This window comes from Phoenix dactylifera, chromosome 5 (assembly GCF_009389715.1).
Source record: "Phoenix dactylifera cultivar Barhee BC4 chromosome 5, palm_55x_up_171113_PBpolish2nd_filt_p, whole genome shotgun sequence".
In the NCBI taxonomy this organism is placed as follows: domain Eukaryota; kingdom Viridiplantae; phylum Streptophyta; class Magnoliopsida; order Arecales; family Arecaceae; genus Phoenix; species Phoenix dactylifera.
In genome coordinates this window covers 14,734,370-14,806,458 of record NC_052396.1, presented here as the reverse complement: position 1 = coordinate 14,806,458, position 72,089 = coordinate 14,734,370, and the positions used below count along the sequence as shown (strand labels likewise).

Here is a 72,089-nt window from a genome sequence, read left to right as displayed (position 1 = left end):
ATTGGGTTCTAGTGCTCACTAAAGATTTAAGTGTAATTCTTCGAATTTGAGGTAGAGGCTACAAATTTGTATAAAATAGTAGAAAAACCTTTAGACTAAAGTCTAAGTCTTTAGGGTATTGTCAATTCATATACTGATAGCCAATTTTCTTTTTATGCAGAAATGGTCACTAGTTTGTCACTTCGTTCATTGTTGGATAATGACAGGTTGACTGGACCCAATTTTAGCAACTGGCTTAGAAAACTTAAGATTGTGCTAGAGCATGAACGGATCCTTTATGTGATAACTGAGGATTCTAATGTTATTTTGATGTTTACAAAGCCATTGAGGCCATATGGAAGTGCTAATGCTATTAACTCAATTAATCCAGTACATAAGTGAGTAAGGAAGAAATATTCGATACATCATTGATAAATGACACATTCCCGAAAAATTAAGAATATATGGTCAAAATCACTCTCAATAATTGATAACGAGATAAAATTTGTAATAGAGAATGGTAGAAAGCTCAAGAATCCATTTTGGCAAAGTTCCACGTTAAAAATACCTAAAAGGGCAATTCGATAATTTCTACTGTTAAGGGTATGAAACTCTATTGTGCCATGCATCGTAATTTACTTGGAATATCATATTATTGTTTCAATGTGTATAACTAACCTTCAAAGTGCAGAAAAACATAGTTAGAGTCGACCCCAATTATTTTGGAGTCGACCCCGATATATTTGGCACGCCTTGGAACGAAGTGGCACGCCTTTGGAACACTTGGCATAGAGTAGGAGTCGACCCTAGAAGAGATGGAGTCGACCCTGGCACGCTTTAGAAATATTCTGGCACATTCTAGCACTTATGGCATGGATGAACAGTACTTGGGTCGACCCAAGTGAAAGTTGAGTCGACCCCACCTTGAGTCGACCCAACCTTGAGTCGACCCAAAAAGAGTTGAGTCAACCCAAGTGAAGGAAGGTTGAAATACAAGGTTCTGTATTTTCTGAGAGGGCCGACCCAAGAAAAGCTTGAGCTGACCCAAGCCCGATGAACAGTGGTTTGGGTCGACCCTAGGAAAGTTTGGGTCGACCCAAGCACGGGCAGAAGCATAACGGCTAGTTGTGCAGAAGTGCTTTTTGGACTCCCAACGGCTATAAACGGCTAGTTTCTTCAATCCAATGGTCAGGAAGGACTATTTGGAGGTTGGAGAAGTATTTAAGAGGGAGTATTCATCAGAGGAAGGGAGCTTTTGAAAAGACATCAAGTGCATTCAAGAGAAAACCCTAGCAAGGCAAGCTTCATTCAATTGCTTCATTCAAAGAGCCAAAAGGAAGTGGTTGAGCAGATTCCAAGAGACATTAAGAGCTCCACCAACTCTTGAAGAGTGAAGCAATCTTGACAAAGAAGAGAAGAGCCTTATTAAAGGGATAACTATATTCTAAACTCTTCTTTGTAGCTCATAATTATTTTATTTGCTCATTTAGGAGCTTTAGTTCCTTGTTCTTTATTCTTGTTGTAAGGTTTGTTGGTAAGCCCGTAAAACCAACATTGTAGATTGTTGGTATGCCCGTAAAACCAACGTAGGTTGTTGGTAAGCCCGTAAAACCAACGTAGGTTGTTGGTAAGCCTGTAAAACCAACGTAGGTTGTTGGTGAACCCGTAAAACCAATTGTGAAGGTTCGTTGGTGAGCCCGTAAAACCAACATAGGTTCTTGGTGATCCCGGAAAACTAAAGTGTAAAGGTTTTTGGATTGTAAGCCCGGAAAACAATCCAACTGTAATCCGCGGGATTATAGTGAATTCCCAAGGAGTCGCTTGGGGAGTGGATGTAGGTGCTTAGGAGAGCACCGAACCACTATATTTCTTGTGTGTTTGCATTGTGTATTGTCTTACTTTACTACAATTACTTACTCATCAATTAACTCGATTAAAGAATCAAAAAGTTAGAAAAACCAATTCACCCCCTCCCTCTTGGCTTGTCACCTTGGGCAACAAGTGGTATCAGAGCAGGTGCTCTATAATTCCTTGCCTTTTTGATTTTGACCTAACCGTCTAAAAGCCAAAGATCATGACAACTCAAATAGACAGTTTTCTAGGAGAGGGACAGTTAATTGATCGACCTCCACTATTTAATGGCATAAACTACACACATTGGAAAGCACGCATGCGCATTTTTATTCAAGCACATGACTATGATTTATGGAGTATCATAGTCAACGGGCTACACACAAACACTAATCATGATAAGAAAATGGCTCAGCAAAATGCAAAAGCTATGAATATTCTATATTGTGCATTAGATAATAGTGAACTTAATAGCATATCTTTTTGCATAACTGCTAAGGAAATCTGGAATATGCTTGAAGGTAAATATGAATGCACTAATATTTTTAGTGAATCTGAAACTAGCTCTGAAGAAGAAGAGCAGCAAACTGAAATTAAAAATCCTTGCTTTATGGCACATGAAGATAAGGTATGTATTGGAACACAAAGTGATTTCTCATTCCAAGATAAAGTACATGCTGAAACTCAATCTGATTTTACATTTGATGAACTTCATGATGCTTTTTCTAATCTATACTTAGAATATAAGAAGCTTAGTTTAAAGAATAAAAAGCTAAATCAGAAAAATCTATCTCTTGCTGAAAGCTATGATATAACTCAAAAAATAATAAATTACTTTCAGAAGACAATGAAAGGCTAACTAAAGAAGTTAACAAATTTAAGCCTATAGTTGAAAAATTTACTATCAGCTCTGAAAAACTGAACTTAATGATAAATAATCAAAGATCTGAGTTTGAAAAGGCTGGATTAGGATATCAATCTTGGTACACACAAAAATCCCTTAATGACATATGTGTTAAATCCTCCACTATCTATCCTAAAACGGATTCTAATTTATCTGATGAACCTAATGAACAAAAACAGAAAATTAAAAATCCATCATTTACTTATATTAAATCGATGTTTGTTAAATTTAATAAGAGTATGCAGAAATACATTCCTTATAATCCTAAAATCTGCAAGCCTATGGATAAAATAGCTATTAAGAAAATATGGGTTCCAAAAGGAACAATAATAGCTAACCTACAAGGATCCAAAAGAGCTTGGGTTCCTAAGTTGAAAATCTGAATATTTTCTGTAGGTGTGTCTAGCACTCAAGGCTCCAACAAAAGATGTTAATTTAGACATTGGGTGCTCTAGACATATATTAAAGAATGAAACTTAAAATATACTTAAGAAAAGTAATTGAAATGAAAAGAATAATGAAATTAGTAATCCTTGCATCTCATCATTCTCTTTGCCTTAGTATCTAATTAAAACATAAATTGGAGGTATTAATCAATTTTGTGATATAGGTAATATTTTTAAAAATATAATCAAATCACTTCATTTTATAGTATGCTTTACTTACTGCTAGATAAGTTGCTAAATGATTATTAAGAATAACTCTATGAATTCTCGATATGCTTGATTGAGAGTTTTTATCAATGGTATTATCTTTTATTGATCATAGACATGAGAATGTATACTTGGTATGCCTTTAAATATATGCACTATGAATACCAAGATTAAAAAAATCACTTTTGGCATATAAAATCAACTCATACTAGTATGTACTTAATCTCAAAAGATCTTGTCATTGACTTAAATTAATTTCTAAAAGGTCAAAGTTTGCTATGCATGTCATCTAGAAAAACAAACCAGAATCATTTTGAAATCTGAAAACATTGTTTCCACCTCTTAGTCTTTGAAAATTCTCCATAAGAACTTATTTGGATCTCTAGGATAGTGAGCCTAGGAGATAAGCTTCTTGACTTTATAATTATGGATGATTTCTCAAAGCTAACGTTGGTTTTATTCTTGGCACTTAAATTGAAATATTCTCTGCTTTGGTACAAACTTACAAAAGGTTTCAAATGAAAAGGATTTGCAAACTGTGAAAGTATCATGGCACAGTTTTGAAAACCAATTTGTTAATAAGGTTTGCACAGAAAACGGTATTGAATACAATTGTTTTTGCACCAAGAATACTATTACATATAGGGGTTATAAAAATATAAAAATATAACCTTTGTTGTGTAAGGACAATGCTTTGTGATAGCAGTTGATTAATGTTATCATCACAGCTTGTCATATTATAAGGTTTCTATTAAATCTATTTTTGAAGAAAACCCCATGTGAACTCATGAAAAACATCAAATGGTGCATACCTTCATATTTTTCAGTTATACATGTTATGTTCTCAAGAATGAAATATATGCCAAATCTGATAAAACAAGTATTTTTTTGGATATTACTCTTTAAGCAATGCATATAGAATATTCAATGAAAAGATACTGGTTGTAGAAATGTCAATTCATATTATTCTTATTAAAACTAGATCTTTTATTGAGAATATAGTTTGCCATTTTGCTTCTATTTAAAAGACATTAAGAAGAATGAACAAGATGATAATTGGTTAAGTTAAACTAAATCATTTTGAAAGGGATAAAATTTGAAATCTTATTGAAGAATCTGAAAACTTTTTATATTTGGAACAAAACTGAGTTTTTCAGAAACACACTTAATTAAGAAGAATTTGTGATTACTAAAAGAATTAATCAGAAAAGATGAAATAGATCTTGATGAAATCTTTGCATGATTAGAAGCCAAAGATAACCACTTTCATTTGATTGTTTTATGAGACTTGTATTTTGTCAAATGAATGTGTAGAATGAACTTCTGTGTGGTTATATTATTAAAATTTTTATGTAAAAATAACCATCTATATTTGAAAAATATTCATTACAAACATGATAAAATACTATTTGATTTAGAACAAGCACCAAGAGCATGATATGAATGATTAAGTAACTTTTTGATAGAAAGTAATAGTGATAAAACTATGTATCAAAAAGAAAAATTCTGATATCATAATTGCTCAAATATATATTGATGACATTATTTGTGGTGCTACTAATGAAGCTTTATGTAAAGTTTTTTTTTTTTAAGCTCAAGCAGGGTGAGTTCGAAATGAATAAAATGGATGAGCTAATCTTTCCTCTCGAACTCCAAACTAAGACAAATAAGAAAGGGGATCTTCATTGGCCAAAGTAAGTTCACAAAAATATTCTTACAGAAGTTTGTCATGAAGAAAGGTATATCTATGACCCCATATTGTAGAGTTTAAAAATAATGAGCAAGGTAATTTTATTGTTTGAAGCTGTATTACTATATCATGCAGCTTGTAGGCCAAATTGTATGCTCATTTTGTGCTTATATGCAAAGATATCAAACTAATTCTAATGAATCACATCTAATTGATATCAAAAGATTCATAAAAATCTGTTAAGATAATAAAACTAAGTACTCCAATCTTAGGTAAAAGCAAAACAAGCATAATATATTCAGCACATTTGTAAGAATTATGTAAGCATTCCTTTGGATGAGATAAAATCCGTAATCAACTATAATAGGAAGAGTTTGGAGTGAACATTTTTAAAGAGAAAAGTTTAACCTTTCTACATTGCTCATCATAGGGATGGTGCCAATGGGAAGGCTAGTGGTAGTACCCGACACTATTTCACCCAACTATTCGGTGTAGGGTATATTAGGGACGGCACAAGAGGGAGGCTAGTGGTAGTATCTCGTGCCCCTTCCAACTCCACCGGATAGGGAGCAAATAGAATATAGAGCATAGAAAAGTAAAACCGAAAAACAAATGAAGATAATCAAAATGTTCATTGAGTGGTTAAAGAAAGATATTAAAAAAAAATTGGGGAATGAATGATAAATAAATGAAAATATATAAGAAGGTTGTGAAAAACCAAATGAAGTTTTAATCACTTGAAAAACACACCTTAAGGATAAAATCAGTGCTAAATTGTATTTAAATAGGAGGAATTTTATTTGAAAAGAATTGATTTTGATCCATGACATGCTTGTTATGTTTTGCATACTTTGAATTATATGTTTTTAATATTCAGTTTGAAATGCTCCATGCTTGAATAATTTGATTGAAACATGTTTCTACCAATAGTAAATTTATTTTTCTTTTTATGATACTCATAATTTGAAATAGACTTTAACTTTGTACACAAGTTTTTGCTTCACCTTTGACTTCGAAATAACTTGTGTTCCAAAGCCTAATGGAAATTGTTTTCACTTGCATTCTATACTCATCAATGATATTTTGGATTTCTCTTGTACTCTTTTGATCAAAAAATTTTTTCTTATTAAATCGGTTCCAATGCTTGAATATTTGAAAAATTACATAAGAATTTTTCTAAAAATATTTTTGAAAGAAATTTTAGAATTGTCGTTCATGATCACCTTTAAAATCTGAAAGTTGAATATATTTACAAAAAGGAGAAGAAAAGGATACTTCTATTTTAATAAATATCTTCTAAAAAATAAAAGAAAAGGATAATCTGAATTTGCAAATTAGGCAGAATGAATTGATTATAATTTATCTTTCAACTTGCCTAACATTAGTACATAATGTCCTCTAATTTGTACCAAAATTCAATATAAATTACAAAGATTCTGGATGTGCTTTAATGTTTTTGAAATATGTGTTTTCAATCTTAATAATTTAAGATGAGCTACAATGTAGAAGATGCATATCTCAAATTATAATCCTAAAAGCTTCCTTGAAAATTTTTATGAAATTCAGAATCTGATTTTGTATAAAAGCTTAAACTTAATTTTAAAATGCTTCTATCGTTGCATCTTTGTAACTTTCATTATATGCTTCAATGATTGCATCATTTTGGAGAATAACTCAATATGATTCCTAGATGAAAACTACGGTTTAAGAAAAATGGAATTAATTTTGATGCCTTGATTGTTTGCTCCGATACGCATCTGAAACATATCATTTTCTATCTTATAAGTTTATTAAAATTGGTCTAAATGATGTATTTTTCAATAATCTTGATTGCGAACAAATGTTTCTAAACATATGATTTTATTTTGATATTAAAAAGATTTATTGTGCTTCATGTATACATTGCTGAGAAACTATGACTAAGAAATTGAAATTTATAAATATACACCTTGAATGTTTTATATTTGATTCATGATCATTCTTGTTAATTTCTGAATTTAACTGTTTTACTTACAAAGCATGAATTGATATCAAGAGCCTTACATACAAGAAAGAGACATGAATTTCTTCAAGCTAAATCATTAAAGATTACTCTAGTAAATTTGGCAAAGGACTTTTAGTATACTTTTAATGTCAAATTGGTTTCAAACTGATATCAATTTAAGCATATTTTGGTATTAGACTTTGTGCTTCATTGAATATCTTTTGAAAGTTGGATTTTCATCTGTACTTAATTGGTAAATCACTTATTTTGAAAACTAAGTGAAAAGGATTCCATTTGTCTTAGTATTGAAAATTTACTTTGGAATCTACTAATAAGCTCTTATTGGCTTGCACTTTAGTGTTTCAATCCCGAGCCAATTTATTTTAATTGATTTTGATGCTATGATCTTTAAAGGAGTAAAAGAAAGTCTTTAAGAGAGCTTTAAAAGAACTTTCAAAGCCCTAAATTTTATGTATCCTACTGTGGAGTGATTGATCATAACCCTATTTGATTTTGATGAGCTCAAAGTATCTGAGTATATCTCTTGTTTACTAATGAATTCAATTGAGTGTTTCAGTGAAAATCTTGTCTAAAGTGTTTCTAGACTTGGTTCATAATATTTTGGATAAGTTAAGAAGTCAGTTTGAACCAAAGTCTGAGACTCGAGTCGACTCCAGAGTATTACGAGTCGACTCCAAGCGTATCAGAATCACTGGCACGGGCTCGAGTCGACTCCGGATCATTACGAGTCAACTCCGACTGAGAACAGACAGACGAGCAGAAAGCATCAACTCAAAACCTGTCAGCGAGTCGACTCTTGAAGTGCGCGAGTCGACTCCGATGTTTACCGAGTCGACTCCGGAGTAGTATGAGTCGACTCCAAGAAGCTACAGACAGAAAAGTCAGAGAGCGTTTTTTTCGACCCTGAGATTCGAGTCGACTCCTGTGGAATGCGAGTCGACTCCGATGGTTGGCAGGTCGACTCCAAAGAAAGTGAGAGTCGACTCTCAGTGGAACACAAGGCAAAAGTCAGAGAACCGTTTTCGGACTCTGAGATTCGAGTCGACTCCCGCAATACGCGAGTCGACTCCAAGACAGCGCGACCCAAAAAGACAGAAGATCAATTTGTTGTCTTTGAGAGCCGAGTCGACTCCCAGACAGCTCGAGTCGACTCCAAGGCAGCGGTACACCAAAAAGGCAGAAGACTAAGTTTCGGAAACTGATTGCCGAGTCGACTCCGGAAAAGTTCGAGTCGACTCCAAGACTGGACGAGCCAAAAGACAGAAGATCGGGAGTTCGGGCTCTGAGCGCCGAGTCGACTCCCAGGACTGTCGAGTCGACTCGAGCGGACCAAATTGAAAAGTTGATCTACGGATTTCATGGGAGGAGCCGACTCCGAAAATGCCAAGTCAGCTCCAGAAGTTGGCGAGTCGACTCCGGGTCAAGACGAGTCGACTCCCAGTCGAAGAAGCTAGTTTAATTCAAATTCGGAACAGTTGCCGAGTCGACTCCAGAAAAGCATGAGTCGACTCCCGCTACAGCCGAGTCGACTCTTGATCGCGCGAGTCGACTCCGACCCCAACGGACACATTGTCAGGTTGTGCAGAGTGTGCAGAACGGGCAGAAAAAGGTGTCTAACGGCTAGTTTCCGTAGGGGATGGCTTAAATAGCCACAGAGGACTGTAGCAAGGCAGAGAACTACCATTCCATTCAAAGGGATCAAGCATTTATTCTCTGCAAACTTGCTTTCAACGAAAAAGAAGGAAGAGCGCCATTAAATCCATCCAACAACCTCTTCCCAGCATTGAAAGAAGTCTCCTCCTGCATTCAAGTCGATCAGACGTTCCAGAGGAGACTCAAAGTTCAAGAAGCCTTATTCTACTCCAACGCAAAAGTGTTTGAGGGCTCTTAACTTCTCTCTAGTTTATATTGTAGCAAATCTGCTTTTTAAGAAGCTCAGTTTTTCTGTTTGTTTCTTATTCTTTCCATATTGTCTTTGCTTGATTCAATCGGGGGATTGAATCAAGGGTGTAGAGGTTGGTTGGTGAGCCGAGTGTAAAACCAACGTGTAAGGGTTCGATTGTGATCCCGGAAAAACAATCGGGGGTAGTTCTAGTCGGTGAGCCAGGGAAAACCGACCGAGTTCGTTGTGAGCTCGTAAAACAACAAGTTTGGTTGTGAGCTTGTAAAACAACCGGCTGTAATCCAAGGGGTTATAGTGAATTCCCAAGTGAGGCTTGGGGAGTGGACGTAGGAGCAAGGGTTAGCTCCGAACCACTATAAACATCGTGTTTGTGATTGCTTGTCTCTCTTTCTCTCATTCTCATTTCACTCACAGCACATAGCAACTAATTAATCACCTTGCAAAAGTATTAATTAGTCATCTACAAAAGTTTTAATTGTAAAATTATTTTAAAACCCAATTCACCCCCCCTCTTGGGTTGTCTATCTGGGCAACAAGTGGTATCAGAGCCTAAACTCTTCTACCCTAAGAGTAAAAGATCGAAATGACAACCCCATTTGGATCTTCCCACATTGAGGGTCAGTCCACCCAAAGACCCCTATTCTTTAATGGATCCGATTACTCATATTGGAAGGCTAGGATGAGAATATTCATCCAAGTCCAAGACTATGAGATGTGGACCATTGTATCAAATGGACCATACATCCCATCCATCTATGTAGAGGGGGTCACTGTACCCAAACTAGAAAAGGATTGGGATGAACATGACATGAGAAAGGCACAACTCAATTCTAAAGCAATGAATGTGCTTTACTGTGCATTAGATAGGAATGAATTCAATAGAGTCTCTACTTGCAATTCTGCAAAAGAGATTTGGGACAGACTTGAAGTGACCCATGAGGGCACGAATCAAGTCAAAGAATCCAAAATAAATACATTAGTTCATAAGTATGAACTATTTAAGATGGATTCTAATGAGACAATCACTAGCATGTTCACTAGGTTTACTGACATTGTCAATGGCCTAAAAAGCCTTGGCAAAAACTATACTAACAGTGATCTTGTCAGAAAAATTCTTCGCTGTCTACCAAGGTCATGGGAAGCCAAGGTGACGGCAATCCAAGAAGCTAAGGACTTGAACAAACTTCCACTTGAAGAGCTCCTTGGATCCCTAATGACTCACGAGCTAACAATGAAGCAGCACAGCGAAGAAGAGTCCTCCCATAAGAAAAAGGTAATAGCTCTTAAATCTACATCATCTAACAAGGACTTATCTTGCAGTAGCAGCAGTGAAGAAGAGGATCATGAGGGAGATGATGATGAGGCTCTTCTTGTGCGCAAATTCAGAAAATTCATCAACCACAAGAAGTCCTATCATCAAAGGAGAGGCCCCTCAAATTCCTATCGCAAGGATAAAGGTAAGGAAAGGGAAAATGAGGGGATTGGTTGCTATGAGTGCAAAAAGCCGGGACACATCAGAGCTGAGTGTCCCTTACTAAAGAAGAGCAGCAAGTACAAGAAGAAGAAAGCCCGTGTCACCACCTTATCGGACTCCGACGCATCATCGTCATCATCGGATGAAGAACAAGAAGAAAAGGCCAATTTCTGCTTCATGGCCAATGAAAATGAGGTAACATCCGAAACACATCTTGATTTTACTTTTGATGAACTGTATGATGCATTTAATGAACTAATGATTGAATATAAGGCTATAAACGTTAAGAATAAAGAGCTAAAACTAGCTAATCAATCTTACCTACATAAATGCGATAAATTAGTTAAGGATAAGGACTATATCACCAAAGAAAATCTAGAACTTAAGACAAGCAACCAACTCTTAACTCAAAAGACTAATACCTTGAGCAAAGATAATGAAAAACTAACTAAGGAAATTTCGGAACTTAAAAACAATAAACCAATCTTAAACGAGAATCTCATAAAAGACTTAAACATTCTAAAAACCGAAAAACAAACTCTAACTAAAGAACTTGAAAAATACAAACCTTTGGTTGAAAAATTTACATATAGTTCTAAAAAATTGAATATGATACTTAACAGTCAACGAGCGGTATTCAATAGAGCGGGTTTAGGGTATAAACCTAAAAATAAGCAAAAACTTCTTAGTAACTTCTTTGTTAAAGCAGGAGAAAGTAAAACTAAGAAAATAACCTGTTTTTGTTGTGGAACTGTAGGACATAAAGCAAATGTGTGCAATTATAGAAAAGGAAAAACAAAAAGAAAAGTTAAAAGGATATGGGTTCCAAAAGGAACCAACATGACTAACCATGAAGAACCCAAGAAAACTTGGGTACCTAAGATTACATGATTTGCTTGTGTAGGAGTGTCTTGCAGCCAAGGTCAACAAAAATTGCTGGTACTTGGATAGTGGCTGCTCGAGACACATGACGGGTGACAAGGATCAATTCTTCACCCTTGAAGCTAAGAAGGGAGGTGCTGTGACTTTTGGAGACAACAACCAAGGTCACATCATTGGTATAGGTAAAGTACAAATTACCCCTTCTACTTTTATAGATAATGTTCGATATGTTGATGGTCTTAAGCATAATTTATTAAGCATTAGTCAATTATGTGATAGAGGCTATAATGTCATGTTTAAACCATCACTATGCATTATAACAAACCCAAATGACAATAGTTTAGTTTTTAAAGGAATAAGACGTGGAAATGTGTATGTTGTAGACCTTGAGAATCTTGCCAAACACAACCCATGTTTAGTTGTTAATGAAACCAAGGATAATGATGCTAGTTGGTTATGGCATCGTAAGTTAGGTCATGCAAGCATGGACACAATATCTAAACTAGTTAAAAGAGATTTTGTGATAAGTTTGCCAAAATTAAAATGAAAAGAATAAAATATGTGAAGCATGTCAATTTGGCAAACAATCAAGGAACTCCTTTAAATCTATAAATTGTGTCTCTACCTCTAGACCTCTAGAACTACTACACATGGACCTCTTCGGACCAACTAGAACCACAAGTCTAGGAGGAAATAAATATGGTCTAGTTATCGTAGATGATTACTCTAGATTCACTTGGGTTATGTTCTTAGCACATAAAGATCAAGCTTTTTCAGTCTTTTAAAAGTTTCATAAGGAAGTAACAAATGCTAGAGATTCTTCAGTCATAGCCATTAGAAGTGACCATGGAACCGAATTTGAAAATCAGTTATTCGATGAGTTTTGTCGTAAAAAGGGGATAACTCATAATTTTTCTGCACCTAGGACACCACAACAAAATGGAGTTGTGGAGAGAAAAAATAGAACTCTAGAGGAAATGGCTAGGACTATGTTATGTGAAAGTAACCTCCCTAAGTACTTTTGGGGAGAAGCCATTAATACTTCTTGTCATATATTAAATAGAGTTCTATTAAGACCCATTATAAAGAAAACACCTTATGAACTTTGGAAAAACAGAAAATCAAAGGTAAACTATTTTCATATCTTTGGATGTAGGTGTTTTGTTCATAATAATGGGAAAGATAATCTAGAAAAATTTGACTCTAAATCTGATGAGGGCATATTCTTAGGGTACTCTACAACTAGTAAAGCCTATAGAGTCTTTAATAAAAGAACCCTAGTCATAGAAGAATCTATACATGTTGCTTTTGATGACTCGAGTGATATCTCCTCTAGTAAGAGAGTTAATTTTGATGATGATACGGAAATTCTTGAAGAAAAGATTGATGAGATGACATTACAAGATAACAATCAAAAATTAATTGAAGATGCATCATCAAGCCAAGAGACTATAGTAGATTATGGGCTAACTAAAGCTTGGAGGTATGCTCACGGGCATCCTAAGAAATTAATTCTAGATGATCCGTCTCAACCTATTAGGACTAGAGCATCCCTTAGGAACTTGAATAATCATCTAGCTTTCGTTTCACATTTTGAGCCCAAATACATAGAAGAAGCTGAAAAAGATGTAAATTGGATAAATGCAATGCAAGAAGAATTAAACCAATTTACTAGAAACAAAGTATGGAATCTAGTTGAAAGACCTACTGAATATTCAATTATAGGTACCAAATGGATTTATAAAAATAAACTTGATGAAAATGGTATTGTAATAAGGAATAAGGCTAGACTAGTAGCAAAGGGTTATAATCAAGAAGAAGGTATAGATTTTGATGAAACCTTTGCTCCGGTAGCTAGACTTGAAGCAATTAGACTTTTACTAGCTTTTGCATGCTCTAAGGACTTTAAATTATTTCAAATGGATGTAAAAAGTGCATTTTTAAATGGGTATATTAATGAGGAGGTATATGTAGAACAACCTCCTGGTTTTGAAAATCATCAATACCCTAATCATGTTTATAAATTGAACAAAGCACTTTATGGTTTGAAACAAGCACCTAGAGCATGGTATGAGAGACTTAGCAAATTCCTATTAGAACATGAGTTCTCTAGGGGTAATGTAGATACAACACTGTTTCTGAAAAGGCAAAACAAAGATATGTTATTAGTACAGATTTATGTTGATGATATTATTTTCGGTGCTACTAACAATCGCCTCTGCGAAGAATTTGCTGATTTGATGCAGAGTGAATTTGAAATGAGCATGATGGGAGAGCTGAATTACTTCCTTGGACTTCAAATCAAACAATCTGAAGAAGGCATCTTCATCAGTCAAGCCAAATACATCAAGGAGATGCTCAAGAAGTTTGATATGGAGGGAAACAAATCAATCAGCACCCCCATGAGCTCATCATGCAAATTAGACCAAGATGAATCAGGTAAATCTGTAGATCAGAAGCTATATAGAGGTATGATAGGATCTTTGTTGTATTTAACTGCAAGTAGACCTGATATCATGTTTAGTGTTTGCATGTGTGCAAGATATCAGTCTAATCCTAAAGAATCTCATCTAATTGCAGTCAAAAGAATCTTTAAATACCTAATAGGAACCAAGAATATAGGGTTATGGTATTCTAAAGAATCTAGCCTAAAATTAATAGGATACACAGATTCAGACTTTGCTGGATGTAAACTTGATAGAAAAAGTACCAGCGGGTCTTGTCAATTTCTAGGAGAAAGCCTAATCTCATGGTTTAGCAAGAAACAAAACTCGGTTGCTTTATCTACTGCTGAAGCTGAATATGTTGCAGCCGGGAGTTGTTGTGCTCAAATCTTGTGGATCAAACAACAATTAGAAGATTATGGCATTAAACAAGACAAAATTCCCATTAATTGTGATAATACAAGTGCCATTAATCTAACTAAAAATCCAATTCAGCATTCAAGAACTAAACATATTGAGATAAGACATCACTTCATAAGAGATCATGTACTGAATGGTGATGTGACACTTCAATTTGTTTGTACTGATGATTAATTAGCTGACATTTTTACAAAACCCTTAAGTGAAGAGAGATTTAGTGTGCTTAGGAGTGGATTAGGAGTGATTGATCCATCCTAGTGGTAGTTTCCACTAGATTCATTGATTTTGATGATTAGATTGTGGTTAAAATAGAGTTTCTTTTCAATGATCATCAAATCAGATCATAATTTAGTGATTTTTCCTCATTCGGCACGAACATAGCATGATTTTTAGGTGCGTGCCAAAGTTCGAGACGACTCGAGTAAGTTTCAGAGTCGGCTCATAAGGGGGAGTCGACTCGGACATTTACGGGAGTCGACTCGAGATCAATGGCCGCAGAGGGTGAGTCGACTCGCATACAGTCGGGAGTCGACTCAAGGTCAATAGGCGCATAAGGAGAGTCGACTCGCGCATACTTTGGAGTCGACTCGAGGTCGAGTCGACTCGCGACTCAGAGGAGTCGACTCGCAGTTGGGATCCGACTTTTTAACCCTAACTCCATCATTTAGAAAACATTTCTTTTCACCGCCGCCACTGTTCAAAACCCTAGAGTCGACTCCTAGATCGTCTCCGGCCGCCCCTAGGTCCTTTTCCCATCGATTCTTCATCGTCCATTAGGATTTCATACCATTCTAGGTCAACCATGCCTCGCAAAGCCACAGTCCCAAGCCGGAAGAGGCCCCATTCCGCGACCGGTGCCGAGCGGCGTTCCAAGGCTCGGAATGACCCCGAGAGGCCACAACCTCCGGCTCGTTCCCCGCCGAGGGCAGTTCCCGCGAGGCCGTGCGCCGGGAAGGCGGTCTCCACCGGGAGATACGTCGATTTCGACTATCTCTCCCGGGAGGGCTTTACTATAGGAGAGAGGTTGCGAGTCCAGGGCCTAGAGTATTTCCTTACCCTAGATCTTCCCACATACCCTGGACTAGTTAGAGAGTTTTATGGGACCGTCCATAGGGGAGATGGGGGTATAGAGGGCACGGTAGCCGGTGTTCCTTTGTTCATTTCGGAGGATATCATTGCCCACATCCTCCACCTTCCACAAGTAGGGGTGGCTCCCACACACCCCGAGGATAGGACTGAGGCCCTTACGGCCATTCTAGGTTATCCACCTCAGTCCCCCTTAGATGAGGTATCCGCTAGCTCACTTCCTGTTGAGGTGCGGATCCTCCTGAGTATCCTGTCTAGGTCCCTTTTTCCGAAGACTGGCCGCTTCGATTTTGTTTTTGAGAGGGACCTCGCCCTTATGTTCTATATTCTCCAGGACACCCCAATCAACTTTCCCAAGATGATGTATAGATACCTATGTGAGCCACTAGATAGACCTAGGCTCACCCTCCCCTACGGCATGATGTTCACCCTTATCTTTAGGGAGGCCGAGATCCCTATTCCTAAGGGGGAACCCTCTCGCGCATTGCGATGGACAGATCGCATGCGTCCGGGGACCCTACACAGGATGGGGTTTCGGAAGGTAGAGGGGACCTGGGTTAGGAAGTCTTCCACATCCACACATACCACCAGACATTCCCCTAGTCCTGAGCCAGACTCAGATTATCCTGACTTTCCCTCCACTTCTGCTCCTACCACCTCAGCCGGACCCTCCTCCTCAGCTCCTCAGCCCATGGAGGTCCGGATCGCTCCTGAGCAGCTCCGGGAGTTGCGCCAGGAGATAGTTAGAGACCTACGGGATGATCTACTTCGGGAGCTCCGGGGTTCAGTGCCTGCTCCCTCTCCTGCACCATCTTCAGCGTTGGTCCCTTCCTTGACAGCCGTGACTGAGATGACGGCCCATGTGCGGGAAGAGATCGACAATGTACGGTTCCTGGTCCAAGCCCAGTTCCATAGCATGAGCGAAGTCTCGAGCACCACTCGGAAGAGGCACGATAACGTCCGACAGGATATGGGCACCACTACCCAGGGGGCCGAGCGCTTGGCGAATGTGCTCATCGACAAGCTGGACACACTTCAGAAGTCGGTGACCGAGCTCGATACGACACATAGCAGGGCCACCTCGGCCATTATCCGACAGCTCGAGCACGTCACCAATGCAGTCACACTCCTTGCAGAGCGCATGCCTCGGAGACCCGCATCCTCCTCGAGGAAGCCTTAGATCATTTTGTGTTATTTTGACATGTACTTTTTTGCTTTACTTACTGTATTCTCAAATGTATTTACATACATCAATACAATGAGTAGACATGTTCTCTTCAATTCTGTGCCAATTCATCTCTGTTTGATTGTGTGTTCTGCTTACCTCCTTTTTGATACGATGACAAAAAGGGGAAGAAATAGTTAATAGATATGTAAATGGAATCAACATAAAAGGAATCAAATGAAAATTAAAACATAATTTGTTCTTAGTGGATTTGGTACCTCGAGGCTCATTATCTCTCTGTTGGGGCTCCTAATGGAGTAATCTCCAGAATCCATTCAAGGGATATTCGGAGATTAGTTGAATCCTACTCAAGAACAAATTGACAGATTTTTCCTCTAAAAACCAAAAATTTCAGTTCAAAAACTTCAATGCATTAAAAGAAAATTCAGAGAATCAAAACAAAGTTGAATGCATATGTTGAGGGGGAGAATCTGAATTTTTAAGAAAGCTAAATCATTAAATATATATAAGCCAAACAATTGATTGCATGATATGAAGGCTTATATAATTCCAAATGAAAGGGGGAGCTTTAACTCCAAAATTTATTGTTTCACACCTTTCAAGATTGGATAAATCAAATAACCAGACACTTGAATTCATTTATGGATTTTATTTCCTTGTTTATTGAGCAATTCACTTTACATATACTCAATTTTTTGTCATCATCAAAAAGGGGGAGATTGTGGAGTGATTGATCATAACCCTATTTGATTTTGATGAGCTCAAAGCATCTGAGTATATCTCTTGTTTACTAATGAATTCAATTGAGTGTTTCAGTGAAAATCTTGTCTAAAGTGTTTCTAGACTTGGTTCATAATATTTTGGATAAGTTAAGAAGTCAGTTTGAACCAAAGTCTGAGACTCGAGTCGACTCTAGAGTATTACGAGTCGACTCCAAGCGTATCAGAATCACTGGCACGGGCTCGAGTCGACTCCGGATCATTACGAGTCGACTCCGACTGAGAACAGACAGACGAGCAGAAAGCATCAACTCAAAACCTGTCAGCGAGTCGACTCTTGAAGTGCGCGAGTCGACTCCGATGTTTACCGAGTCGACTCCGGAGTAGTATGAGTCGACTCCAAGAAGCTACAGACAGAAAAGTCAGAGAGCATTTTTTTCGACCCTGAGATTCGAGTCGACTCCTGTGGAACGCGAGTCGACTCCGATGGTTGGCAGGTCGACTCCAAAGAAAGTGAGAGTCGACTCTCAGTGGAACACAAGGTAAAAGTCAGAGAACCGTTTTCGGACTCTGAGATTCGAGTCGACTCCCGCAATACGCGAGTCGACTCCAAGACAGCGCGACCCAAAAAGACAGAAGATCAATTTGTTGTCTCTGAGAGCCGAGTCGACTCCCAGACAGCTCGAGTCGACTCCAAGGCAGCAGTACACCAAAAAGGCAGAAGACTAAGTTTCGGAAACTGAGAGCCGAGTCGACTCCGGAAAAGTTCGAGTCGACTCCAAGACTGGACGAGCCAAAAGACAGAAGATCGGGAGTTCGGGCTCTGAGCGCCGAGTCGACTCCCAGGACTGTCGAGTCGACTCGAGCGGACCAAATTGAAAAGTTGATCTACGGATTTCATGGGAGGAGCCGACTCCGAAAATGCCAAGTCAACTCCAGAAGTTGGCGAGTCGACTCCGGGTCAAGACGAGTCGACTCCCAGTCGAAGAAGCTACTTTAATTCAAATCCGGAATAGTTGCCGAGTCGACTCCAGAAAAGCATGAGTCGACTCCCGCTACAGCCGAGTCGACTCCTGATCGCGCGAGTCGACTCCGACCCCAACGGACACATTGTCAGGTTGTGCAGAGTGTGCAGAACGGGCAGAAAAAGGTGTCTAACGGCTAGTTTCCGTGGGGGATGGCTTAAATAGCCACAGAGGACTGTAGCAAGGCAGAGAACTACCATTCCATTCAAAGGGATCAAGCATTTATTCTCTGCAAACTTGCTTTCAACGAAAAAGAAGGAAGAGCGCCATTAACTCCATCCAACAACCTCTTCCCAGCATTGAAAGAAGTCTCCTCCTGCATTCAAGTCGATCAGACGTTCCAGAGGAGACTCAAAGTTCAAGAAGCCTTATTCTACTCCAACGCAAAAGTGTTTGAGGGCTCTTAACTTCTCTCTAGTTTATATTGTAGCAAATCTGCTTTTTAAGAAGCTCAGTTTTTCTGTTTGTTTCTTATTCTTTCCATATTGTCTTTGCTTGATTCAATCGGGGGATTGAATCAAGGGTGTAGAGGTTGGTTGGTGAGCCGAGTGTAAAACCAACGTGTAAGGGTTCGATTGTGATCCCGGAAAAACAATCGGGGGTGGTTCTAGTCGGTGAGCCAGGCAAAACCGACCGAGTTCGTTGTGAGCTCGTAAAACAACAAGTTTGGTTGTGAGCTTATAAACAACCGGCTGTAATCCAAGGGGTTATAGTGAATTCCCAAGTGAGGCTTGGGGAGTGGACGTAGGAGCAAGGGTTAGCTCCGAACCACTATAAACATCGTGTTTGTGATTGCTTGTCTCTCTTTCTCTCATTCTCATTTCACTCACAGCACATAGCAACTAATTAATCACCTTGCAAAAGTATTAATTAGTCATCTACAAAAGTTTTAATTGTAAAATTATTTAAAAACCCAATTCACCCCCTCCCCTCTTGGGTTGTCTATCTGGGCAACACCTACATTGCATAAATTCATATTTTGGTATCTATGCCCCAATACTTTTATATCATGAAAGAACTTTGAAGTCATTAAGAATTAAGGATTCAACATAATCTTATGTTTTTCGAGTATATAAGTTTTGATCTTTATTTGCTCTTATACTATACTCTGAAAATTAATTAGATTGGCTCTCATGTTGCTATATACTTAATATATTAAAAAAAAGTGTTGGATTTTCATTCGTGCTTTCTTTGAATATTATGCTTGATACTTCTTGAAATAACTTGAAAAAAGATTCCATCTACACTTGATTTGAAAACTATCTTTGGAATCTACATTTAGAGATCACTTGTGGCTCACATCCTAAATGTCTCATTTTTAAAGCCAAACTTTTCATCCTTGATTTTGATGCGATCCAATCATAATTTTAAAACTATCTTAATTGGCTCTGATCTATACTCATTATCTTGCCCTGACAGTATTGCCTTGAGTCACATAATTCATATTCTTGCAATAATTTGGCATGCAATGAATGAAATATTGTCTTGTGCTTAATATTTCATTATTTTGCAATCTTTTTGATATTGTCAAAAAAAAAAATATCTGAGTATATGCTCATAATGTTTTTTGTTTTGAATTGAATATCAATCAGCTTAGATTGAAATATGTTGATTATGTTAAAGCTGATTAACTCTAAAGCATTATAATGAAGTATGTTCTTAAAGTATCTCCCAGACTTTGTATTTGTTTTGACTTATATTTGCTTTTTGTGGTAGTTTGTATTTCTTCTCTAAAACATAGTACTTTTGGCATAGACAATGTTTCTCTTGAGTTATGATCTTTGTGATTGTCATTACAATGCTATCCATTTCAATGTTATTCATTCTTTTTGATGATAACAAAAAGGGGGAGAAAATATAAGGGAGAAACTAGAAGCAAATTCTATAAGAAAAACAGTATAGGGGAGAAAATATAATATGGGAGAAAATATAAAAGGTATATATTGCATACTTAAGGGGGAGACATGTATTATACGCTTAAGGGGGAGACATTTGACAAAGAGAAAATCTGAATCTAGCACATAATTATAGAGATTTTTCTTGCCTCGATACATAGCTTGAAACTCTTTCTTTAAGGGGGAGCAAAGCTAAAATTCATTAGGCATTCTACTTGGATAAGATAGGGGGAGCTTTTGGTCCATTGATACATTCTCTAAATTGGACTACTTGAAACTTTTACACCAAAAGCATTTCCTATACATTAAACCTTACTTCTCACATGAATATCAATTTGCTTATACTCAATGTTTTGTAATCATCAAAAAGGGGAAGATTAAGGATCCTAGTGTTATTTTGATGCTTACAAAGCCATTGAGGCCATATGGAAGTGCTAATGCTATTAACTCAATTAATCCAGTACATGAGTGAGTAAGGAAGAAATATTCGATACATCATTGATAAATGACACATTCACGATACATTAAGAATATATGATCAAAACCACTCTCAAGAATTGATAACGAGATAAATTTTGTAATAGAGAATGGTAGAAAGCTCAAGAATCCATTTTGGCAAAGTTTCACGTTAAAAATACCTAAAAGGGCAATTCGGTAATTTTACTGTTAAGGGTATGAAACTCTATTGTGCCATGCATCGTAATTTATTTGGAATATCATATTATTGTTTCAATGTGCATAACTAACCTTCAAAGTGCAGAAAAACATAGTTAGAGTCGACCCCAATTAGTTTGGAGTCGACCTCGATATATTTGGCACGCCTTGGAACGAAGTGGCACGCCTTTGGAACACTTGGCATAGAGTAGGAGTCGACCCTAGAAGAGATGGAGTCGACCCTGGCACGTTTTAGAAATATTCTGGCACATTCTAGCACTTATGGCATGGATGAACAGTACTTGGGTCGACCCAAGTGAAAGTTGAGTCGACCCTATCTTCAAGCCTCAAGAAAACAAGTCTCTGGAATCCCTGAGAGGGTCGAGCCCAATGGAACTTGAGTCGACCCCACCTTGAGTCGACCCAACCTTGAGTCGACCCAAAAAGAGTTGAGTCGACCCAAGTGAAGGAAGGCTGAAATACAAGGTTCTGTATTTTCTGAGAGGGCCGACCTAAGAAAAGCTTGAGCTGACCCAAGTCTGATGAACAGTGGTTTGGGTCGACCCCAGGAAAGTTTGGGTCGACCCAAGCACGGGCAGAAGCATAACGGCTAGTTGTGCAGAAGTGCTTTTTGGACTCCCAACGGCTATAAACGGCTAGTTTCTTCAATCCAACGGTCAGGAAGGACTATTTGGAGGTTGGAGAAGTATTTAAGAGGGAGTATTCATCAGAGGAAGGGAGCTTTTGAAAAGACATCAAGTGCATTCAAGAGAAAACCCTAGCAAGGCAAGCTTCATTCAATTGCTTCATTCAAAGAGCCAAAAGAAAGTGGTTGAGCAGATTCCAAGAGACATTAAGAGCTCCACCAACCCTTGAAGAGTGAAGCAATCTTGACAAAGAAGAGAAGAGCCTTATTAAAGGGATAACTATATTCTAATCTCTTCTTTGTAGCTCATAATTGTTTTATTTGCTCATTTAGGAGCTTTAGTTCCTTGTTCTTTATTCTTGTTGTAAGGTTTATTGGTAAGCCCGTAAAACCAACATTGTAGGTTGTTGGTAAGCCCGTAAAACCAACGTAGGTTGTTGGTAAGCCCGTAAAACCAACATAGATTCTTGGTGATCCCGGAAAATCAAAGTGTAAAGGTTTTTGGATTGTGAGCCCCGAAAATAATCCAACTGTAATCCGCGGGATTATAGTGAATTCCCAAGGGGTCGCTTGGGGAGTGGACGTAGGTGCTTAGGAGAGCACCGAACCACTATATTTCTTGTGTGTTTGCATTGTGTATTGTCTTACTTTACTACAATTACTTACTCATCAATTAACTCGATTAAGGAATCAAAAAGTTAGAAAAACCAATTCACCCCCCCTCTTGGCTTGTCACCTTGGGCAACAATAACGGATCCAGCACCTGAGCAGCCTGCTGCTAATGCACGGGGTACGGTCAGAGAAACTTATCAGAAGTGGCTCAGTAACCGTGTCACTGTCCGATGCATTATGCTTGCTGCAATGAGCGACGAGTTCAGTCGCCGGTTCGAGAACGCCCAGCCTGAAAAAATTGTTCAAGTGTTGAACGAATCTTTTGGCACTCCCGACGACGTTGAAAGGCATAAGTCTAGTTGTGCTATTTTTAGCGCACAGATGAAGAATGGGGCATCGGTGACTCATGTATTGTACATGATTGAGTTGATCGAGCACCTGAGCGCTCTCGGTTTTTCCTTCATGATCAATTGGAGAAGGATGCTATACTGAAATCTCTTCCTGGTTCGTACCGCCCATTTCTCACTAACTTTCGTATGACGAAACTGGTAGTAAATTATCACCAATTGTTGGATTTACTACAAACTTTTGAGAAGAATCACCGACTCCTAAAAGGATCGGTGAATTTAGTGGGAGGTTCGTCTAAGGATCGTCATCCCTTTAAGAAAGGGAAGAAGAAAAATAAAAATCTAAAGAAAAAGGTGCATCGTGTTGAGTAGAGTCAGACTAAGAAGAAGACTGATCAAAGTAAGGCAGAGTGATTCTATTATAAGAAGCAAGAGCATTAGAAGAGTAACTGTCCTCAGTACATTGCCTCTCTTGACCCGAACAGGCCAAAGAAAAAGATGCAATCAGTTGCAGATCAAGATACTTATATGATAACATCTTGTAATTTCTCAATTTGTGATAATTCGACCTAGGTATTGGATATCGAAAGTCCTTTTAATATTTGTAATTCGTTGCAGGGACTTCAGGTCAGTGAGAGATTTGGAGAAAGCGAAAAGTTTCTGAATGTTGGAGATGGAAGATTAGTTCCAATTCTAGCTTTAGGAATTCTAAAATTTGTATTCAATTCTCAAATAATAATCTTAAGTGACTGTCACTTTTGTCCTTCTTTTCTATTGAATGTAATTTCTGTAGGCTTTTTTGGCCAAGAACGGTTATGAAATTTCAACAAAAGAAAATTACTGTGATATCGTTATGAATGGTGTTACTGTAATGCATGGACAATTGAATAATGGGATTTACATATTATCACAACCTGTTAATATAATGTGCAAGTCAAGTAAGCGCCCTAGAATAGATAATGTCACGGATGTCTACCTTTGGCATCATAGGCTAGATTATATTAACAAGAACAGGATGAATATGTTAAATAAAGAGGAAATCCTCAATGTTAATAATTGTGAATCATTGACAACTTGCAAGTTATGTCTTCTTGGTAAGATGACCAAATCACCTTTTACCGAAAAAGATGAACGAGCCAGTGATTTACTGACCCTTGTACATTCTGATGTATGTGGGCCAATGAGTACAAATGCTAGAGATGAGTATTCATATTTTATTACGTTTACAGACGACCTTTCTAGTATGGTTATGTCTATTTAATGAGATATAAATCTGAATCATTTGAAATGTTCAAATTATATCGTAATGAAGTAGAAAAATAAACTGGAAAGAGTATTAAAACTCATCGATCAGATCGAGGAGGTGAATACCTCTCCAGTGAGTTTTTGACATATCTAGGAGAAAATGGAATTCTCTTCCAATGGACTCCTCCAGGTACACCACAATATAATGGTGTCAGAAAGGAGAAATCGAACTCTGTTAGACATGATTCGATCCATGATGGGGTTTGCTGATCTGTCCATATCCTTTTAGGAGTATGCACTTGAGTCAGCTTGTTATATACTTAATAAGGTTTCAAGTAAATCTGTTAATAAAACACCACATGAGATGTGGATGGGACATAAACCGGTGCTTTCTCACCTTAGGGTTTAGGGGTGTCCAGCTTATGTCAAACGTTTGAAAACAGACAAACTTGAAGCCAAGTCTGACAAATGTTTCTTTATCGGTTACCCTAAAAAAACTAAAAGATATTACTTCTACCTTGCTGAAGAACAAAAGTTGTTTGTAAGCAATAGAACTGTTTTTTTAGAAAAAAAAATTCTTGGAGAAGGAAGTAGAAGCTCTAATGTAGAACTTGGGGAAGTTCAACATGTAGAAGATCCAACACCATCCACTGAACCTATTGAGTCAGATTTGATTAGATCAGATCCCGAACCTGTCTTAGATGTACCATTAAGACGATCAGGTAGAGTACCACGTCAGCCAGACAGATACTACAGTTTCTTAGTCTGGGACGGGGATCCTGTCGAACTTGATGAAAACGATAAGGTTCCGATCACTTATATGGATGCAATGCAGAGGTATGACTCTGATAAATGGCTTGGAGTCATGCAATCTGAAATGGAATCCATGAAGGTCAATGATGTATGGACATTAGTTGACCCATCCGAAGGGATTAAACCTATAGGGTGTAAGTAAATTTTCAAAAGAAAACAGGGCGCAGACGGAAAGGTAGAGACCTATAAAGCCCGTCTGGTTGCCAAAGGATATCGTCAGCGTTATGGTATAGACTATGATGAGACGTTTTCTCCTATGGCAATGCTCAATCTATTCGGATTATGCTTGCGATAGCAGCACACTTAGATTATGAGATCTGACAGATGGATGTTAAAACCGCTTTTCTAAATGGAGATTTAGAAGAAAAAGTGTATATGATACAACATGAAGGTTTTACATCTGCAGATGAGTCTAAAGTATGCAAGTTTCAAAAATTCATTTATGGATTAAAGTAAGCTTTACGGAGTTGGAACATACGATTTGATAAAGTGATCAAATCGTATGGCTTCATTAAGAATGAAGAGGAACCTTGTATTTATAAATGGGCAAATGGTTCAGTTATTATATTTCTTGTTTTGTATGTGGATGACATTCTTTTAATTGGGAATGACATTCCTGCATTACAAAGAATAAAGTTTGGCTATCATCTCAATTTGCCATGAAGGATTTGGAAAAAACATCTTACATCCTAGGGATGAAGATTTATAGAGATAGATCCAGAAAAATTGCTTGGATTATCCCAATCCACATATATTGATACTCTACTGAAGAGATTCAGTATGATTAATTCTAAGAAAGGCTATCTTCCGACGAGCCATGGAATTAACCTCTCTAAGAGGGATTGTCCGACAACCCCTCAAGAAAGAGAGAGTATGGATAGAATTTCTTACGCTTCGGTAATGGGATCTATAATGTATGCCATAATATGTACTAGACCAGACGTGGCATACTCACTAGGAGTAGTGAGCAGATACCAGTCTGATCTAGGTAGCAACCACTGGAAGGTTGTAAAAACCATCCTTAAGTATTTGAGAAATACTAAAGACCAGTGGCTTATCTACGGTGATTCTGACTTAAAACTTGAGGGATATACCGATTCAAGTTTTTAGTCAGATCAAGATGATAGCAAGAGCGTGTCAGGATATATCTTTACTCTTAAGGGTGGGGCCATCTGTTGGAAGAGTTCCAAGCAGCATACAGTGACAGATTCTACATGTGAAACAGAATACATCGCAGCATCTGATGCCGCCAAGGAAGCTGTATGGTTGCGGAAGTTCATCACCGAGCTTGGAGTGACACCCTCCATTGATGGTCCAGTGCCTGTATTTTGTGACAACACTGGAGCCATAGCTCAAGCAAGAGAACCCAAAGCACATCAGCGGTCCAAGTATATTCTACGTCGCTACCACCTTGTTTGAAAGATCGTCGAACGAGGTGATATTGATCTTCAGAAGATTGACACAAAAGAAAATCTAGCTGTTTTACCAAAGTCCTCGGTATCAAAGAGTTCAACGAACACAAGTCGAAGATGGGTATGAGATACTGTGCCGATTGGCTTTAGGCTAAGTAGGAGTTGTTGGGGATTGTATTCTAAAAGTCAATCGTCAACATATTGATGATTGAATTTTGTAAATGAATTGACAAATTAATGTGTTATTTGGCATTATTCATCATTTTATTGAACATCTTCAAATGAACTCTTATATGATGAAGTTCTTAGGACTTATTTTATGATAAAGGCGGATTTATCTACAATTCCTTAAATCTGTTCGCGACCAAATGATATACTGTTACTAGGACGACAACATTATCGAGATTAGATCATTGTGAGACATATACGTTGGTTGTTCTCTTAATCAAGGAGTGTGGAGACATTGATATATCACACAGGTGAAGTGTAGAAGTACATTTCACTGAACGTGACCAATTCTGAAACACTCTACTGTCGAGAGATGTTCCAAGTGGATATGGGTATAAGTATCCCTCAGACCTGAGATCACCATAGTGATTAGCAAGCAACTCACTGTACTTTGGTACCGGACTAGCAAAATTTCTAATTCTGGGATGGAAGGTTACTGGGTGCAGTCAAGTATTTGCGAAATCAGTGAGTGAGTCAAGATGGAATTGACCCCTCCTGAAAACAGGAGATAATACTTTGCGTTCAATTTAGCAAAACCTTAGCTAGGATAATCCTTGTGAGGAGTCATAAGATTTCTAAAGTTGAATCAGATCATGAATGCACTGATTACAGAGTTGACAGAACTCTAAGGTCATCCTGGCATTAGGAGTCAAAGAGATGAATTATACAGTAACCATAGTCTAGGGTTCCAAAATATTTGCTTCGCATATAATCGGCCAATCCGGACGTCGGGTACCATTGCTAGATGGTCACATCGATTAGTGCAGGAAGTCGTTCCTGTACTATCAGCTTAGGTTCGAACCTATGAGGTCACACGCATAGAATTTTCCTGATTGATCAAGATAGCTGATGGATGGTTGAGAATCATTTAGGGATAATTTGATCAATTCGATTGGCAAATTATCTTATATAATAATTAAAGTAATTATTGAAGAATTAATTAGTAATTAGATTACTAATAAACTCAATTTGATTGAGTAATTGGACTAAGGATGAGCCAAATTGAATTGGATTCAACTCTAGGCTCAATCAGGATTTTTGACCTGATTGGATTAGGTCTGAATCAAAAGGACTTAGGTTGATCAAATTAAATTAGATTAAATTTGTGCTTAATTAGAGATTGACCTAATTGGATTAGGTTCAACCCAAGATAATTGGACAATCCTAATTGTTAGGATTTAATTAAATTAAACGGTTTGATCTGAAACTGTTCGGATCTTGAAATCCACATATCACATATCCATGCATGGCGCCATGAATTGATTTTTAATATGATTAAAAAATTAATTTAATTCATTTAATGGTGCCATAGGATATGTGGCACACATCAGGGACCTCCTTCATCATCAGATGGGGCGAAATGGAGAGATAAATTCATGAAAAGAATTGGATAAGATCAAATTCTCTCTTCATGGCATATGTCATCCTTATCTTTATCTCACTTCTAATTAAGTTTGAATTTTGAATTTAAACACCACAAAATCACCTCATGGCCCTCTAATCTGATTGTGGGCATGGAAATTTCGAAATTGAAAGAAGGAAATGGCGACATGATGAATGGTTTAGATTAGATCAAGCTTCATCATGTGTTGGCGCATGAAACAAGCATTTGAATTTTGAATTCAAAACTCCATAAAATCCTCCCAAAATATTGGAAGGTTGGCATGTGAAGAAGAGTGAAGGGCGGCATTAAAAGGACCTCCATCAGCTTGTGGCCAAAATTAAGAGAAAAAGAAAAAAAGAAGGAAAAAAGAAAAAAGAAAAGAGAGGAACCCTAGTTCATGCATGAAAAAATTCTGCATTCAATCTAGCTGACTTCTTCCTCCTCCAAGTCCATCACGCCATTAGTGTTAGGGATCCCTGATAAGAGCTTTTAGATCAAATCTAAGTCTTCTTCAATCTCTATAAACCATTCCTCCAAATTCTTCCAAGAATGCAGATCAAAGGTTGATAGTCTCAGGAAGATCAAATTTCAGCCTTAAGAAATTCTGCGCAAGCTAGCACTTCCGCGGGATTGGATCTCTTTAGGAACTTCGCGTGGATTACTCGTGGAGGCCAGACGATTGTGTGGCTGTGAAGCTCGAGCATTTGATCCATTATATTCTGATTTTGCAAAGGTATAAATCTGATACCATTAATTTAGATAAGATCTAATCCTCGAGGGTTAAGCCTCTTCAGGGGCTCTTCACAGAGTAATCTTCAGAACCTATTCAATGGGTATTCAAAGATTAGTTGGATCATAGATTAGTCAAGTTTAGAACTTAATAATCTCATTTCAGATCTGATATTAATCATGCAAATGATTTAGCATAATTGTTTAAACGCTTCCGGCATATCGATCATATGTTTTGTAGTGATGTTTTGAAATCTGATTTCTTATGCATGCTAGAATTAAAATGTTTAATTCAATATTTTCTGCTGCGATTTTAAATTAAAAGAACTACATGTGGCTTGATCCCCCTTGTGAAGGGATACGTGGCAACCCGAACAGGTGCAGTCAAAAAAAAATTTAAAATTTCAGTATGCAATCACTGCTAGAACCCACCGATCACTTTTAGATTCCCTCCCGGCTGCCCCAGATGAATCTCCCAAACAGTTGCTCTAGTGACCTTAGCGGTACTAATGGCACAATGGTATTGGACAACAAGTAAACCAGGATCGACCTAAAAACCAATCGAACAAGGATGACCCTACCCATCATGGATAGAGAGCTCGCCTGCCAACCCTCCAACCTTTGCCTGATGCTCTATTTGATAGTAATGTAGTCATCTCTGTGAAGGCGACGACCAATAATAGAAACCCCAAGATACCTCATGGTGCCTCTGCTCACCCACACCCAACACCTCCATGATCATGGTCATTAGCCGCTGCTTGATTTTCGAGCTAAAGCAGAAAGCTGACTAAGCCAGTATGAGCTGTTACCTAGAAGCCCTACAATACTCTAAAATCCTCCTAATAGCCTATGTTGTCTATTGCGTTGTGCGGGCTAGTAGCAAGTAGTTGTCCGTGAATAGTAGATGCAAAATCTAGAAGGAGCCCGCCACCGGCTTGTAGGCCTCCATTGCCTAAGTCTTAGAGGCATATCGGAGCGCTCTAGACAGTGCATCCACACAAATGACGAACAAGAGAGGCGAGAGCGGATATCCTTGCCACAGGCCAATAGAGGACTCAAAAATCTCTATAGGGGTGCCATCCACTATAATAGCAAAGGAGGGAGCTTGGATGCACCCCAAAATCTACCTAATCCACACCTAGTCGAATCCAAAGCTCCCCAAGAAGTAGGTCAAGAAGCTCCAACTCATTCTGTTGTAGGCTTTCTCCATATCAAGTTTGATGCCCATCAGGCTCCTCCAACCCGAAGCTCTCTATAGGTCAAACATGGATTCTTGAAAAATAAGAACATTGTCGGTAATGCTACAGCCGCCTACAAAGGCCCCCTGCTCAGGATTGATGAGTCTGGGTAGGATGCCCCTCAACTTTCTCACTAGGATCTTCGCGGTAGCTTTGTACATAGTAGTCCACATGCTGATAGGTCGATAATGGCTCGGCTCCGAGGAACCCTACCTCTTCGGGATCAGAGAGATGTTGGTCCACTTCCAATATTGAGGCATCCTTGCATGAGTGAAGAAAAGCCGAATTACTGCAATCGCATCCTAGTTGATAATGTGCTAGTATCTCCTAAAGAAGATAGAAAGGAAGCCACCGGCCTTGGGGCCTTACGCTCGGCCAAGGACCAGAAAGCCTCCTAGACCTCCGAGGCGGTAATCGAGTTGACCAACCCTGCATTCTCCTCCTCTGAGACCCTCAGCAGCGGTGGCAGTCCACTAGGCGGCCTCCTGCTGCCTGACAAGTCCATCCACCTAGATTTGAAGAAATCTTTCAACACCCCTCTGATGACATCAGAGTCATCTGTCAGTTGCCCACTGCCATCCTTGATGTTCTTTATCATGTTCCTCTGTCTCTGGATAATAGTCGATTGGTGAATGAATCTAGTGTTCCAGTCTCCCTCCATAATCTACTGTATCCTCGATCTGTCTTTAGAAAGTCTCTTGCCGTCGAAAGAGCGAGTGGTACATAGAAAGTCGCACCCTGAGCTCCCCTATTCTACTTTAGACAAGTCCCCTATCCATTCTTCTCACGACTGGAGATCGGCTATAGAGGCTTCTACCTCCTCCACCCTTCTAAAGATGTTTCCTACCTCTTCTCTGTTCCACCTACGTAATCAACATTTGGTATCTCCAACTTGCAGGTTACCCTGTACATTGCATCCCTTGCACTCGCAGCCACGCATCCTGCACAATATCCCATGACCAAGAATAGGAAAGCCATATCTTCTCAAAGCAAAACAGACTACAGTAAGGAGTAAAGACCAGGGTACTTAGACTTGGGCATCGGGCCGTGCCGGGCCGGCCCGGCCCAGGCCCACCGGGCCCGAGGTCTAAACGGGCCGTGCCGGGCACGGCCCGTTCAGCACAGAACGGAAGCCCGGCCCGGCCCCAGGCCCGTCTATTGGCGGGCCGGGCCGGGCATGGCACGAGACGGGCCGTGCCAGGCACGGCCCGTCTCGGGCGCAAACGGCCCAGCGCCAAAGTTAAAATTCTCTCCCCTCCTCACTCCACTGCCGGAGAAACGAGAGGGAAATCACCAGCTTCCGGCGATGGCACACCGAACGGACGGACTACCGGTGGACCCTCGGAGCGGCTTTTGCCCCTCCAACTCCATCTTCTACAGCAAGCGCAAGCCCGTCCCCCTCCCCTCCGACCCCCACCTCGACGTCACCACCTTCCTCTCCTCCCTCCGCCACTCCGGCACCACCGCCTTCATCGACGCCGCCTCCGGCCGCCGCGTCTCCTACCCCGCCCTCTGGCGCTCCGTCGCCGCCCTCGCCTCCCGCCTCTCCGTCCGCAAGGGCCACGTCGTCCTCCTCCTCTCCCCCAACTCCATCCACTTCCCCGTCGTCTCCCTCGCCGTCATGTCCCTCGGCGCCGTCCTCACCACCACCAACCCCCTAAACACCCCGCAAGAAATCGCCAAGCAAATCTCCGACTGCGACCCGATCCTGGCTTTCGCCACCCGCCCCCTCGTCGGAAAACTCCCCCGCGACCGCGATTTCCCCATCGTCCTCCTCGAGGACCGCCGGATCGCCGGCGACGATGGCCGCATCCGCTACACGATCGAGGAACTGAAGGCGATCGAGCCCGATCTCCGACGCCGGCGGGAGCTGGTGAGCCAGGACGACACGGCGACGCTCCTGTACTCCTCCGGGACCACCGGGACCAGCAAAGGCGTGGTAGGCTGGTAGCGACCCACCGGGACCAGGCCCTTATGGGCCGTGCTGGCCCAGGCCCGAAGCGGGCCAAGAGCGGGCCGTGCCGGCCCAGGCCCGAAGCGGGCCGTGCCGGGCTCGGCCCGCGGGCCAGAAACCCGTGACCCAGCACGGCCCCCTTAAATGGGCCGTGCCAGGCACGGCCCGGTACTGTAGCTAGCGGGCCGTGCCAGGCACGGCCCGGGCCGTGGGCGGCCCGGCCCAGTGCCCAACTCTAAGGGTACTCAACAGGATAGAATAGTGATCGGACGCAATCCGAGGCAGGTGGTTCAGTCGATAGTCCCAACATCTCTGAATCTAACTATGTATGGCAAAAGCTTCATCGATTCATTTCCATACTCTCGCTTGACCCTACCTATTGTTGCTCAATCTGCTCATACCCACGCCTTGCATTCAAACACCCCTAAAGTAGATAATGTACTTCAATAATTTACATACATCACTAAATCTATGAAGATAAAATTAACACCTAAAACATTACCAAATTGGTTTGGTCTACGGCTAGATTTTCAACTGATGGTCATGACACCAAATCCATTTATATGATGCCTTATATTTCAAATAGAATTCAGTAACAGCCATGGTTAAACGAACTTGCTGGTAAAAGTATGTGTAAGAAGGATGGATGAATAATCATTTAAATAAATTGGAATATCGTACAAATTTTACTAGTTTACTTATATCCAAAAAGATGCACCAAATACTTCACATGTTTCCCGTTTTATCCAGTCACATACATGGAGTGTATTTGTTAACAAATAATGTGTATAGATCAACTTCTTTAGCAAACCCCTTCCATATTCAACCTAGAAGAAAAGAATGTATTGAAAAAAATATCAATGCTTCTTTATTCTGTGAAGGGGAATAATTGTTTTCACTACAACATCAAACTGTGCCGAATTGGCTGGTTCAAAGCATACGGTACTGGATCGATCGAAGTTCAGCATGGTTCACGCCATTAAAATGAGATAGATCCAGTTTGCTCCCTAGCCACCCACCCACCCTCCCATCTCCCCCTTGGCGGGGCATACATTTCGATAAATTTTTTTCTCTCTCTCTCTTTCTAGTGTTAAGGCTTCCCTTAGTCCTCATTTCTCTCTCTCCCCCCTCTTTCTCCCTCTCCGGCTCTCTCTATGTTGCTATACCCCAAAATGACACGATAGAACTCATATCGTGCTGAACCGATTGCCAGCTGATATGCCCTTCAGTACCAATTCATCGAACCTTAATACAATCCCTTAATATCAAGTTTAGATATGATAACAATAGAAGACCAAAAAAAGAATAGAGAGTAAAGGGATACCAAGGGAGAAAAAAAGAACCTCCACAAAAGACCTACTTTATTTAATACAATGCATAAACATACCTAATTCATCACTCCCCATGAACCTATATTTATGACACTAGAACAACCCTAGAATAACGTTTGTCTATCATATAACATACATTAAAACTATTCACTTTCCTAACAAAAGATAACTACAGACTTTCCAAAAACAGAATAGTCCACATTTTCATGGAACCATAGATGGGAAAGCACTAAAATTCCGTCAAATCATGATTATTATAACCTCAATGCTTTCCTGATCCAACCTAAAGTAAGACCTTTAGACCATAATGATACTTATATTAGGACGCAAAAGACCCATTAGGAAAGCAACCTATAACTAATCTGAAATATAATAAAATAGAAAGTAAAAACTTAAAAAAATGAAAATGAATCCAGTCATTTCAATACTGAAATTTCTGATGGCATCAGGATATCACAGAGACCAAGCGAGCTGCCCTGGAATTATATGGGATCACTGCTTACATTCCGAAAAGTGCAGTAACAATGTACAAATCTAATTCAACAAAATTTTAAGATAGATATCAAAATCATCAAATAAAATCATTACTTTAAGATGATTTTGCATTGAAGCAGATGCCTCAGGGTCAGTCCCAACTTTCTTTGTTTCTCCTAAAAGCCTTTTTCTGTGAGATAGCTTTCTTCTTCTGCATCCTCTTCTGTTCTCCAATAGCAGCCCTTCAAGATATAATAAAAGTCAATATTGTGTCTCCTCAATTAACCAATCTAACATGAAATAATTTTCCCTCATTCTATATAACATTCCTTTCCAAATCATAAAATATCAAAAGCAAAAAGTTTCAGGAAAAGTATGGCATTAATGCTCATTCAATTCTGTCATGAACCCAAAGAACTTTTCTTAAGCAGAAAAGAACATGGCAGGTATGTGGACATGAGCAGATGCCAGCAATCAAACAAAAAAGAAAAAGGAAGAAAAAAGGACATCTGTTCACTGATAAACAGAAGAGATATATGGCTTACAATTTTTCTATCTTTTTCTTTTGCTCTTCTGAAGGAGGTGGTGGAACATATGAAGCAGCATCTATAATAACCTGTTTAAGAAAATCAATGCAAAGTAATATATAGATAGCCATGGATATATAGATGGTTTGAACAAGAATTATGCAGAAACAAAAATTCAGTACCCGCAGTTTCTCCAGCGCATCCTCAATGTTACCCCTGACGGACAACAGAATATGGTTAGCTGCGCTGAAAAATGATAATAAATGTGGAGAAAATGAAGAGTCCGTTCATGAAAGCTTACTTTTGTGTTCTTGTCTTTGTCGAGGAAATTACAATCTCCCCATCCTTGTTGATACGATTTTTTTCCTGTAATTAGATGTGGAATCTATACCTAGTTTTAATATGTAAACATTCGACAAAATGCGGCTAATGGTGTTTATTAAATTAATAAGAAAATAACATGGCAATTCATCTAGACCAATTAAATATGAAGACATGCAATAAAAAGTGCTCAACAACAACCATTTGAAGTATTCTCTCCCTGACTCTTTCGCTAAGCCAATGTGCTTGTTTAACATTGAAGCGCATGTCTACCTTAGTGTTCACTGCAATAATAAGCATATTTCAGTGAGTAAGATGCATAAACATAATTCAGTGAATAAAACAGCATGGATGCTACAAATTGTTGAGACATTCTGAGAGAAAAAATGATTGAAAAAGGAGAAACTAAAAATAAAATGCTATCGTATTGATTGAAACTTCCTGTCTTTCTTCACCCCTAAAAGATGTATATTTCTCTTGCCAAGTAAAGAGAAAACAACTTTGAATCATGCCATTGTCAGTTAACTGCAGATTTTTTTGAGCTGTTCAAAAAAAAGGAGGGGGCAAGAACTTCCAAATAGCTTGCTCGAGAAAGCAAAACCCAAGATGATCGAGCATAATAAAGTATGGAAGTGAAGTTTTTTTGCAGCACAAACTACCCATTGAGGGAAGTCACTGTTGGTACTATAACACAGCAGAGCTAAGAATTTAAGTTAAAATTAGAGCAAAATGAGAAAGATTTAAAAGTAAACAAACCTTTATTTACATTTTGACCACCGGGCCCCCCACTTCTTGCAAAACTAACAGTGACGTGGTCTGCAAAATCAAATGACTTAGAATCAATCAATGGTGCTATTTAGGTTGTACAACTCAAAAGAACTATTACAAAAATTTCAAAGAGGATTTTCATATATAATGATACTTCATTTTCTTAAGCATTTCAATGTCCCTAAACCTCATCTATGTTATATTTATAACTGGAACATATGTCCTCAAAGAGTATATCACATGTAGTGGACCAAAAGTACATGAAGCACATCAAATATAATTAAGGAATTCAAAATTTATAAGGTCATACTTCAGTTCTCAAAGAAATGCAATAAGCTAAAAAGCACGTAAGTGTACAAGATGATATTTGTCTTTAGGAAAGCTGTGGTGGCCCTAGGATAAAACCATGAAGCGAAAGCTGACATGCAGAACTGCATTAAGGTAAGGAACCAGTTATTACAATATTGGCATAAAAGGATTAAGGACAAACTGGAAAAGAGAGAAGCCTGAATATGAGGGGGGACATTGTAAGAAAAAAAATCATAATTCATATTGTTACAGGGGTATTACACCTAGATAAAAACAAATGGAGTTGAAGGTAATAAAGGATGACCACAGATTGTTAGGCAAGACCTGGTGGCAGCAGTTGCATCATGTCTGCTGAAACTAGGCAATGCTACAAAGGTCATTCATGAACCAAGCAGCAAGAATAGAGGAATATTGACAGTTGATATAGAAAAGAATAGATCCAACCTACAACCACTAAAATAGCTGCATCCTAATTTGCTTCCTTTATGTTTAATACATGAAGCTAATGTGCAAGCTCAAATTTGCTTGCCATAAAGTAAACCACATAAGGCTAATGCATGGATAAATTTTTTTCATGTGTGATATGGCCCTTTTCCGCTGGTTTGATTGAGGGGCCATTTGTTTGCTTGTAGTTCAGATACAAGCTACAATTGAAAATGCTCCAATTAGAATTATAGTTGCAAAAACTGTTTTTGTCTGGTTATCTGTAATCAAGAATTATAAACGAAATTACAACTGTTTGGTTGTTTGGTGTTGAAAGAGATGGTGACCATACAAATCATTTGGTAAGGTTACCCCTCAAAAATAGTGAACTATCTACTTTTCTATTAGAGTATAATAATTTCCATTCTATTTTTGTAGTTAAAATAGAAAAAGTAATATTATTATGAAATTATTACTGGATTAATACAACAATAATTAGAATAGCAATCATATCCCTATATAATAATTAGATACTATATAATTTAGATAAATAAATATATATTTATAATATATATTAATATAATAACCTTATAATTATTACAAAATCGTTTGTAATATAATTATGAATATTATTTTAAATATTATATAAATTATAATAAAAATTATTATGATCACAACAATAATAGTTGTATTATTAAATCATTATAACATTACAACAGTAATTATTACATTTATAAAATATTATAAAATTTATTTTTATATTATAATAACTATTTATATTATTATAATAATAAATTTATATTAATAATATATTATTAAAATAATTGATTTGCATTTAATATTTTAAAATTATATAATCTTAAATTTCAATGGTTGGTGAGTGGTGAAGGGATTCTTCAAAGGACTACTTTCAATTGCAACTTAAGCTTATTAGGAATTGTGGCAAATTTGTATGCAGTTCTAATTGCATGATTTCAACCATGTTTTCCAATTTAAATGCAGCCCGTTGTTGCAATTACTGACATCCAAATGGTCATTTTAGACACTTGCAATCCAATTGCAGCATTTGCAGTTGCAACCTGCCAAGTTCAGGCAAACAAATAGCCTCTAAGGTTTACAAATTTTAAAATTATAATTTTGGAAGATTTGGTGGATAGGATGCTTATGACAAGGGCATTTTTTTTTGTGATTATAGAAGGGAACCCTAAGAATGCTAGATAGAACTATCAGAGAGGAGGGTTTGATGTTTTAGCAGAGAAAAATAGGAGATTATTTATCATACATGTAGGATTAATTCAACTGTTGCAAATTAGATGCAAAAAGAAAATTGCATGTGTGCAGAAGTATTGAGTAATTACAGCAAAACAAGAAGGGAGTAACTTCGTGTATTGAACATACAAATTAATGACTTAGGAATAGTTTTGGTTGCTAGAAAGGAAATAGGACTACAAACCAGTCCAATTAGATCTGTATACATCCTGACCTACTCCTGATCCAAACTTGACTCAAGTCTGAGATTGAGACCTAAACTTGGCCATCATCTGATGCATCGGTGTCAAATCTGGTTTCCCTTCTGGGTCAGGCTAGACTTGGGTGGAGGATTTTGGGGCTGGATCTAGATTTTTAAACTAATTCTTTTGTCAAGTTGAATCAGGTCTTTTTAGGTCCAACCCAGCCAGGTCTAATGTCCTAAGATCCATACATAACACAACCCAATTGGAGGTTGGTTCCTGATCTGGAACCATGTACAAACTAGGTACAGGTCGATCCAAGTCTTCCTGATCAACTATTCTCCCTTTATTGTCCATTCTTCTCCTTCATCCCTAAGTCTATATTTATTGCATTTCACATGCATTGTTTCTCCTCTATTTATCCTCTTCGCTGCCTTTCTTGCTGGATTTTTGTTTAACAAAAACAAATCTAATCAAATCTGAAATTATTTGGCAAAAGTCAACTTTTTCAGCTCAATTCTATACCAGGCTGCATCAAAGTTGGAACCCTGAACAACATCGATCTGCCAAAAAGTCATTGTTGGTCTAATTAGTAATTAACCAGATGGCTAAATCAAAGTTGCTGTTAGAGACTCTTTTGCTGTAACTAACGAAAGAGAATGTATCATTATCAGATGTGCTTTTTCATTTTTATCCAGATAGTATTCTTTTCTTAATCAAAATGTTGGTTTAACTCCTATAATCTACTCCACCAAATATGAAGGTCTTACTTCATTTTTGATCCAGCAAAATGAACCTTTCTTCCCTTGCTCAGTTAATACCAAGAGAAGAATTGATCACCGCTAGCAATCCAATCAAGAAAAGTTTCAGCATTCATAGGCCCCATTGTTGCTAAAATCTTACAATTTATGATCTGGATCTTATGATTTAGATTAAAATGGCCTTAAAAGATATGGATCTGATTCTTGAAATCAGGACCAGCTAGGAGCATACATCCAGATCCATATTATGTTTTACACAATCGTTTGGACCATAAGAACTATCTTGGTCATCCTATTTACATACTAAGTCAAATGGAAGTCCATTTTTTTTTAAATTTATGAAACCATATGGCTTTTACGACCATATATGTAAATCTTATCCTTGAATTTTTCTAAAACAATCTGTCTAAAAGGATTATTGAAGATAGGCTGTACATAAACAGCTTGAATAACAAGATATCAGTTTCATCAAACATGCTCTATATTGGCCTATGATAGTGGAAACTGGATCTCTTATTTTTCAGCTTTTACCTTATAGTTAACTCATATTTAAATTTTCACATTTCCTTGTTATTTTGAAAATTTTCTATAGCAACCTTACCATCTTGATCCAGTCCATGACCAAATCTGATCTGACCCGCTCAATGATTTACAACACATTACCAACCTTGACAACATTGCTCCTACTGCCATAAACATCCAGCACCTAAAGTTTCACCTTCTCTTCAGCTGCTAAAGAGGGATCATACATATGATGATGATCATGCACATGATTAGAAACTAGAGAACCATTGGCATGTCTGGAACATCTTCCTGTTCTCTCCCACCATATGAAGCCACTGCTCTCACAAACTGAAGCCAACAGTTTGCTGTCCTTGAGAGTCTAATATTACCCTGCGCTTCCCAAGGTACTTTTGATCAGCAATGATGCTGCAATGGAGTGCGATGAATCTGGGTAGATTCCAGTCCTTTTCTTATCAAAAGCAGTAGTAGAAGAGAGAAGTTATTGTTTATCAATGATTTTAGGATATCGATTTGGAAGACTAGAACCTGCACCATACACATGAACATGCTTTTGCTCTCTTCTAGTGATCATTTGACACGTTCCATATACTGCTTGTCATTAGTCAATCTCTTCTAAGTGGCCCCAAAATGACCTTCCATGGCTTCTAGACGAGATTGCTCTTAAACCAATTTTGATGTAGTTTAGCATAGAACTGAGCCACAAAAGATATTTTTTATCAAATAGATAATTTCAGTTCTGACCAACTCTTCTCTATATTGTTACAAGAAACTAACAGGAAAGGAAGTAAAGAGGACTAATGAGGAGAAGAAGATGCAGGTGAGATGCAAGAAATAGAGATTGAAGAGGAAGGAGAATGGGCAATAAATAAATACCAGGCCTAAAATATTTTCAATCATAAATAACTATCACAATACAGATTAGTTAGGATTCAAGAAATAGAAAACCCTAACCTCAAAACCCTAACAAAGTGTAAAAGAAATCCCTGAACTATTCTTTGTAAGTTAGAGAGAGGACAGGATGGGAGCGTACCGATGTTCAGGAAGTTCAGGCATCCTATAAGATACTTAATGTTGAGGCACTTTGAGATTGGTTATCCACATCATCGACCCATCTAAGCCCTCTAAACAAGAGATTAGATGTTTTAATCTCACCTGTACATCTAATAAACTCACTAGACAACAAAATAATAAACTACAAATGGTAAAAGAGCCTTAGAAACTGAAAACAAAATAAGTTCCATCAACTTGAAGTCTCAAAAAGCTGATTGATTGCATCAGAAGGCAGATGTCAAAGGCTGCTCACCAGGTTATAAAGGCTGCTTATGCTCTTGAATGATTTCTTTCTCAACAATATTTTCTTTAGCTTCATTTGATGTCACAGCACAAACAGAACCTTATTTGACACAAAATGTAAGAAACAGTTTAGAAAATCAGGTAACTTCACTCAACAGATTAAAGAGCTAGGCAAGTTTTATTGTAAAATAACTATCTATATGCTGAATAAATTATCTAGGTCCAATAAAATATCAAAATTGGAGCCCAATTGGACGTATTTTGGTAATTATAAGATTTTTAGAGGGCCATTAATCAAAGGCAATTTTTGTTTCTTTTCCTGGTGGGAGGGGTTAAGGCAAAAACACCTTTGACATTAATCAATGCAATTTTGGTTTGACTTGCTCATTAATCTATAGACTTGTATGGCACCGGTATGAGGTCTGGTACCGAGACGGCAAAACTTGCTTGTTGATAATATTGCCAAAATAAAGGTATTTAGATGGGTTTAGGTCAACTTACGATTAGGATTACAAAGTTGTTGAAGGAATTCCAGGGAAAGTACAATTCCATATGTAACCTTGTCTTGAAATAGAAAAACTTTTTAATGAAAAAGTTAAATTTATCATTTATAGAAACATGGAGTTCCCCCGAATGAACATATTTCTCCATATTTGCAAGTTCATGTGTAACATTTAAGCCATATTAATTTGACTTGAAATAACAGAGACTGATATTGGCTTAGGTAAGAAACAGGTCATGTCAAAGTTAACCCAATAAAACATGAGATCTTAAATGGGTTCATCCAGAGACTAAAATACATTAAGTTGTCTTCAACTGTATCAGCATGCACAACCATGTACTATAGCATAAATGGCCTGATATGGTCAAAATAAGGGTTGTTATAATGTAATAGAGCCATTTAGTATGCCCCACAACCTATCCTTTGGGCAAACTTATATATATTGTATACTTTATCATATGGTAGCAATATATATCAGCAATTTATGCAATGGCTCATTATCGGCTGCCTTTTATTTGGCCTTGGTACAAATGGCTGGTCATTTTACACTTTCGATACATACATCCTGCCATCTTTCATGATTAGAATGGATTTATTATCTAGAGAAACAACATTTAGTGTGCTAGCAAAGAAATTTCTAGTCAATCACTGTAGATACATAAATTAATCATGCATAGCACTAAGTAATTAATGTGTCACGAAAAATGTATCAAGGATTCACATACCACTTGCACAGGTGCCTTGCCATGACAGCACACTGCCATGTCAAAACACCCAGGCAGTGCCCTGGGTCAATACATTGAGGTAGTGATCCAACGCTGCTGCCAATCCTGGCCCAGCATATTTGTGCTGGCAGGCACTTAAGACTCTAATATATTTCTCATCTAACTTTTCATCACCACTTTCTTGGATTTAACCTTATGACTTAACTCTGAAAAACCATCATGTGTGAAATTAATTGTGTTTAAATGTCTCATCCACATCTTTCTTGTTGTGGTAATTGGTTCTTTTCATGATATTGTTTTGAACCAAAGAGTTCGATTAGAAAATCTACCAATAATATAGATGAAACATGACCACAAGGTTCTACAGTAGCCCAAAGTTGGATCTGTAAATGACATGCAGATCTTAGATACTAAGGGTGGGAATAGAATATTCCTCATTCCAATGGGATTATTTTCTTTTTCTTTTTCTTTCCTCTTCTAAACAGTTTTTTCTATCACTCTTTCTTTCTTTCTATTGGTATACTGCCTCTATTTATTAAAAGAACCAACCACAATCAATCATGATGAAGCTACAGACCCTAATGATGTAAATCATCCAAAAGCTGCTTCCATGCAGATCTTCCCAACAGCAAACCCATCTGCCACTATGCATACTTATGGTCTGCTCATTTGTTGATTATCTCCTCAACTAGCTCTATGATAATAATAAATTAGGACCATTCTTCTTCAAGGAAGCATAATATTAAAAACATATTTTCTACTTTTGAATATGTGACCTTAGGGATACATGCCAGAGTCGGACTTCAGATTTTTCTTTCTCCTATGACCAATTTCAATGTAGACCTAATGGTGAGTAGGTTAAAAAAAGAACATACTTCCCCACCAAAAGGCAAGTAGACTAAGACGTGGCATCGAGACAACAGCATCACAATGAGTGCCAGAAAATACCTAACCTAGTGGATAAAATGCTTATATCAGAGGAATTTAGCCATGATTAGTACCGGGCAATAATCTTAAAGATCTGATTTTCCAAAACTGATGTTCAGTTACTGAAACCTTCTATAGATGATCAACAGAGAAACTATAGGAACACTAGTTACTCGTGTTGCTTACCATGGATGAGGACTTCTGTTTTAATATAAAATTGCCCTAGGAGAATGAATCACTATGGAACTTGGGCAGGTAAAAAGAATTAACAACCAACATTGCATTAGAAAGATCCTGAAAATGATAATGGATGATCAAGAATAGAAATGATAAGATAAAAATGAATAAAGAAAGAATAAGTCACTTAAATATAAAGTGAAAGACAAATGCAAAAACAAATAAAAGGACAAGCAAAAATTGAAGGCATGGTGTATTAGCTTGGACAAAGTTGGATTTTTCACATTAATTACATCCATGTTCAAATAATAATGACACCTTTGAAAGAATGGAACTACGGAGGGGAAAAAGGAAAAAGACAAAATAACCAGCTACAAATATATAAACTTGTTATATAACTTTGTAGCATCAAAATCAATTAGTCTTATCCCACCAGTAGCCAACATGTATTAAGACTGAACATCGTAAGGATTTACCACATGTAGGAATTCACAGCCAAGGGGTTGTGTCAAGTTGATTAGGGTAGGTGTTTGGACTTCTAAACACCAATATTAACCCAGTTAGAGTAGGTACGATACATCATATTTTTTGAATATTTAATTATTATTTCATCTAAAAAAGTAATGACAGTTTACTTAATAGTAGAGGGCTTGAATGATGACAAAAAAGGTCATATCTCGTAAATGCTCAACTAGTAAATAGGAAAAGAGGAAGAGATATATGGAAGAAATGTTAAGTAGGGAGAACAACTTCTATAGGAAAAAGAACAATGTGCAAACATTTGAAGGAGAAACTTTGTCCCTTACCACCTTCCTAGTAGAAACAGATCATGGCTCCAAATGTAAAATTGCCTTGACATAAATGATTTTTTTTTTGTTCTGCTTTGGGAGTTTTTTAGATAGATTTTTGGGAGTTTTGGGAGAGACAATCCCATAATATAGTGAACTCTTAATGGTTTCTGAGAAAATGAAAGAAAGGGAAAATATTATGATGAAAGAAATTAATATTTAGAATTTTTCTTGTTCTGTTGAACTAAAAAACTGCAGAAGTTATAGGGAAATGATGAAGATGAGTTAGTGCAATCCACTAACAAACACAGGAAAATTTTATGCCTTCTTTGGAAATTCAGCCCTTAGTTTTCTGTTTATTCATTTTCTACGGATATTGTTTCAGTGGCAAACACTAGAGAAGTGAATCCAACTTTATTCTCTTACATTCTAAACAGAAACTTGTCAGATACTGCTCATGAAATTACTCTGACAGACTCTCCCCACCCCTTCCCACAGTTCCAAAAGATAGGAAAGAGTAGCAAAGAACCCAGAGAATAGAACAAAAGAAATGGTTAAAGAACAATGCAAGAAATCTGAGAGATCGCTTCTTCTTTCTTTATGCATCAATCAACCTTCCCAACAGCCATGCCGCCAGCCAAATGTAGAAGACTCATGTTCTCAATTCCCCACCCAAACCCCAAAATTTTGTAGGCAAACTATTAGAAGTATGCCCTAGAAGCCAACGTGGCTGACGCATATTTGTAATCTGGAGCATAAATTTGTAATTTGACACTTATTAATAAATAATATTGGGCAATTTATTTTTCATTCATGTTTGTATGTGTCCATGAATCGTCCAAGAAATTAATAGATGATGACACATAATTTCAAGGAGTTGAGAATTTGAGGCATGTGTCATTAGGGATTAATTTCTAAATGCTCTTGATCGATGGATCCATCACGAGGGACGGTGATCGATCCACTGAGATTAGTGCACAGATCACTTAGTCAGATGGACGAGTCTTGAGTCCACGGTGTAGAGACACTGGAGTGATTATGCAAGTACTTGTTAGAGAACAAGGTACTAAGCGTGACCAAAGATAGTAGTCACATGGATGTCTATCCACTCGTCGGTGACTACTTATGCTACAGTTGTATGACTGGTCCTTTGACTTGCGATGCCTCAGCTATTCACTGTGAGGTTGCTGTAGTTTGACGAGCATGTGAACTTGGGCCCTAGTCATTCGGATCCTTGTAGTGCGAATTGGCTGCAATAGGTTCATTTTGGAATAGGGTTGCATCTAGATGGAATCTATCGACCTTGATAGATTAGCAGTGATTCTATGTGATTTATGAGACTGAGTTCGATAAATTTCTGGTCAGGTATTTTGGAAAAAGAGTTTTCCATATCTCGAACTGGAAGTCGTATAAATTTGACATATGACAGACGATGGGGTTTGACGAGATATCCATAACCTCCGTCACGTCGGAATCCATGATAGAGGGACTGTATCATACGCTAACTGCACCAAGAGGTTCAGATATTTCATTCTGCTAGGTTGCCACCACATACTGCTAGGTGTCACTAGTGGATTGTGAGACTCGAAGGCATTCACTTGGTGATCAGTGAACCCTAAGAGTAGAACTGAAATCGTTTCAGTCCACTGAAAGGAGTTTCAGTGATATTGAGATGGAGATCTCAATATTTCTCACTACCAGTCAGAATAGAACCTACGGAATCACACATATAAAGGATTTAATTAGTCAGACTATCATAATTATGATTTGAAATCATAATAGAAATCAATCATCAATATGATTGGTGATTGAATTAACCCACTAAGTGTTAGTGAGTTAATGAAAGAAGAATTAAGTGAAATTGATTGCAATTGGATTGCAATTGGGCTGATTTAATGAGTCAAATCAAATTGGGTTCGACCCAAATTGATTTGGGTTCATAATTGGGTCAATTTGATTAAACCAAGGTTTGTGCGGATTTTAAAGACCACATGTCGTCGTCGGATGAATATGACTTAAGTCATGTTCACACTATGCGGACTTTAAAGTCCACATGGCGTCGTAGGATGCATGCTCCCAAATCAATTAATTCTCCTAATGAGATTAGGAATCCTAATATGATTAGAAAATTAATCAATTGATTAAATAGACACATGTCATGCATCTATGAGCACAAGGATTGGACACTTGGCATTAATCCAAGGGTAGGTTATAGTCCCATACTCCTAATAAGATTAGGAGGAGCCCTAAACCCAATCTATAAAAGGGTAGCAAGGGAGAAGTTATGAATTAATTCTCTCCTCTTCCTCTCCACGCCTCCTCTTCTTTCTTCCTCCTCCACAGCAGCAAGGGGTCTTCATCCTCCTCTTCTTCCACGGTAGCAAGGCAAGAAAGATCCACGTGCAAGGTTCCTCCTTCCTCTTCCTCCATCGCGAGCAAGGTTGAAGAAGAAATGGTTCTTCTTTAAGGAGGTATGTTGCAGAGTTTTATCTTTTAATCTATATGATAGTCATGAGAGGTCTTTGCAAGGAGCTAGCACTCCGGTAAGACCCTATCTCAGATGATTACGTCCTCGTGTGGATACCTGTAGAGGCCGGACAATTGTGTGGCTCAAACAAGAACCTAGATAGATCATCAGGCTGCGGTGTTCTTCACCTGTAGAATTTTTGAAGATGAGATCTTCAAATTAATTTCTTCTGATTTTAGTTTCAGTTTTATGAATTTTAATCAACCTTCCTCAGATCCTAATCTCCCCTCCCTAATGAATTCAAAGATTTTCTGGATTTGGATCCAGAAATTTTTTTGAATTCTATGATCCGAGGCGCGTTCATGCGATGAACGACGTCCCGTTCGAATTCCGCTGCGAACGTCGCATCGAACGGGGCGTAACTCAGCACAAACATCACCCAGCATGGATTCTTTGGAAGGAACATGCAAACATGCATTGCTGCCTCTATTTCAACAACAGCCATTAGTATCTCAGACAAAGCCCGAACAGATAATATTAGATACATGAATGATGCGTTTCACCTTGAAACTCTCAAACTTGGCTTGACGGCAATGTGTATATGTGATTTTATTTATATAGAACTCTGCTACCTTGTCTACTAGTAGTATTAAGTCAAATGTATGAATCACATACTTGGCTTGACTTTCACCCTCCACCCTTTAGCAATAATCACAACCACCCCTCTCCCTCCTCCCTCAACCATGGTCCCCAAAACCATTTCCTGATGAAGCACTAGCTCCAATCATTTGAACTTCAAAGCCATTTGTATTCAATGAAGTAGAAGAATGCCCTAGCAGTCCATATTTTGTTGCCCTTTTAACACTCAAAACAGCTCTTTATCATTACCAAAAAATTGAAGTCAGCACTTCAGGAACTAACATATTATACACTGGAAATTCACTCTGTACCACCAATACTAAGCCAGTTTTACTGGCATAGAAAAACTAGTTAATCATCTTTTCCAACCAACTAGTCAATCATTAATCAAGTTTAGGTCTCAGGCTTGCCTCTTGGCCTTTTGAGGCCCAAAGGTATGGCTATTGCCAAAACGATTGACTGTACAATTGGAAAAGTTACTGACTTGAAATCAAAAGTGGTATAACATACCATTCGTATTTAATTGAGAACATCTGGTTGAACATTTCGTCTACTTTGCAACATTCAATTAAACATTTCGTCAACTTTGTAAGTTTAAAAGTCTTTACTACTCAAAAAAAAAAGAAAAAAAAAACATCACTAAAATGTTGAGTATCATTTGTAGTATGCAATAGTAAGAGAATTGAAACCTTTGCTCGCCTTTAATATGCCAATAAACCCTCTGTTTTGACCTTGAAGCACATCTCTAATTGATGCAAGAAACAAGAGGTAAACTAAATCTTGTCATTTTGGATTTATTAGGATTATTAAATAAGACAAATTTGAAGACCCATTACCATAATTAAAACTTGATTGAAAAGTTTTCCTTGAGGTACAAAATCATCCAAAAATCCTTTCTCTAAAGCGAAACAAGGTTACCTCTAATCCACTCTATCACATGCCTTCTGTTGAGTACACTTTAAGATAATAATAAACACATCTTTTTATGTTGGGCACTAGCATCCATATATTGTAGAAACAATGTTATGACAAATGCCCTCTCATTAACCTCTTGTTTGATACAAAGGATGGATAGGGGAGGAAGGATGGATGATAGAGAAGATGAATGGGTCTTCCATCCACCCTCCTGTGTGTTTGGTGAAATATAGAAGAATGGATGGGAATGATTCCCTCTTCTATTTGGTATAAGAGGAATGAAAGAGAGGATGAATGATTTTACAAAACTACCTTGTGATTAGAAACTAATATTGTTATCAATTTAGAACACTTATTTGTCCTAAAGAGGTAGAGCAATATATAAACTTATAATCTTTATGATTTATAATTATATAAATAATTATATAAATAGTTGATTTTAATTTAATTAAATTAAATAAATAATTTTATAAATCAAGTATATATGAATTAATTTATTTATATATATCAATTATATAAATAACTAATTAATTTATAATTTAATTTAAATAGTTAATTAATTTTATATAAATAGTTAACTAAAAAAATAGTGAATATAAATAGAAAAATAGAATACAATTCTAATAATTTACTTATAATTATGGAAATATGTACTAAAATTAAAATAATTAGTAATAAAATTTAATAGTATAGGGTTAATAATATAAGTAAAATAATATACATATAATGAATTAAAAAAATGAAGAGGAGTTAGAATTTTGTCAAAAAATAATGAAGGATAATTTTGTCAACATAGAAACCCACCTCTCACATGCTCGATCCATCCTTTCTTGTATGCTCTCAATTTGGAAGTATGCAAATTGCTGGGCCAGGATGGATGGGCACTTCTTCCTTCTCATCCATCTTCTCTAAAATTTTTGAACCAAACAGTGGATGGAGATTATCCATCCTTCCAACCCTATCCATTCTTCCTCTCATGACCCCAACCAAATATAGGGTAAAAAGTAGACAATGAAACTACTATTCCATAATTTTATCTAGACTTTTGAGTCCAAAACTCAATTGCCACAAGCATTCTTTTTCCAGGGATAAACAAAATATAAGCAGCTAAATATGAACCCATCCATATACTAGTAGGCTAGGACCATTGGAAGGGTAAAATTATTTCATCTCTCTAATCCTACGTCAGAAGTCATTTCCCTTTCCATGTTAACCATTACCTCATCTCTCTCTCCTTCCCCAAAATTATTTCTATCACATCCATCCAATCCTAGCAATCCTCTCAATTTTGAGTTCATCCTCTTACAGTCTCCACCTAAGGTTTTATACTTCCTCATACCGCTCATGAAGAAAAGAACCTTTCTAAAGAATTAATCCTTAAGCCTTGTTCCATCAACCTTGACCATATGGATGCTGCAGCTTCTCTCACTAGCCAACCTTTGGAAGGGAAGAAAAAAAAGCATCTCTTCCGCCATCTTCCCATCGACAATTCTCTGCCTGTGACATTCTCATTCCAATGGTGGATTCCTTTAGGGTTCATACTCAATATTTCAAAACAATAATTTCTCAACAATATTGTTTGGTCCTAAAGATATACCATAGTAACTTTCAACACATGGAGAAGTTCAATGCTATTTAGATTCCAATAAGTAGGTTATCAGAAACAGACCATCCAGCGGTAGTTAGAACAGTACGGATCCAACTATTCGGAGATAATGAACAGATACACCAACAAAGATGATACAAAAAGGGGCGGAAGCTGTAAGGGAGGGGAAACCAAGATTCACCAACAGAAAACCAACTTATGATAAGAGAGGCGGCTAAAAACATTTTTTTTCTAGTTATATCTTTTTGGGTTTTTAAGATTTAAGAAGATAGCTTACCCAGTGTAATCTTAGGGGTGGGCTCGGAGACGGCGGAGAGAGCCCGCTCTTCTGCACCCTGAAGGATTTGCTGCATCATAGATAGGCGAGCAGACACTTTCTTGCCCCCATCGCCGGATCCCACGGCGGCGCAGCGGACACGGCCGATTCCGATGTGGACGCGGATCGGTATGGCCGGAATCGCCCAGGTAGGCCTCAGGAACGGGGAGATTTGGCAGAACTCCCTTAGAAGAAGATTGCTTCGTAGGCTGGCCATTGTCTCCCTGCCTCTTAGAAACGGGAGAGAGCAGGGGAGATGAGAGTGGATTTGTGTGGAGAGGAAGCAATGGATGCGTGGACGGAGAAGGAAAACGAGAGTTGGGCGGTGAGATGAAGGCCACGTGAAACACTACATGGTCTTGTCCAAAGTGTTACGGCCCAATCTTATTTGGCCGAGGCATGACCATCTCCCAAAGCCCTATTGGATCACAAAGATTCTTAAGGATCCAATAGAACAAAGTTTTTTTTGTTTTTTGTTTTTGCCATCCAACCTCGTGAATCTTCTTGTAGCCTTGTAGGAGATCGGATATGACTCCTAGACATATAGAGGACTCCATCGCTGCCCTTCAAGCATAAGAAACCAGTACAACAAACCGGAAAAAAACAAGGAATCTAGTTAAATTTCATCAACTGAGATGGACCCTTTTTTTCCTTATTATATGAAAGGCTTCACATTTACAATCAGATCTGCAGATATCTACAGTGATTGAAGGAATTGATATATATGATTTTCCACACTTATTCATGCAATATAAATTATCATCTCTCATCTTATGAAAGGAATGCCTTCAGACCTATAATATTAAAAAGCTGATTTTGAGCCTTTTCTTGTTGATTAAAGATAAATCCATGACCTCCTTTCTAATCCCATGAGATCTTTGTCATAGAAACTCCATTCAGTGCATGATATCTTGCAGCACTAACCATACATGATTAACTAAATATTGCTGTAAATCAATATCAATGGATCTAAAATAATTATGCAATTATATTTTTATGATCATTGTCTCATACTAAAGATGGAAAAATATAGAACAGACCGCATCCACTATGATCTTCATCATGCAAAATCAAAAATATTCAAAACAAGCATGAAGCTATACAGATCTAACATAAACATAAACCTAATGTAACACTGTAAGTTAAATATCATCTAGAGTGAAATCTTGCGTCTGATACAACTGAGGACATAAAAAATGGTTCAGCAAGGTATTTCACAGTGGAATTATATCTTCTCACGGGACATTGAGGTTGTGGAAGTATAAAATCTTTGAGAATTACTATCCAAAACCACTTTAGTCCAAGTGCATATCTAGATCTTTGCTGAGCTAGCAACCACCAAGAGGATGTACTGTCTGGTAAACCTTCTTTTCTTTCTCTCTCTTGTTCTTGGAGAAGGCAAAATTTTCACCTTGCCTCTGCACCTCTCTCTCTTTGTTCGTAGCATGTGAGCTATGATATATTCTTTTAGTCCCTAGGACTCCCCCACTTTTTTTTTCAAAAGAGGAGGCCCGTATAGTCCTAATTGGACTCCACGAGAGAGAAGGGATGAGGATGGGGTGGAGGCCTTACGTGGCTGCCTTATAGAGCCCAGAAGGACTCCAGTATGAGAGAACAAAGGGTGTTGGCCTTCTAAAAGCCGCCTATTATGGATGATGTGCACTCTTAGGTGGCATTTGGTGATCCAAATAAGATTACTTATCTCGAGATAATCTGATTCTCAATCTAAGATCACCATATTTGGTATGCTATGTTTTAGTGATCAAAGATTCGTAGGTATCTACGAGTAATCTAATTAGTACTCCATAGAAATCCAAAATCATTAGCTATATAATACCAAGACTATCTCTGATATATTCCACAAAAATATATTTATTAATTATATAAATATATTATAATAAAAATATTAATATACTTATTAATATATTTCATAAAATATATTTATTAGTGTTATAAATTATCAATCTTATAAATATATATTAATTATAATTATACTATTAATATTTTTATTTATACCTATAATCCATTATTTTTTCATACTAATATTTATTTTCATTAGGAAAACAAGGCAAATAGAAGTAATATATTAAATATTTTTATTATATAAATATAAAGTACAATAATACATTTTTACTATAATTTAAAATTATTATTGCATAATAATATGATAACAATATGATTAATAATATATTATAGTATAATATGTATCATAAATATAATATATATAATATAAATATAATATAATATAATATATTGATATAATATATTAATGGTATTTTGATGTACTAATTTTTTTTGCAAAATAGAAGGATATTTTTGTCCTCAAATTTCAACCTCAGATCATCGTCCTAGGACGATCTTAGATTTCTAACCTCAAGAATGGGTATCCCATCATTAGGTGGAATGGTAATTTGAGGAGTGGAGTTAATTTGAGATCACTTCCAAGTAGGATCATCACGATGCAACCAAACATGATGATTTCATTACCTCCATCCACATCACCCTTGATCTTGGGATGCTCGCCCCATGCCAAGGACCCCCTTAGGGTAATTCGCCATCATACAACCTATCAATTCAATTATCCTTTTCTACTCATGATCTTAATTTCATAAACTCCCAAATATTCTTTTATTGACACTTTTTAGAAGTTAAAAGTTCTAACAAGTTTGCTACTTTATATGTTTGGGTATATTAGACATAATAAGTAATTATAAAAAGCAATAAAAGACTCCTATATGATTTAATATGTAAATAACATGATCAAGTTGGAACTTATGATTCAAGTATTGCATAATTCATAATATACATAGTTGGCGTAAGTAGCAAAGGATGGCCATAGCTTCCTTGGTTGGCTGTCTTCACTTGGATCCCATCCAAGTGGCATTTAAGGTTGGCCCACTTCTGGTCTTTGTTGCTCAATGTGGTCAATCCCTAAACTATTTCTCTAGTCCAATCTCTTCTCTAGTTGTAACAACCCAGGATCTCACCCAAAATGGCTAGGCGGAAGTTATTATTTGGGTTCCTTGATCCTGTATAAATATCCAAGATCTACCCAGCGAATAACCGATGTGGGACTAAACACACGCCTGCACGGGTCCTCACATACTCCCCTCGTTCAAGCCCTGACGTCCTCGTCAGGCTAAGTGTTCAAATCCATTCAAATATGATCACAAACACCACGATCGGCTCATGGTTAGCCCTAATGGATCCGTGCTGCAGTGTCCCCTAGTCCACATAGGTTATGGGCCAGGTCCGCTCTGATACCATTTGTAACAACCCAGGATCTCACCCAAAATGGCTAGCCGGAAGGTATTATTTGGGTTCCTTGATCCTGTATAAGTACCCAAGATCTACCCAGTGAATAACCGATGTGGGACTAAACACACGCGCGCACAGATCCTCAAGGAGAAGGAGAGGAAAAAAAAAGAAATAAAAATAAATAAATAAATAAAGGGAGAGGGTGGTTTACGGGTATGAACCCGAATACAAATCCGAACCCAGGATGTCGGATACTTCCGCGTGTTCGGTCCTGGGAGGATGTTAAGATTTAAGTTTTATATATATATTGTGATGAATTTTAAAAGAAAAATATGATTTTTAGATATTAGGTTCTGCGAGGGATTTGTGAGATTAATTAGATCGCGTTCAATGTAAGTAATGAACTGCCTTCTCTACACTCTTCATTTATGTTGCCCAAAAAGACAATCCAAGAGGGGGGTGAATTGGGTTTTAAGTAATTATTGCAATTAAAAACTTAATGAGTAACTAATTAAACCTTATTGCAAGTGGATTAATTAGTTTACTATATGCAATGGATGAAGAGAATGGGAGAGACAATTAAGCAATCACGAACACAAGAGATTTTATAGTGGTTCGGAGCTAACCCTTGCTCCTACGTCCACTCCCCAAGCTTCACTTGGGAGTTCACTATAATCCCTCGGATTACAGCCGGTTGTTTTACAAGCTCACAACCCAACTTGTTGTTTTACGAGATCACAACGAACTCGGTCGGTTTTCACAGGCTCACCGACTAGAACCACCCGATTGTTTTTTCGGGATCACAATCAAACCCTTACACCGTTGGTTTTAACCTCGGCTCACCAACCAACCTCTACACCCTTGATTCAATCCCCTGATTGAATCAAGTAACAAGAAAACAGTTTGTAAAGAGTACAGGAATAGCTTCTTGAAAAGCAAATATAAACAATATAACTAAAGAAGAGTTAGAAGCCCTCAAACAGATTTTTAGATTTGAGGAAAGAGGCTTCTCGAACTCTGCAATCTCCTCGTGAGTGGGATGAAGATTTGCTGTCAGATGAGGAGCCTTGAATGCGAGGAAGATGTTGGGAGGATGGACTTCAATGCACTTCTTCCTTCTTTCTCTTGTATTTACTCTAGAGAGGCTTTGGTAGGTAGAAATCCCATTTTCTTTTAATGGAGTCTCTCTTTCTTGCTCTATTACTGTTCACTCTGGCTCCTTAAGCCATCCCCAACGAAAACTAGCCGTTAGACACACATTTATAGCCGTTCTGCACACTCTGCAACTCCTGACAAAGTGTCCGTTGGGATCGGAGTCGACTCGCTCAATCTGGAGTCGACTCGGCTGTTGCTGGAGTCGACTCATGCTTTACTGGAGTCGACTCGCCCACTGTTCAAAATTTGAAATAAAGTGCCGTCCCGTTCTGGAGTCGACTCGGCCAAACGTGGAGTCGACTCGCCAATATCCGGAGATGACTCGGCCCTCCGGAGACGACTCGTTCTCAGGGTTCCAGTTTTTCTTCATTTCTTTCTCGAGTCGACTCGGATCATTGATAAGTGCTGATTAATCTATAATTTAATATTCTTTTTCCAGCACTTATCAATGTTCTTAAACGGATAACTACTTGTTTTATCATGAAATTGAATAAACAATGAAATAAATTTAAATTATGAGGTAAATAATACTTTTCTTAAAACAGACTCTGAATTGTCTCTCTTCTGGTTGAGATCTTTCATAAAAACATATAAGGAGGAGATTGTGTTGACCCGAATTATTAACCTGATGGAGTTGCAATCAAGCTAAGGGTATAATTCAATGGGCCTTGGTCCTGGTTAGATTGAAAGTTATAATTATATGGAAAAATATTTGATTAACCCTTTTATTAAGTCACGGTCTGATCTGGTTGAGTTCAATCTGAAGCGGTATGGTAAGAATTAAATGTCATTGGGCTCGAGAACAAATTCAAGCAAATCAACAATCATGACCTACCTCAAACCCAAAGTCAATTCCCAACCAATGCCTTGCGTGCCTTCATATAAAATTTATAATTTTAAAATAAAAAAAATAAAAAAATAATAATAATAAATAATAATAATAAAATAATAAAATAAATAAAATAATTTCGGAAAGAATTACTGGAAACACTGTTCATATGAACAGTATCCCGTGAAAACACTGTTCATATGAACAGTGTTTTTACAAATACATATATATTTATGTATATATAAATCAAATAATAAATAAATTAATAAATGATATCCCACTGTTTATCTTCTTTCCCCCCCCTCCCCCGCAGTGCATCCGGGCCGTTCCGCTTCTTCCCGTTGATCCCGCGTCGATCCGCCGCCCGTGCCAACTCCCAGCAGCCAGCGATGCAAATCCTCCACGCGGTACAGCCGGCGACCAGCTCCTCCGCGATCACCGTGCGTGCAGCCAGCATCCCAGACCATCCGCTCGTCCCAACGCGTTCACAGCAGCAGAATAATTGCAGCACCTCCCGTCGATCCGGCCCTCCGCTTCTATTCTCTCCATGATGCATCTAAGATCCCGGCATTTTAGCCTCTTCCGTTGTCCATGACACACCTGGATCCACCTCCCGGAACTCCAGCACCCCAGCAAAGCCGAGTCTTTCCGGATTTCCTCACGCATCCGTTTCTTCTCCAGCCAGCATCCCGGAAGACCCAATCCCAGCCGCATCGTCCTCTTCCGCGTGCGACCTGGTCGATAGCCCCCTCCCAGCGATCCCGCAGCACCCTCCATTCCAGATCCGCTCCTCTCAGCGTCTCAGCCTCTTCTAGCCGTCCGCAATCCATCCCGGCCGCCCGTGATTCTCCCCCAGATTTCAGCAGCCCGAGATCCATTCCCCCTTCCCGAATGAGCACCCCGGACGATCCTCTCCACGCGATCCATTATTGGAGGAGTCTATATAAGAAGGAAGGAGGGGCGGTGCCAAGGGGGAGCTCGGTTCGGAAGAAAACAGGGGAACCCCTGTTTCGGTGAAGAAGAAGGAGAAAGCCGAGAGAAAGAAATAAAAAAAGAAGAGAGAGGGGAGGAGAGAGAATAGTTCGTGATATATTGGGAAGAATGGGAGGTGAAGGCTTTCATTTGAAGATGGAAGGACATCCGGCCACCATGCGCGGCTAAACGTCTAGTCTAGGGCTGGATGAAGCCCTAGCAATGTAACAGGGCATTATAGTTCTTACTCTTTTAATCTTTTTGGAGTTTGTTTAAATTCTCATTCTCAATGAAAAATTATTTTATGATGTTTAAACCTTGAGCATGCCATTTAACATTCATGTTTGCTAAAGTAGTCTAAGATGATCCATGCCTAGGAAGATGAGGTGTGCTACACCCTAGATTAGCATACTTAGGTAGACACTTCATGCTATACCGAAGATGGATCTTCCTAAAACTCTTTATGTTTTTATTTTAAAAGGCTTGTAGCCAAAATTGCATGCCTCTCCAAAAGATAAAAACTAAGAACACAATCCTCGATGCAATGCTATGTGGTGGATTCCAAACCCTAGATCTATTTACTTTGATAAAATTTCAATTCGTACTCATAGATTAATTTAGTTAAATCAAGTTAGCAAATCCTTCTTTTTGATTTATTTTTAAAAGAAAAATAACTTGTCTCCAATCCCTGTGGACCGACACCCGTAATCACTATCCTACGGGATACGTGCTATTGCGTGGTTTATTTTCAAAATTGAAAGAACCGATCAATTTTTGGCGCCGTTGCCGGGGATTGCTAGCATAGTTATTTTTCTTACTAAAAAAAAATATTTAAAAATTAAAAAAAATTTCTTAAAATTTTTTTTTCTATTATTGTTACTTTTCTTATCTTCTTTTTCTCCCTTACTAATTTTTATTTATTTTTTTATATATTATTTGATCAGGAATCGAGGAAAAAAATCTGGGATGATCAAAAGAAGAACTGCCGGAAAAGAAATGCTGTTGAGGTTTGCAAAAAAAAAAAAAATAAATTGCTGGAAAAATTTCCTTTGGTAACCTCTAAACTTTTCTTATTTAAATTAATTATTGGTTTGAAATTTTGTGGTGATTGTTTGATTTTAATTATAGCAAAATTGTGAATGCATGCTTGATACACATACACAAATCAATTTGCACATAGTAAGGGCAATCACCCCAACAAGATAAGAGCCGGATTTCATCACCGGACTCTTGCCCAATTTAGGTGAACTCAATCTCACATAGTGTCATCTTTAATTAAAATCAATTAGACGTTGGCCCCTAGGGACATTCGAGCTCAATAGGACGAAGATCACCGAAAGTTGCACCAATTTCGCTCTGTGGCTTAGTTGATGTCTAGGCAAGCTTTGTCCCTATAAGGGAGACAGTTCATCTGTTCGAGGCAAGTGGGTTTTAAGTGGGACCTTTGCGAACGCATCGTGACCCCTCCACTTACCTGGGAGCTTACCTGGTCAACTCGGTTCATTAGACCGGATTGGAGGCTTAGGTGCCCTCTTCAAACCAGTTAGGAGCTGTCTAGTGATTTTAGGACAAATCAAGGACTGATGTGTTTTTCTTTTATTGCATGCTTGATTGATCGAGTACTAGTGTATGCACGGTAGTCGTTCTAGAGTACAAAACCTATTACCTTTTGACCCTGAAATAGAACGAACCCTTAGGAACATTCGAGCTAAGATCAAAACATTAGGATCATCCCCACCTCTTAAGATGGCTGAAGAACAACCCAAACTCCTGAGGGAGTACTTTACTCCCACCATTTACACTTCCCCATCTTGCATTCGATTACCTGAAGTAGCAGCGGTACAATATGAAATAAAGTCTAGTGTGATCCAAATGCTTCCATCTTTTTATGGGCTCACCAATGAAGACCCATATAAACACCTAGATGAATTCCTTGAGATTTGCACCACTGTCAAGATTCAAAATTTCACTGATGATGCTTTAAAACTTAGATTATTCCCCTTCTCCCTTAAAGATAGAGCCAAACAATGGCTGAATTCTTTAGAAGCTAACTCAATTCGTTCTTGGGATCAAATGCAACAAGAATTCCTTAAAAAATACTTTCCCATAGGAAGAACGAACCAGTTTAGACGTGCCATTACAAGCTTCTCCCAAACTGAGGGAGAAGAATTTCATGAAACTTGGGAGAGATTTAGGGACCTAATCCGTAAATGCCCTCATCATCAAATACCTAAGTGGCAGCTAGTGCAATGCTTCTATGATGGATTGACTGAACGAAACCGTCATATGATTGATGCTGCATGCGGGGGGACTTTCATGCTTCGAAATGAGCATGAAGCATGGCAATTATTTGAAAACCTTAATGAAAACTCCCTCCACCATGCTTCATGTTCTCGTCAAGCACCCCCGAATTCTCAAAGAAGAGGAACCATTTGTGAAATAAGTAATTCTATGGACCTGTCTAGCAAGGTAGATGCATTGTCCCATAAGATTGACCAACTGATGGTAGGGGGACATGTCATTAGCTCTTCCCAAGCACAAGTGTGTGCTATCTGTTCTAGCCCATCACATTTGTTGCCCAGTAGATACAACCCAAGAGGGGGGTGAATTGGGTCTTTTAAAACTTTTATGCTACTTCTAAAACTTTATGATTAACTATGCTAAGTTGTATAGATGCACAGTGAAAGTTAAACTTAGCAAGGGTTTGATGTATAGACTTCGACTTGATTAAATATGCTTGCAACTAAAGGATGTGCGGATAAGAATTAAGCAAGCAATTTATCTAAGTAAGTAAGTGTGTTAGTTAGATAATAACTAGAGGCATTACAAACACAAAGGACATATAGTGGTTCGGTGCACCCCAGCACCTACATCCACTCTCCAAGACCTCTTGGGAATTTCACTATAATCCTACCGATTACAACCGGTTGTTTTACAAGCTCACAACCCAACTTGTTGTTTTACGAGTGCACAACGAACTCGGTCGGTTTTTCCAGGCTCACCGACTAGAACCAACCCCGATTGTTTTTCCGGGCTCACAATCAAACCCTTACACGTTGGTTTTACCCTCGGCTCACCAACAAACCTAAACCCCGTTGGTTTTCCCTTTGGCTCACCAACAAACCTCAATCCGTTGGTTTTCCCTTTGGCTCACCAACAAACCTTTAACCCCTTGATTCAATCCCTTGATTGAATCAAGTTACAAGATATTAAAACAAAGAATAAAAACAAATCAAAGCTTCTTATACAAGCAGATATGACAATATAAACAAATAGAGTAAAGAGAAGCCCTCAAACGAGTTTTGAAGATGGAGGAGCTCGGCTTCTTCTTTACTTGATCCTCCTCTGATTTGGCATGAAGTAGAGGATCCCCGAGGCAGCACACGGATGGAGAGGAAGCTTTCGGATTCACTTGGATGCTCTTCTTCTCTCTATTTCGTTTTGGATGGCCCTTTTGTGCTTGTGGGAGATTTCCTTTGTAATCTCTTTGAGATCTCTTTCCTAGATGATCTCTCCCACTTCCATGAGTTCTCCCCTGGCTCTCCTCTTGTTTTTATAGCTTTAGATAGCGTGGAAACAAGAATCTAGCCGTTAGAGACAAAAATAGAGCCGTTGGACACAGTCTGCACCTCCTGACAATATTACCGTTGGGATCGGAGTCGACTCGCGTGATCAGGAGTCGACTCGCCTGTTGCAGGAGTCGGCTCGTGCTTTACTGGAGACGACTCGGCCACTGTTCCAAATTTGAATTAAAGTGCATGCCTTGACTGGGAGTCGACTCGTCTTAACCTGGAGTCGACTCGCCAACTTCTGGAGCTGACTTGGCAATTTCGGAGTCGGCTCATCCACTGAAGTCCGTGGATCCAATTTTGAATTTGATCCACTCGAGTCGACTCGACTGTCCTGGGAGTCGACTCGAATCTCAGAGCCCGAACTCCCGATCCTCTGTCTTTTGGCTCGTCCAGTCTTGGAGTCGACTCGAACTTCCTCGGAGTCGACTCGGCTCTCAGTTTCTGAAAGTTGGTCTTCTCCCTTTTGACGTGAAGCTATCGTGGAGTCGACTCGAGCTGTCTGGGAGTCGACTCGAATCTCAGAGGCAGTAACTTGATCTTCTGTCTGTTGATGGTCGCGCAGTCTCGGAGTCGACTCGTGTATTGCGGGAGTCGACTCGAATCTCAGAGTCCATGAAATGCTCTCTGACTTTTTCTTTATGTACCGCTGAGAGTCGACTCTTGCTTTCTTTGGAGTCGACCTGCCAACCATCGGAGTCGACTCACGTTCCACTGGAGTCGACTCGAATTTCAGATCCGAAAACTGCTCTCTGACTTTTCTGCCTGTGACTCCTAGGAGTCGACTCATACTTCCCCGGAGTCGACTCGGTAAACATTGGAGTCGACTCGAATTCCTCAGGAGTCGACTCGAAGACTATTCTTTCGAATTTTTCCTTTGATTTTACTCCTCCAATTTGAACCTTTTGAACTTTAAACTTGGGCCAATGAATTGTAGCTTTCTTCTAACTTTTCTTGAGAGCTTTTGGAGGCTTTCTTGTGTTCTTCCAACTTGCTATGTTCCTTGCAAAATAAATATCTTTCTCCTTGCAACATAAACATTAGTATCTATACTTCAAGGTTTTGTGATCATCAAAATCAATCTATGAATCAATCTTTGGGTCATCAATCTCCCCCTTTTTGATGATGACAAAACTTGGAGTATATGCAATATAAAAGATATTGATTTCTAGAAGTAATACATAGCTAAGTTGCATGAAGTAGAAAACATATATATTTAAAAAACATACTTCATGATATTAATCAGCTTAACACAATCAACATATTTAAATTTTAAGCTGATTTGTATTCACTTCAAAGTAATAAAGCATTCTGAGTATATAGCATATACTTAGATATTTCTCCCCCTTTTTGACAACATCAAAAAGATAGTGAAACATTAAGTACAAAGATCAGAGCAGAACACATCGAGTGTGAATTCAAGAGGTTTTTTTTTTAATTTGATACCACAGATAGTTTTCTAATCAAGTGTAGGTGGAATCTTCCTTAGGTTAATTCAAGAAGTACCACAAATGATATTCAAAGAAAAATATGAGTGGAAATCTAACCTCTCTTCACTAAGTATGAAAGCTTGTTCATTTAAGATCTTTTGCCCAATCTATTAAGTATTTTATCAACATGAGAGCAATTTAATTAATTTTCAGAGTAAAAGATCAAAACTTATATATTTGGAAAAACATATCATCATGTTGGATCATTAATTCTTAATGACTTCAAAGTTCTTATATGATAATAAGAGCATTGGGGCACAAATACCAAAATATGAGTTTATGCAATTTTTGATACATCTTTGAGCTCTTTTAAAGACTTTCTTTTATTCCTTTAGAAAATAAGCAAAATTTGATACATAAAATAATGAATTGGCACACAATTTAAGTTTCAAAGATCAAGTCAATTAGGACTCATTAGTGAATATCAAAATAGATTTTCTAAAAGATACTCAAGAAAATTTTACACGTTATTCTCCCCCTTTTTCATTAAGTTAGAGGCTCTTTAAGCTCAACTTGCAATTTGGTTCATGATTTATGCATAAGATATACTAACCAAATAACAGACCTCAAGGTGTATCATAAAAATTTTCTTTCTCCCCCTCTATTGATCATTCCATTTAAGAGTTTAGAATTTGAAGATAATGTTCAATAAAATTGTCAATCTCAAAAATATATTTTCTATAAGTTTCAGCTCATTTTCATAAGACTCAAGGTTTGAGATAAGACAGCCTTTATAGAACTCATCTCAAGGTAATTAAAGCATGTCTTGCAATATAAGGAGGTTCATCAAAATCAATCCATAAAATTCAAGGTATGCATCAAATTAAAGTTTCTTTAGGATAAGATACTGAATATCTAAAGCTCCCCCTCAAAAGATGCATTCTTCTTTAATCATTCTTTTCTTTGGTTGAATTTCAGAATTTAATAATAAACGTGAATAAAACTGAAATTCTATGTTATCGAGAATGTAGAGTGATCTAGAATTATTCAAAATTTATAGTATTCACTCTATATATATATATTCTGATGATAGTTTCTAAGAATGTAGGAGAGAAAAACATATAGATGATCATTGAGGTATGTGTATTTATAGAACTCAATTTCTTAATCACAGTTTTTCAGCAATGTATACATGAAGCTCAATAAAATTTTTAAATATTAAAATAAAGTCATATATTTTAAAAATATTTACTTGCAATCAAGATCATCGTAAGACACATCATTTGAATCAAAATTAGTATACTTTGAAGGTAAGAAATGATATGTTTCGGATGCGTATCGGAGCAATCAAAATAAATTCTGTTTTTCTTACATTAACATTTTATTTAGTAATCATATGGAGTTTAAATTTTTATACAAAATCGGATTCTGAATTACATAGAATTTTCAATAGAAGCTTTCTAAGTCATAATATGAGATATGTATCTTTCACAATGTAGCTCATCTTAAATTGTTACGATTGAACAATACATATTTCAATAACATTAAAGCACTTTCAGAATCTTTGTGTTTAATTTTGAGTTTCGATACAAAATAAAGGATATTTTAACAAGTATTAGGACATTATGTATCAAGGTTAGGCAAGTAGAAAGATAGATCAATATCAATTTATTTTCCCTAAATAGAGATGTTCTTCTCTTCTCCTTTCTACAATTTTATTTAGCTTTCAGATTTTAACAATGATTGTGAATGACAAATCTGAAATTTCTTTTCAATAAAAACTAAACAAAAGATGTTATATAGCAATTCAAACATTCAATCAAATTGTCCAAGTATGGGGTACTACAAAAGATATTGAGAACCCATAATTTAAAAATATCATGCCACATGCAAAATATAGTGTGTGTTAAGTCATACATTAAAATATTAAGAACAAGCATGTCAAGTATCAAAATCAATTCTTTTCAAATAAACTCCCCCTATTTAAATATAATTTTGCACTGATTTCATCCTTAAAGTGTGTTTCCATGTGACTAAAAATTTGAATTGATTCTTTCTTGTATACTTTCATTTACTTTGTCTTTCTTTTAACTTTCTTAAGCTCTATACTCTATTTGCTCCCTATCCGGTGGAGTTGGGAAGGGGCATGAGGTACTACCACTAGCCTCCCTCTTGTGCCGTCCCTAATATGCCCTACACCGAATAGTTGGGTCAAATAGTGCCGGGTACTACCACTAGCCTCCCCATTGGCACCATCCCTATGATGAGCAATATAGAAAGGTTAAAATGTTTACTTCAAAACCTTCCTGTTTAAGTGTAATTAATTATGGATTTTATCCCTTCCAAAAGAATGCTCACACAAGTCTCACAAATGTGTCGAATATATTAAGTTTGTTTTGCTTTTCCTTAAGGTTGAAGTGTTTGCCTCTACTTGGATTTTACTTCTCTTGAATAATATCCATTTTCTTTTCTTTATCTCTCTCTCTTTTTGTTATTCTCAAGTAATTTTCATGAGAGAGCAGAATAGAGAATTAATCTTACGTATCATATATATGTATATCATGCAAACAACATTTTCATTATGCTCAAGGATTCATAACTTCTCACAAGTTATTTTACATCAACATTTTAAGCATATACTTGTGTATTTCATGGTTATGACATAGGCAAAGATATATTTTAGTTTGGGCAAACCATGAAATAATTTCTAAAAGTATAAGTCAGTCAATACACATATAGACATGATATCAAAAATTAATAATTAAAGAATTTAATCATGCCATAATAAGATTTAAGTTACTGACTTTGCTCAACTAATTTGTGAGAAAGGTATCTAAATTACCTATTCATTACATGTTCTTCAAGCCAAACTAGATTTCTTATGTGTGAACTTTTGGCTGAAGAAGATCCTCTCTTGTTTGCATGTAAATGTTTAGTGTATCTTACATGAAGATATCCTTCAAGTTGAAATTTCTCATTTTTCTTTCTTGAAGGAAGGTCATTAGTTTCTTTAAGATACAAAGCATTCATCCAACATATATATATATTTTAATTAGATGACTCAATATGAGATATGACAATAGTTGCATGTTGAGTCACTTTATTCAAGAGATTGCCTAAATATAAGCAAGCACATATCACTTGAACTAAAGAGATAGATTCATTAACCAAGATAGTTCAAGGACAAGCATGTGAGGCAATAGACAGATTTATCAAGGTCAAATCAATTTAGTTTAGATTCTATTTGCTTAAGATAATTATCAATAAGATGTGTTAACTAAGTTTTAATCAACTTATCTTAAACGTTTGTTTCTATCAAAATTCAGATTATGACGTATTTGTTATCAATAAAATATGATTAATTAAAGTTAGATTGAAGTCTTGCACAAGGTCACATAATGAGCATACAATCTGGTCTACTAGCTGTATGATAAAATAATTATTCTATCATGCTTCAATACAGCTTTAAACAATAGATCTACTTTGCTCATCCTTTACAATTTCTACAAGATGGGGTCATAGATATACCTTCTTCACGCCAATCTTCTATAAGAGTTTTCTTGTGGACTAACGTTGGTCAATGAAGATCCCCTTTCCTGTTTGTCTTAATTTGGAGTTTGAGAGAAGATGTTAATTCATTCATCATATTTCAAACTCACCTTGCAATATAACTATTCATATAAATTTTCATTGGTAGAACAAAAATGATGCCATCAATGTGTGCTATGAGCAAGCAAGATATCATAGATTCTTCTTTTTGATGCATAGATTTATCACTATTACTTTCTATCAACAAGGTTACCTAAGCTTTTATATTTCAAGCTTTTGATGCTTGTTTTAAATCACATATTGCTTTATCATATATGTAATGTGTAATTTTTAAATATGGTGGTTATTTAACATAGATCTACTTTTTAATGAAATAACCACATAGGAGTGAATTCTACACATTCATTTGACAGAATATAAAGCTCATGAGTCAAGCAAATGATAGTGGTGATCTTTACTTTTAATCATGCAAGAATCAAGATCTATTTCATCTTTTCTTGATTCAGTCTTTTAGTAGTTATCAATTTTTCTTCATTAAGTGCATTTCTGAAAAACTCAATTTTGTTATAATTATTAACAAGTTTTCAGATTGTTATATGTAAAAGATTAACCATATATAATTTGATCTTAGTATCTTGACAGTAAATCATTAGTCTCATAGAGAATAAGACGACTTGATATTTTTGCAAGTAAAATCTTTTCATTGAATATTCTATATGCATTGCTTGATGAATGATATCCAAGGATAGACATATCTCTATCAGATTTGGCATTATTTTTCATAAGAACATATCAAGCATAACATGTACGACTGAAAAATATGAAAGATATGCAATGGTTCATTTTCCATTTTTCAGAAGATCAAAAGGAGTTTTCATCTAAAATAGATCTAATAGAAATCATATGTATGACAAGCAGTGATGATAGCTTTTTAAAAATTATTTAAGTAGATGACTATCATACACAATTGTCTTTTTCATTTCTTCAAGAATTCTATTACCCCTATTTTACTTAAGATGTCCTTGGTGCTGAAATAGTTAATTTCTGCATAAACTTTATCAGGATTTTGGTTTTCAACACTGTGCCATGATACTCTTTATCTTCACAGTTAGGAAACCTTTATCATTTGAAACACTTTTACAAGATTCAGCAAATACAGAAAATATTTTCAAGTTTATTTTTCAAGAACAAATCCAATGTAAGCTTTTGAAAACTTAGAGATGGAAACAACATCTTTAGATTTAGAAATGATTTTTGGTTGTTTCCTTAGTTAGCATGCATAGCAAAACTTTGACCTTTAAGAAGATAATTTAAGTAAGCCAATGGTAAGGTCTTTTGAGATTAAGTATATACTAGCATGAGTTGATTTTGTATGCTAAAGATGGTTTCTTTAATCTTGGTATTCATAGTGCATATATTTAAAAACATACCAAGTAGACATTATCATATCTATGATCAATAAACAATAATGCCATGGATAAAAACTCTCAATCAAGCATATAGAGAATTCATAGAATTATTCTTAATAAATTAATCATTTTGCAACTTATCCAATAGTGAGTAAAGTATACTATGAAGTGATTTGATCATATTTCCAAAAGTATTTTCTATATCACAAAATTGATCACTACTAGCAATTCATATCAAATAAAAAATAATGATGAGATGCAAGGATTACTGATTTTTGTTAATAACTTTTCATAAGTATATTTTAAGTTTCTTTTGTTCCATGGGTATCTTGGTACACCTATGTGTACATCCTCATTTTCTCATTTTGGGTACCCAAGCTTGCTTGAGTCCTTGAGAGTTAGGACATATGGTTCCTTTTGGAACCCATATCTGTTTAATAGTAATAACTTTACCATTTGATTTAATTATACTAGAACGATAGGTAAAGTTGTTATTCCCATCCTTTTTATTTTTGAAATAACTTATCTTATTTAATGGTTTGCTTGATGAATTGATAACCTTTTTCTCTAGAGATTTATTGTTAAGTAAAGGAATCAAGCCAAGTTTTGATTTATCACAAGCAACATATTGGCTTTCAAACATCATTTTTAATCGTTCTGAACTTACGGTGAATTTGTTAATAAAAGATTTTAATTGATTAATTTCTTTACTTAAGTTTTGATTTTCTTTAATTAAGCTATGATTTTTCTGAATCAATTCTTCTGAAAATGACCTTAAACTTTTATTTTCAGAATTTAGTTTGTCTTGTATTTCAGTAATAGAATTTCTTTCTTTTGAAATTTCCAAATTTAGCTTTTTAAGATTTTTATTTTTCCTAGCTAATTTTCTACATTCACTATACAAATCATGAAAAGCATTTAAAAGTTCATCATAAGAATATTTTTCATGAAAGTCATTTGGTGTAAGATTAGATTCAGATTCTACTTTATCTTCTTGTACCATAAGACATAAGTTAGTTACCTCTTGTAGTTCATTGTTGCTCCTAACTTTCAATTCCTTGTCTGACTTTCTCTTGGTCAAAGCTTTCTTGCGCTTTACCTCTTTCTTCCTTTCTTCTTGCTTCCTCTTCTTCTTTGTCTTTAGAAAGCTGATTTGCCTCGGAGTCGATTCGGACCTTATTGGAGTCGACTCGACTAACTTGGGAGTCGACTCTGAGCTACTTGGAGTCGACTCGACTGAGGGAGATTCATCACCCTTTTCTGCAGTCTCATTGTTAGTATATAATTGAAGCATATGAGAGCTAATCTGAGATTTATCATAAATATTTTCTAAAGTATCCCAGATCTCCTTAGCAGATAAGCATGCAGAAATTTCATTAAACTTTGTTTCTTGAATAGCACAATATAATATGTTCATAGCATTAGCATTTAATTGTGCTAAGTCCTTCTCATTAATATGAGAGAGTGTGTGAAGGTCATTTATTATGATTTTCCATAGATAATAGTTTTGTGATTGAATGAAAATGCGCATGCGTATTTTCCAATGTGGGTAGTTTATATCATTAAACAGTGGAGGTGTATCAATTGATTGTCCTTCTCCTAGAAAACTATCTATTTGAGTTGTCATGATCTTTGGCTCTAGTCGGTTAAGACTACAAATAATATTTGAGCACCTGCTCTGATACCACTTGTTGCCCAGTAGATACAACCCAAGAGGGGGGGTGAATTGGGTCTTTTAAAACTTTTATGCTACTTCTAAAACTTTATGATTAACTATGCTAAGTTGTATAGATGCACAGTGAAAGTTAAACTTAGCAAGGGTTTGATGTATAGACTTCGACTTGATTAAATATGCTTGCAACTAAAGGATGTGCGGATAAGAATTAAGCAAGCAATTTATCTAAGTAAGTAAGTGTGTTAGTTAGATAATAACTAGAGGCATTACAAACACAAAGGACATATAGTGGTTCGGTGCACCCCAGCACCTACATCCACTCCCCAAGACCTCTTGGGAATTTCACTATAATCCTACCGATTACAACCGGTTGTTTTACAAGCTCACAACCCAACTTGTTGTTTTACGAGCGCACAACGAACTCGGTCGGTTTTCCCAGGCTCACCGACTAGAACCAACCCCGATTGTTTTTCCGGGCTCACAATCAAACCCTTACACGTTGGTTTTACCCTCGGCTCACCAACAAACCTAAACCCCGTTGGTTTTCCCTTTGGCTCACCAACAAACCTCAATCCGTTGGTTTTCCCTTTGGCTCACCAACAAACCTTTAACCCCTTGATTCAATCCCTTGATTGAATCAAGTTACAAGATATTAAAACAAAGAATAAAAACAAATCAAAGCTTCTTAAACAAGCAGATATGACAATATAAACAAATAGAGTAAAGAGAAGCCCTCAAACGAGTTTTGAAGATGGAGGAGCTCGGCTTCTTCTTTACTTGATCCTCCTCTGATTTGGCATGAAGTAGAGGATCCCCGAGGCAGCACACGGATGGAGAGGAAGCTTTCGGATTCACTTGGATGCTCTTCTTCTCTCTATTTCGTTTTGGATGGCCCTTTTGTGCTTGTGGGAGATTTCCTTTGTAATCTCTTTGAGATCTCTTTCCTAGATGATCTCTCCCACTTCCATGAGTTCTCCCCTGGCTCTCCTCTTGTTTTTATAGCTTTAGATGGCGTGGAAACAAGAATCTAGCCGTTAGAGACAAAAATAGAGCCGTTGGACACAGTCTGCACCTCCTGACAATATTACCGTTGGGATCGGAGTCGACTCGCGCGATCAGGAGTCGACTCGCCTGTTGCAGGAGTCGGCTCGTGCTTTACTGGAGACGACTCGGCCACTGTTCCAAATTTGAATTAAAGTGCATGCCTTGACTGGGAGTCGACTCGTCTTAACCTGGAGTCGACTCGCCAACTTCTGGAGCTGACTTGGCAATTTCGGAGTCGGCTCATCCACTGAAGTCCGTGGATCCAATTTTGAATTTGATCCACTCGAGTCGACTCGACTGTCCTAGGAGTCGACTCGAATCTCAGAGCCCGAACTCCCGATCCTCTGTCTTTTGGCTCGTCCAGTCTTGGAGTCGACTCGAACTTCCTCGGAGTCGACTCGGCTCTCAGTTTCTGAAAGTTGGTCTTCTCCCTTTTGACGTGAAGCTATCGTGGAGTCGACTCGAGCTGTCTGGGAGTCGACTCGAATCTCAGAGGCAGTAACTTGATCTTCTGTCTGTTGATGGTCGCGCAGTCTCGGAGTCGACTCGTGTATTGCGGGAGTCGACTCGAATCTCAGAGTCCATGAAATGCTCTCTGACTTTTTCTTTATGTACCACTGAGAGTCGACTCTTGCTTTCTTTGGAGTCGACCTGCCAACCATCGGAGTCGACTCGCGTTCCACTGGAGTCGACTCGAATTTCAGACCCAAAAACTGCTCTCTGACTTTTCTGCCTGTGACTCCTAGGAGTCGACTCATACTTCCCCGGAGTCGACTCGGTAAACATTGGAGTCGACTCGAATTCCTCAGGAGTCGACTCGAAGACTATTCTTTCGAATTTTTCCTTTGATTTTACTCCTCCAATTTGAACCTTTTGAACTTTAAACTTGGGCCAATGAATTGTAGCTTTCTTCTAACTTTTCTTGAGAGCTTTTGGAGGCTTTCTTGTGTTCTTCCAACTTGCTATGTTCCTTGCAAAATAAATATCTTTCTCCTTGCAACATAAACATTAGTATCTATACTTCAAGGTTTTGTGATCATCAAAATCAATCTATGAATCAATCTTTGGGTCATCAACATTCTATTCATGAGTGCCCCTCAGCACCCCAATTTCCCGAACTCGTACAAGAACATATCAATGCTGCTCAAACACAGCCCAGACCGGGTAATGATCCATTTTCCAATACATATAATCCGGGATGGCGGAATCATCCAAATTTCTCTTGGAGACAGCAAGCTTCGAACTCTGCCCAACCCCACTCTCAAAATGTTCAAAATCCTCAGAATTTTCATCTCTACCATCCCTCAACTCAATTTCAATACCCTCCCCCTCCAACCCAAAGAAATACAGCCTTTGAGGAGAAGGTGTTGACTGCCCTTCAAGGTTTGGAGGCAAATACACAACTATTGCACTCTCACACACAATCAATTGCTAAGCTAGAATCCCAAATGGGTCAACTAGCCAATGCATTAAATAAACGAGAGGAAGGTAAGCTTCCAAGTCAACCAATGAGTAATCCAAGAGGACAATACGTGGCTCAAGAAACCCGACTAAATCATGAGCAAGCCAATGCTTTGACTACCCTAAGGAGTGGTCGTATAATAGATAATAAGGTTGGGGAGAGTAACAATAAGGAAGATGAAGAAGAGGAGAGGAATGTTTCACATGAAAACCCAAAACCTTCTTCAGCTAGTCCACCATCTGCCACAACCCACATTCCAAAGGCTCCATTCCCTGAAGCACTTAATGCACCCTCTCCCTTTAACAAGAAGGGAACTTCACTAGAAGAGATGATGGAGGTCTTCAAACAAGTTAAAATCAACCTCCCACTCCTTGATGCCATCAAACAAGTTCCCTCCTATGCCAAATTTCTCAAATACCTTTGCACCCAAAAGCGAAAATCTAGGACACATGTGCCTAAAAAGGTCTTACTTACTGAACAGGTAAGTTCCATTCTCCAATACAACACCCCTCCAAAATTCAAAGATCCTGGTGCTCCTACTATTTTCTGTGTCATAGGAGATAACTCCATTGACCGAGCACTCTTAGATCTAGGAGCAAGTGTGAATCTTCTACCCTATTCAGTCTATGAGAAATTTGGGTTAGGTGAATTAAAACCTACCTCGGTGTCCTTACAATTGGCTGATCGATCTGTGAAGATACCATGGGGGATGATTGAAGATGTTCTTGTCAAGGTAGACAAATTCTATTTTCCAGTAGATTTTATCGTCCTTGACATAGAACATGTGCCCAACCTAAAAAAACAAATCCCTGTGATTCTTGGTCGTCCCTTTTTAGCGACAGCCAATGCATGCATCAACTGTAGAACTGGGGCAATGGATATATCATTTGGGAACATGAAAATTAAATTGAATGTGTTTCATGCCGCTGACCAACATGTGAGGGAAGACGAGTGTTGCCTAATTGACGAAATGGATGATCTTGTAGAGGAAGCCCTTCCCTATATCTTAGCAGATGACCCCTTAGAGGCATGTCTGGCCCATTTTGACATTGACAACTTTGATATAGACAAGGCCATAGAAGAAGTTAACATCTTACTTGACAATCAATCTCCTGTGAGTTCCCTTCCTTGGAAGAGCCGACCTGAACCTCTTCCTCCCATTGCTAGCGCGCCACTTTGTCCTTCCATTGATTCACCACCTAAACTTGAGTTAAAACCACTTCCAACAAATCTTAAGTATGCCTTTCTAGGACCAGAAGATAGCCTCCCTGTAATTATCGCAGCCAACTTATCTACTGAACAGGAGGGTAAACTTTTGAGGGTGCTAGAAGAGAATAAACATGCCATAGGATGGTCTGTAGCCGATTTGAAAGGGGTTGACCCCTCTGTTTGCATGCATCGAATTCATCTCGAAGATGATGCAAAGCCCACCCGAGAAATGCAAAGAAGACTCAATCCTAATATGAAGGAGGTAGTCAAGAAAGAAGTGGTGAAGTTATTAGATGCCGGAATCATTTATCCAATTTCTGATAGTAAGTGGGTGAGTCCGACACAAGTGGTACCCAAGAAATCAGGTATCACTGTGGTTGAAAATACGGAAGGAGAATTGATACAAACACGCACAACCACGGGTTGGCGCGTGTGTATTGACTACAGAAAACTTAATTCGATGACTAGGAAAGACCATTTCCCTCTACCTTTCATAGATCAAATTTTGGAACGGTTGGCTGGTCAAGGTTTCTACTGCTTCTTAGATGGTTATTCTGGATATAATCAAGTACCTGTTTACCCGGACGATCAAGAGAAAACCACTTTTACTTGCCCATTTGGGACATTTGCATATAGGAGGATGCCTTTTGGACTATGTAATGCACCCGCAACTTTTCAATGATGCATGATGGCCATCTTTTCAGATATGGTAGAAAACTTTCTAGAAGTGTTCATTGATGATTTCTCAGTTTTTGGCCTATCTTTTGATGATTGTCTAGACAATTTGACCTTAGTTTTGAAAAGATGTAAGGAGACCAACCTAGTACTAAGTTGGGAAAAGAGCCATTTTATGGTTCAAGAAGGCATAGTTTTAGGACACGTCGTGTCCAAGAGGGGCATTGAAGTAGATAAAGCCAAAGTCGATCTTATTTCCAATCTTCCTCCACCAAAAACTGTGAAACAAATCCGATCATTCCTTGGCCATGCTGGTTTCTACCGTCGCTTTATTCAGGATTTTAGTAAGATTTCCAAACCCTTGTGCAATCTTCTTGCCAAGGACACTCTCTTTGTCTTTGATAAAACATGCGAGGAGGCATTTGAAAATCTTCGCTCGAAATTGACCACTGCACCTATCATACGGCCCCCTAATTGGACGCTTCCATTTGAACTAATGTGTGATGCATCCGACTATGCTATTGGGGCAGTTTTAGGGCAACGGCTAGATAAAGTACCTCATGTCATTTACTATGCTAGTAAAGCACTCTCAGATGCACAATTAAACTATACCACCACTGAGAAAGAGTTGCTAGCAGTAGTATTCGCACTAGACAAGTTTCGATCTTACTTATTAGGATCCAAGGTTACCGTATTCACTGATCATGCTGCCCTTCGACACCTTCTTGCAAAGAAGGATACCAAACCCCGTCTGATTCGATGGATTCTTTTACTACAAGAATTTGACCTAGAAATTCGTGACAAGAAAGGAACTGCAAATGTCGTAGCGGACCACTTATCTAGGATTCTTCTTGAGCCCTCTTGTAAAAATACCTCACCCTTGCACGATTCTTTTCTAGATGAACAATTATTTGAGGTACAAAGAATAAAAACGCCATGGTTTGCAAACATAGTGAATTACCTTGCCATAGGACGAATTCCTGATGATTGGTCAACTCAAGATAAGAACCGATTCTTTTCACAAGTAAAGTTCTATTATTGGGATGATCCTGATTTATTCAAGTATTGTCCCGATCAAATCATCCGTCGATGTGTCCCTGAATGTGAATTTCAAAGTATTCTTTCATTCTGCCATTCACAAGCTTGTGGGGGACATTTTGGGGGTAGAAAAACTGCAGCAAAAGTTTTACAAAGTGGATTTTATTGGCCCACACTTTTCAAAGATGCCCA

At 37.7% G+C, this 72,089-nt stretch overlaps 2 protein-coding genes and 1 non-coding gene across 3 annotated transcripts; 1 reads left to right on the top strand and 2 right to left on the bottom strand.

The window, feature by feature from the left end:
- Positions 1-30,669: 30,669 nt before the first annotated feature.
- LOC103706611 (4-coumarate--CoA ligase-like 4) lies at positions 30,670-31,400 on the top strand. Its single transcript, XM_008790762.3, has one exon. It carries the CDS (start codon positions 30,731-30,733, stop codon positions 31,373-31,375), a length of 645 nt encoding a protein of 214 aa, XP_008788984.2. The 5' UTR covers positions 30,670-30,730; the 3' UTR covers positions 31,376-31,400.
- Positions 31,401-33,160: 1,760 nt separating this feature from the next.
- Positions 33,161-49,015, bottom strand: LOC103706573 (peptidyl-tRNA hydrolase ICT1, mitochondrial-like). Its single transcript, XM_008790720.4, has 7 exons — positions 48,585-49,015; positions 34,788-34,847; positions 34,233-34,315; positions 34,012-34,076; positions 33,893-33,926; positions 33,729-33,799; positions 33,161-33,425 (listed from the first exon to the last, which is right to left on the bottom strand). The coding sequence occupies exons 1-7, from the start codon at positions 48,838-48,840 to the stop codon at positions 33,335-33,337; spliced, it is 660 nt and encodes a 219-aa protein (XP_008788942.1). The 5' UTR covers positions 48,841-49,015; the 3' UTR covers positions 33,161-33,334.
- Positions 49,016-56,959: 7,944 nt separating this feature from the next.
- On the bottom strand, positions 56,960-57,065 carry LOC120110950. Its single transcript, XR_005512072.1, has one exon. It is a non-coding gene; the product is annotated as a small nucleolar RNA R71 (small nucleolar RNA).
- Positions 57,066-72,089: the final 15,024 nt, after the last annotated feature.

Bases quoted from the DNA above. Each gene is read 5' to 3' on its own strand.
- LOC103706573 (XM_008790720.4), bottom strand. From the start codon at position 48,840: ATGGCCAGCCTACGAAGCAATCTTCTTCTAAGGGAGTTCTGCCAAATC. The intron at 34,848-48,584 runs GTAAGCTATCTT...TTGATTTTGCAG, and splicing joins CACCCCTAAGATTACACTGG to ACCACGTCACTGTTAGTTTT. The intron at 34,077-34,232 runs GTTGTTGTTGAG...ATCTAATTACAG, and splicing joins GGGAGAGAATACTTCAAATG to GAAAAAAATCGTATCAACAA.
- LOC103706611 (XM_008790762.3), top strand. From the start codon at position 30,731: ATGGCACACCGAACGGACGGACTACCGGTGGACCCTCGGAGCGGCTTT.